Source organism: Lipophrys pholis, assembly GCF_963383615.2.
Source record: "Lipophrys pholis genome assembly, chromosome: 11".
NCBI classification, from domain to species: domain Eukaryota; kingdom Metazoa; phylum Chordata; class Actinopteri; order Blenniiformes; family Blenniidae; genus Lipophrys; species Lipophrys pholis.
The window spans coordinates 29976965-30042803 of NC_137631.1; the positions used below are offsets into that span (position 1 = coordinate 29976965).

Consider the following 65839-nt stretch of genomic DNA (forward strand, 5'->3'; position numbering starts at 1 on the left):
GACCAATGAGCAGACTGCAGTGTTGAAGCTCCTCCCCCTCATATCCGGCACATTGTGCCTGGTACCCCAAGTGGAGGGGTAGCGAGAAATGGTTACCAATGGTACGGGTTGGTAACGGTTCTGAGTCAGTGGAAACGCACAACAACCGGTTCCGACCTGACCCGTACCGGCACCAAGGGGCTCTGTGGAAACGAGGCTTAATAGTCCCTCCTATCTCCTTTCCTATCCACTTCTTCATAACCCAGAAGTGTTTAAGAGGCGGCAATGATAAGGAGCGTTGGAATTCTCACGAAGCTAAAGAAAGGAGGCTCAATGCAGCCTTTAGAACCTCCTTCAGCCTAGGAAACACTGATGCTTCCTTTAGAACCTCCTTTAGCCTAGGAAACACTGATGCTTCCTTTAGAACCTCCTTTAGCCTAGGAACCACTGATGCTTCCTTGAGACCTTCTTTAGCCTAGGAAACACTGATGCTTCCTTTAGAACCTCCTGCAGCTTAGGAACCACTGATGCTTCCTTTAGAACCTCCTTTAGTATAGGAACCACTGATGCTTTCTTTAGAACCTCCTTTAGCATAGGAACCACCGATGCTTCCTCTAGAACCTCCTTTAGCCTAGGAACCACTGATGCTTCCTTTAGAACCTCCTTTAGCCTAGGGACCACTGATGGTTCCTTTAGAACCTTCTTTAGCCTAGGAACCACTGATGCATCCTTTAGAACCTCCTTTAGCCTAGGAACCACTGATGCTTCCTTTACCAAAGGAGACCAGCTCATGTTCCCCCACAATTCCTTGCGGCGACAACATTTAAAGGAACCCGCTCATCGGAGCGTTCAGGGAAACTCAGGATGACTGAAAAAGGAGCAGATCATGTAAGTTACCAAAGCAATAATCTGCCTAGAACAACTTGAAATCATCTAGAACCCAGATCCCAACTAGGAATGTTCTGGATGTTGTAGAACCAACACAGTAAAGTCCAGTTTTAGTGCAGCCTGTTGTCACTCTGATTGGTTCTTTATTCACCTGCCAGCCGTTTCCCTTTAGTTCCTCTTTTCCTTTGATTTACATTCAAACCTGAGATATTTGACTTTATATCAGAGGTTAGAGCAGGGGTGGGCAAACTTTTTGTCTCGCGGGCCACAATGGGTTCTAAAATGTGACAGAGGGGCCGGGCCAGGAGCATTTGGATGGAGTGTTTGGGCCGGATATACTAAAGCATTACATGTAGTGTGTGCAAAGCTCATAGCACAGTAAGAACACTACAACCCAATTTATTAACTGTCTTTCAAATATGAAAAATAGCCCTTATCAGTTAATAAGTTTGTCTCAAGGAATATGAAAGATATGGTGTTTACATACTATATTATGATACTGGGAGGAGGAAATGTAAATAGATTAAAATAGCAAACTCACTGTGATTTATCAAGATTGCATCTGTTTTTAATAAGTTTCAATCGAAGGTGCAAAGTTAAAGAAATCAACATTTATTGAAAAATGGAATCACTTTCAACATTCAAAACATATTATTACACAACGATATACTCAAGCTCAATAATATCTACTTGTGTTAAACCCCCAAAATCATGGCTGGATTGTCCTGACCGCCGCTCTACACACTCGCCACGGACGCCCTCACCTTCACGCCCAAACAGAACACGTGTCTCTTTGCCAAGCACACAGACATAGGCTGTTTTAAATATCCTACCTGCAGCTGATCATTGAAATTGAAATTAAGAGCGATGTGCTAATTAAGCTACTGTACCGCTGCTGTGTGTAAATACTCATTACTCTTAATTAAAAGATGCACTTCCAAACTTTCCATATGCATTTTTTCATAACAGCAGAAAAACTCACCAATTTCAGTGGGAACAGTGTTGTTGGTCTCCCTTTTCTGCCGGTGCATCAGAGTCTGGAGTTAGTTCTGTTGTGGTAATTCTCAGGACCGATCTGAGGTGTTGGTCTGTTAACTTGGACCTGTGAGGGGCTTTGTTGATTTCCATGACGCTAAACGTCTGCTCACACATGTAGGTCGAGCCAAACAACAGCAGCATCCTCTGTGCCGTCCTCCGGAGGTTTGGAAACGTGGTCTCGTTAAGTGAAGCAGAAAAGTCATTCAGTTTAAGAGACTTGAACTTCTCCTTTGAGACGGAGTCAGACTGAAGATCCATCAGTTCCTATTGCAGCTCCTGCGGTTCTGATCCGGGGTCTTGTGACAGGGGACAGGACACCAGTTGAAGTGACTTGTCAATTTTTTCAAAATCACAGAACCGACGGCAAAATTCTCTGTGCAGGTCGTCCAGTGATTTGCAGTATTTCTTCTCCTCTTTCTGCACGGCTAGTGTGGGGAAATGTGCGAAAGATTTGTTTGACGTTTGCCTGGAGAATAAAAGCAGCTTGGATTTGAAGACTCTCACATTGGTGAACATGTCGTGCACAAACTGATCTTTCCCCTGTAGCTTCACCTTCAGATCCTTCATGTGTGAAAATATGTCCACAGCAAACGCAAAGTCACAAAGACAGTTTGTGTCGCTCAGCTCGGGGAATTCCTCCCATTTCCCCATTAACTCCAGAAATGAGCGACTCTCCTCTCTGAGCTCCCAGACTCGTTGAAACACTTTCCCCAAACTTAACCAGCGGACGCGAGAGTGGTAAAGTAGGTCCTGGTGATCCGCATCAGGTTCTTCCAGGAACCTAATGAACTGAGGATGATTGAGTCCCCTCGCTCGTATGAAGTTAACAAGTTTTACAACGACGTGATGAAGCTGTAATCCAGACTGACTCAGAGACTCCTGATGAACGATGCAGTGAAGAGAAACAACATCCTGCTCAGGGTTTCTTCTTTACCTTTATCCTGGATTCTTTTCAGCAGCCCGACGGTTTTTCCAGTTAAACTTGGCGATCCATCCGTGGTGACATTGGCGAGTTTACTCCAAGGTAGCTTCATTCTCTGGATGACAGCAGACGCCTGTTCATATCAGTCCTCTCCTCACGTTTTCCCTTTCAGTGATTCCACGCTCCATAGCTCCTCCGTCATCTCAAAACTGTTGTTAATCCCTCGGATGAAGATGAGGAGCTGAGCAGTGTGTTTTATGTCGTTACTTTCATCCAGTGCTCGTGAATAGAACCTAAAGGACTCCGCCTTTTTGTTTAACTCGCTGACTATATCTGCGTCAATCAGTTCCAGGCGGCGAGTCACTGTCCTGCGTGCTAAACTCATTTTTTTAAACGTGGCTTTGCTCTCCGGACACGAGAGACCTGCTGTCTCCACCGTCCACTCTTTCAAAAACTCGCCTTCGAGAAAGGCTTGCTAGCCTTTGCTAATTTGAATGCCAGCAAATAACTTACCTTGGTACTTGACTCTTGAATTGCAGTTTGTCGGTGAAAAAAGTTCTGTTGACTCTGTAAACTAGCTGCTAACCTCTGTAAACTAGCTGCTAACCTCTGAGCAGGAGCCGCCCGCTCTTGTGTCGACTGCTTGCTAGCATAGTTAGCATGCTTCGTGGCAAAGTGACGGCTGATATTGTACTCTATGAAAACCGCAACAGCTTCTTGGCATATCAGACATACAGCCGTCGATCGGACTTCAGTGAAAACGTATTTTGTTGTCCACTCCTTATTAAAGACTCGGCATTCGCTGTCCACTGTCCTTCTCTTTCGTCCACTCATTTTCACAGAAGGGCTCAAATGGTGACATGAAACGAAGTGAAAATTAAAGTGAAATAAAGAGAAATACGCGTCACTCCAACAACGGTCAATGTGTTTTGAGTGCGCCATCTATTGGGGAACGTAGGCATTGCAGGGAAAGGGGAAAATGAAGGAGGTTTTTACAATAATTTGGACAAGTTCGGCGGGCCGGATTAAAAAGCCTAACGGGCAGTATGTGGCCCGCAGGCCGTAGTTTGCCCATGTCTGGGTTAGAGCCTCAGAGGAAAGTGAGAGGAACCACCTTTATACTACATTAACAGTCTCCTAACACCTTTCCTTAACTCCTTTAGGAAGCCTCCTAGCACCTTTCCTTTACTCCTTTAGGAAGCCTCCTAACACCTTTCATAAACTCCTTTAGGAAGCCTCCTAGCACCTTTCCTTTACTCCTTTAGGAAGCCTCCTAACACCTTTCACTAACTCCTTTAGGAAGCCTCCTAACACCTTTCACTAACTCCTTTAGAAAGCCTCCTAGCACCTTTCCTTTACTCCTTTAGGAAGCCTCCTAGCACCTTTCCTTTACTCCTTTAGGAAGCCTCCTAACACCTTTCACTAATTCCTTTAGGAAGCCTCCTAACTCCTTTCACTAACTCCTTTAGGAAGCCTCCTAGCACCTTTTCTTTACTCCTTTAGGAAGCCTCCTAACACCTTTCACTAACTCCTTTAGGAAGCCTCCTAACACCTTTCACTAACTCCTTTAGGAAGCCTCCTAACTCCTTTAGGAAGCCTCCTAGCACCTTTCCTTTACTCCTTTAGGAAGCCTCCTAACACCTTTACTCCTCCTTTAGGAAGCCTCCTAACACCTTTCACTAACTCCTTTAGGAAGCCTCCTAACTCCTTTAGGAAGCCTCCTAACACCTTTACTACCTCCTTTAGGAAGCCTCCTAGCACCTTTCCTTTACTCCTTTAGGAAGCCTCCTAACTCCTTTAGGAAGCCTCCTAACACCTTTACTACCTCCTTTAGGAAGCCTCCTAGCACCTTTCCTTTACTCCTTTAGGAAGCCTCCTAACTCCTTTAGGAAGCCTCCTAACACCTTTACTACCTCCTTTAGGAAGCCTCCTAGCACCTTTCCTTTACTCCTTTAGGAAGCCTCCTAACTCCTTTAGGAAGCCTCCTAACACCTTTACTACCTCCTTTAGGAAGCCTCCTAGCACCTTTCCTTTACTCCTTTAGGAAGCCTCCTAACTCCTTTACTACCTCCTTTAGGAAGCCTCCTAGCACCTTTCCTTTACTCCTTTAGGAAGCCTCCTAACACCTTTACTCCTCCTTTAGGAAGCCTCCTAACACCTTTCACTAACTCCTTTAGGAAGCCTCCTAACTCCTTTAGGAAGCCTCCTAACACCTTTACTACCTCCTTTAGGAAGCCTCCTAGCACCTTTCCTTTACTCCTTTAGGAAGCCTCCTAACTCCTTTAGGAAGCCTCCTAACACCTTTACTACCTCCTTTAGGAAGCCTCCTAGCACCTTTCCTTTACTCCTTTAGGAAGCCTCCTAACTCCTTTAGGAAGCCTCCTAACACCTTTACTACCTCCTTTAGGAAGCCTCCTAGCACCTTTCCTTTACTCCTTTAGGAAGCCTCCTAACTCCTTTACTACCTCCTTTAGGAAGCCTCCTAGCACCTTTCCTTTACTCCTTTAGGAAGCCTCCTAACACCTTTACTCCTCCTTTAGGAAGCCTCCTAACACCTTTCACTAACTCCTTTAGGAAGCCTCCTAACTCCTTTAGGAAGCCTCCTAACACCTTTACTACCTCCTTTAGGAAGCCTCCTAGCACCTTTCCTTTACTCCTTTAGGAAGCCTCCTAACTCCTTTAGGAAGCCTCCTAACACCTTTACTACCTCCTTTAGGAAGCCTCCTAACACATTTCCTTAACCCAGTAACATCATCCGTGGGGTTAAGGAAAAGTAGATAGAAAAGGAGAGAGGAGCGACTATTAGGAAGCACCCCTGGTCACCATCATCATCATCATCATCATCGTCATCATCATCATCATCAATCATCATCATCATCATCATCATCATCATCATCATCATCATCATCATTGTGTTTTTTGCAGACATAGGAGTCCATAAAAACAAATTCACAAATACATAAAAGTGAGAATAAAACAGTATAAAGTATCAGCAGTAGGACAATCACAGACAAGTCAAATATCCCCTTATTTATAAAAGACACCCATACCAAAGCCTCCACAAGGATGGCTGGTATTTTACAGTACTATGACTGGGATTAGTCAACAGTATTATAATGGTGTTCTGAGAGTCCTCAAGTCTGCGTATAAATGTATACATCAGATTCCTCATGAGAGCTTGAAAAGTAGAAACTCCTGCTTGACAGAACTTCTCACTTGCTCTTTCCCAGCGAGGTTTTCTCAGCAGGATCCTCAGAACATCATTGGAAGCAACATTGATCTGTCATAGGCTTGATTTTCTATATTTAATCCACAAGGGGGCGGTATACAAGAGAGTACAATAAACCCTAAAAGAGAGTAATTTTCACATTTTCAGAGCAAAAAAAATTTCCTTGCAGATATGTTGGCTTGAGCATACAGCATACAGCATTGTCTATACAGATCACCACCATCATCATCATCATCATCATCATCATCATCATCATCATCATCATCATCATCACCATCATCATCATCATCATCATCACACATTTTATCAGTGATGAGATGTCCCAGATATTTTGTTTTACTACTGACAGCGACTTCCTGTTCTGACAGGTAAAAATGAGGGAAGTTGAGATCCTCCTCCTCTTTAGTTCTACATATCAGAACTGTGTTCTTTTTGGCATTATATTTAATAGCAATATTTAACCTATACTCAGAACAGATATTTAAAAGCTGATGAAGCGCTGGAGAGAGAATGACCAGATCAGCAGCAGACATGAGAGGATTAATTATCTCGTTCCCCAGCACACATCCAGTTTTACAACTATTCAGTTGTTGACATAACTCCTCCATGTCCAGGTTACAGAGAGCAGGGAGAGCACCCCCCCCCCCCCCCCCCCCCCCCGTTGTACACCATTGCTCACCCCAAAAGGTGAAGTTAATGTTTCACCCCACTTGACCTGCATATTCTGATTAGTATACCAGTAAGCCAAAGTTTTTACGATATAGTCTGGCTCCCCCTTTTTACTTAATTCCGTAAACAACTTTTCATGGTTTACATGGTCAAAGGCCTTAGAGGCATTAATACACCCTATAAGAACAGATGAATTATTTCTAGTGCTGTCAATCAATTAAAGAGAAGTTACTGATTATATGCACAATGTTCTGTAATTAATTGTGACTGAAGCTTGTAATGGATATTTTTTCAGTGAAAACCACAGAATTAATGTCAACTCAACACACAGAGTCCATATTTAAATTCAGAGACTATTTTTATAACGTCCTTTCAGCTTTGCATGAAACTGTTTCTCTCCCAGATCAGTGCGACCTGAACCACCGCCTTCTTATCAGGAAGCTGTACTATTGCCTGATGGACCTCCTTTGCTGTGAATCCCACCACATCACTGCAAGGATCCCCCCATTACAGAGGGTTCCCCTTGAACACTGTTGAATAGTTCCTGGGAGTGTTTTCTCCATAACGCTGCTGCATGATCTGAACCAGGAACCACCTCTACTGTTCATGCAGCTGCTGGTCCTTATTGAACGCTCTCACTTTGCTTCCACTAATCTGTGGCCTTGTTACTGAGGAGTTTTCCAGCCATTGAGTCTGATCTCATTACCTTCTCATGTCTGCACACAAAACCTACAGCATAGTTCAACCTAGCATTGGCAAGCTTCCTGTGCTCCAGGACAGACCACTGCCTGGGCCGGCCTGCCTCAATCCAAGCTTTGAAGGCTTCCTGAGCTGCTGGGGGATGTTTATTCCATCCTGGTTTGATGTTACCTCTATTCTTATGGACAGTGAAGTGTGCTCTGCTGGCCTCACAAAGAGAGCCTATAATACCGTTATGAAAGGAGCAAAGGGATTTACCATGAGAAACATCACTACAGTTTACATTAGAGTACATTAGAGCATCTATAGGTAGAAATAAGCCACCCAGGAGCTCCTCAGTTCTTATAGTATAACAGCAGCTCCTAATTGGTGAGCTGAGCCCTGCTGTCCACACTGGCCTCATGAAGCGGCTCAGGAAGATTATCAACATGAAGAGTCATAGCATATGGTACATGATCAGCTAGAGACGTGTCAGACAGCAGACTCACTGACTGTAACATAGCATGGACATCTGCAGTGCTGATGCAGTGGACAAGCCAAGCCTCACTTATGTAGGAGTAACTAGTTGGAGGTAACAGCAGCTGACTAGACAGCAACAACCTGTTGTCTTCAGAGAAATCCTCATGTGACGGGCAAACTGAGAACGCTCATCTGAGGTGTCAGCATTCATGTCACCAACAAGAAATACATTTGCACAATTATTTTCCTGAATGAATGATTCAATAAAAGCAAGGCGATCTGAATAAATATCTTCATTTTGCTGACATTTAAAGGGTGTATATACATTAAGAAGAATAAACTCTTCCTTTCCCATATTTAATTGCACTGCACACTGGAGCAAGTTGTCCACTACAATGCGTCAGGCTCTATCTCCAGCTCTGTCACCCACACACAGACCACGACAGTTGTGAATCAGAGCTGGTTTACCTCCTGTTAGTGTGAATCAGAGCTGGTTTACCTCCTGTTAGTGTGAATCAGAGCTGGTTTACTTCCTGTTAGTGTGAATCAGAGCTGGTTTACTTCCTGTTAGTGTGAATGAGAGCTGGTTTACCTCCTGTTAGTGTGAATCAGAGCTGGTTTACCTCCTGTTAGTGTGAATGAGAGCTGGTTTACTTCCTGTTAGTGTGAATCAGAGCTGGTTCTCCTCTTGTTAGAGTGGATCAGAGCTGGTTTACTTCCTGTTAGTGTGAATCAGAGCTGGTTTACTTCCTGTTAGTGTGAATCAGAGCTGGTTTACCTCCTGTTAGTGTGGATCAGAGCTGGTTTACTTCCTGTTAGTGTGAATCAGAGCTGGTTTACTTCCTGTTAGTGTGAACCAGAGCTGGTTTACCTCCTGTTAGTGTGGATCAGAGCTGGTTTACTTCCTGTTAGTGTGGATCAGAGCTGGTTTACCTCCTGTTAGTGTGAATCAGAGCTGGTTCTCCTCTTGTTAGTGTGGATCAGAGCTGGTTTACTTCCTGTTAGTGTGAATCAGAGCTGGTTTACTTCCTGTTAGTGTGAATCAGAGCTGGTTTACCTCCTGTTAGTGTGAATCAGAGCTGGTTTACCTCCTGTTAGTGTGGATCAGAGCTGGTTTACTTCTTGTTAGTGTGGATCAGAGCTGGTTTACCTCCTGTTAGTGTGAATCAGAGCTGGTTCTCCTCTTGTTAGTGTGGATCAGAGCTGGTTTACTTCCTGTTAGTGTGGATCAGAGCTGGTTTACTTCCTGTTAGTGTGGATCAGAGCTGGTTTACCTCCTGTTAGTGTGAATCAGAGCTGGTTTACTTCCTGTTAGTGTGGATTAGAGCTGGTTTACCTCCTGGTTGTAGCTCTGCAGAGCAGCCAGTGCAGCGTCCTGCTCTCCAGTCTCCAGCTGCTCGATGATGCTCTGTAAATCCATCTCTTCATGGAGCTGCCGCCTCTCTGAAGGTATCTGAAGATCTCCTCAATCTGTTAGAGCTGCTGTGTCACCCTCCAAAGATGACCGCATGACGTCTTAATGCAGATTAACAGGGATTAGGAGCTCTGCTGCCTTATGGTCCCGGAAGAAAGAAACTCTCCAGCCGCTCTCATTGGACAATCACTGAAGGATTGTGATGGATGTGAGGTGACGAATCGGAATCACAAGGAGTCTGACATCACAATAAGGTTTTTTAACTTTAAAAAGACAGGAATTAAAACCAATATCAATTTTTACACTAACAATAGGAAACAATGCTGAATATATTTAAAGCTACTAACTATCTTTTACAATTTTACAGATAGCATATCTTTTAATTTAACATTATTTCCAAACTGTTTGTTTGTTTGTTTATTTATTTATTGATTGATTGATTTAATTGTTAAGGTAACAACAACAAAGATAATAATAATAATAATAATAATAATAATAATAATAATAATAATAATAATAATAATAATAATAATAATAATGTTTTCTTGACACACATTCAGGCGACAATAAAAAAAAAGTATTAAGTTTACAGGGATACAATTTTATGTCTTTTTCAACGTAAAACATTTTGTGTGATTTAATGTATTAAAAGCGCTATATGAATAAAATATATTTTTGTCTATATATAGGCATATTGTATATATCATTGATATTATTAATAGTAGCTATTATTAAATTACTTTAATACTTAGTACTTACTTAGTTTTTTGTAATATTTTATTCTGTTATTCGACAGGATACAGCGCCCTGTCCAGGTAAAAATGAACATTGTGAATTAATATTATCATGGCTTGTTTGAAGAATATGACTTCCACATTCTGTGTTATGTACTCTTATTGTGTTAGTCCATCTATTCTCTGTACAATTTTTCCGTGATGAGATTTCTGTTAACTCTTTATTGGGGAGCTAAGTTAGGATTTTTGTAACGTTTTCGTCTCTTTTTCTTTTTTGAATTAAAAATGGTAAAATGAATACTACAGCAATATACTGTTTTCATTGGACGGCCTTCAGTGCACTTTAAAGAAGTGTTAATGCTGTCACAATCTGTTTCATCTCTAGCAGTTGCTCCATTTCACACCTGACTTATGTGATTTCACCTCAGCTTGGTCCAGCCAGAGTTTAAATATGTTCAATTAGATTAGATATTTTCGTCATTGCCCTGCAATAGACTGGCGACCTGTCCAGGGCGTACCCTGTCCTCGCCCACAGTAGGCTGTGATCGGTTCCAGCACCCTGAACTGGACAAGCAGGATAGACGATGGATCGATTTTCGTTAATGTCCCATAATGGGGAAATTTTGATTGATACAGCAGCCAGTAAAAGAAAAAGAAAAGAATATAACCAATAAATTGGCATTAAAAATTAACTATCAAGCAATTAATAAACAGAAACAATAACAATAAACATAATTAACAAACAGAAACAATTATGATAAACAGAATTAATAAACAGAAACAATGAAAGCATAATGTCGTACATTCTAATAAAAGTTAGAAGTGCATTGTGTCCATGTTTTAAGGGTTAATACGTCTCGCAGCTGCTCCCCTCACACACTTAGAGTGAAGGAGCTGGTTGCTGAAGGAGCTCTCCAGTTCCCTCCTTTGTGGGCTGAGAGTCACTGTTCATGAGGAAAGTCAGCTTTGCCATCATTCTCTCTCCAGTCTTCTCCAGGACTGTTCCCTGTGGGGCTCCCACACTGCAGAGCACTCAGTCCCGAGGCCTCACACACTGGATCCAGGATGTGAGGTGCTGATTCACTCCTTTGTGCTCCGGCTTGTCCCGCCGGACCACCGGTTGTATTATGTTGCAAGCACTGTAGAAATAAAGAACAGCATGCTCCTCACGGTGCTCCCAAGCTTCTCCAGGTGAGAGAGTGCTCTGTGCAGGAGGAAGATGATGCTGCGCTGGCAGGTACACTGTACTGCGTCCATTGATGGGCCTACTAGTGGGCGGAGACCAGTGACACTGCATATCAGGCATCAATGTAAGATACCAGTTGAGTAAATGTGGTATTTGAATTATTCAGTTTTTTTCTTATTATGTGTCTGTTTTCAACAAGAATTTATATCACAATGTTGTTGTTCACCTTCCAGGGGGAATAAAGGCCCTTGCTAATACCAGTGCCCAACTTTACAAATATAACTATAGTTTTATCATATTTAGTGTTTTTTAGTAAGTTATGCATTAGAGAGTAATCTGTCATGTATGAGCAGAACAGCATCCCTGATCGTTGCAATACATTATGGGAGTTGGGTTGGCTGTGTTTAAATGTCTTTATTTGGGGTTATATTAGGCTTTAGTGTTGGTAATGATTGTGTTGTGTTGTATTTTTGTTGCTTAGATCGTGTAGTTAGTTAGTTGATAGAGTTTAGTTTAATATTTGGAAGTTGGCAACCAGGAGTGAAGAGGGTTTGTGTGTCATGCCATGTGCCATGGTACCACATCTGATATGACAAACCAAAACATTAGTCTTTGCTGTTTCTTGTTTGCATGACAGAAAAAGCAGAGGTTCAATTAATAGTGCTACATGTTCACGGCACATTACTGCTCATGATTAATTTCATGCTTATAATTTAGGTCGAAGCACGTAAATTTGAAATCGTCCCAGCTCGTTACTTCATTATGCAACAGTCTGTAACTGTAACGCTGCCGCGTTTTATCAGCGATGGGCGGTCCTTCGCGGTACAAGTGGGTTCGTTTTATGACGTCGAGCAAACGCGCGGGCGGGGTTAATAATTCACATAATGAAATTCCCTCTGAATCTCATTATTCGTAACATAGGGGGTATCTACATATATTTACATCTGTGAGAGACACTGTGCGACTTCTACAGTCTGAGTTAGTCTTTATAACAGTTTAAACTCCGATCTTCCGGACGACAGAAGGGTTTGTCTGTGGTGTCATGACGTTAAAAAAGATGCATGGTCAAGCCAATGAGATGTCCAGGTTTAGTGTGAGCGACAGGATTTCAGCCAATAGCGTGGCAGCACTGGTTTGATTGACAGTTGTTGTCTGCTTGGTGGGGGAGGGGGTCGGTGGAGTTGACGGAAACGCCATCTTGAAAAGTGTCCTCGGATGGTCTTCCGTTTGGCGAGTGAAGAATCATTTTAACTGCTTTATTCTGCGTAGTGCAGGTACCTCCATTTGTTTTGTAGAGGCCCCGGGCTCAAAGAGGCTGGAGACTCGCCGTGTACCGCTGTCTGCCGGTACGTATCCTGGTGCTCGGTGGACCGGGCCTCTTAGCATGTTAGCATGGCGCTGCCTGTCAGACACTTAAACACGGCCTCAACGTTACCGGAGTCCCGCGGTGAGAGCCGGGACCGCGATCTCTTCAGACCGCGTTCATATTGCGCCAGCTCACCACAAAGTGTAATATTATCTTATGTAGTCTGGGTGGTTAACAGCAGCAAGCGGTGCTAGCTCCGAGCCGGTACGGTGCCTGTTGGCAGTATTTTGACCCGGTGTAGTCCCATTAGCTTTGATTTGGGCCCGGTGCCGTCCCGTATTCTCGCCTGTTACGGTCAGCGTTAGCAGTCTTTTGGGCCCGCTGCAGTCACGTTAGCATTGTTTTGGGCCCGGTGCGGTCCCGTTATCAGTGTTTTGGGCCCGGTGCGGTCCCGTTAGCAGTGTTTTGGCCCGGCATTGTTTGGGGCCCGGTGCGGTCCTGTTAGCAGTGTTTTGGGCCCTACATTGTTTGGGGCCCGGTGCGGTCCTGTTAGCAGTGTTTCGGCCCGGCATTGTTTGGGGCCCGGTGCGGTCCCGTTAGCTGTGTTTGGGGACCGGTGCGGTCCCGTTAGCAGTGTTTTGGGCCCTACATTGTTTGGGGCCCGGTGCTGTCCCGTTAGCTGTATTTGGGGCCCGGTGCGGTCCGTTAGCAGTGTTTTGGGCCCGGCATTGTTTGGTGCCCGGTGCGGTCCCGTTAGCTGTGTTTAGGGCCCGGTGCGGTCCCGTTAGCTGTGTTTTGGGCCGGGCTTGTTGCCGGGTTGTCAGTGTCACCTTATGTAAGAGGGCTATCTGAATGATCTGATTCTCTGTCGGTCAGAGCAGTGAGTTGATCCGTCTTGAAGTCCGTTGACTTGCATCTTCCAGAGAAACCTTGTTGATTTTAACATGTTGATTTTCTTGTGGATGCTGAGAAATGGTGAAATCCCTGGTTGCTAGTCTAACAACAAAGCTTATTTACTCTGCTTGTCCGCCTGGTAACAAGGAATAAAAGAGCCCCATACTTTGTGATTGACAGGTTAGTTGAAGGTCTGAGAAAACTGGTCTCGTTTCCATATTCCTCTGTGTACCGGGGTGGGAAAGTTTACAGTTTTATGTGTAGTCATTGATTTAAGTTAGCTGCTGTAACGGAAAGTTGTCATACTTCTAACTATGTTGATACTGTTTAATGGGAACATTGCTATGTCCATGTAAACTTAGATCATGAATTGCAGTCAAACTGATCAGGAGAAATATCTAAACTCTTAATCCATAGGCTGCACCAGATTGACCTTGAGTGAGACAGTATAGTAATCTACAAAAGTGTAGGAGTCAATTGTAATTAAATGTGTTTGTAAAACCTGGAAAGGAGGACATGTACAAAAACTTTTAATTTTAACAATCCTGTTTTTTTTAATGCCTCTTGGAGATAAATGCAGTAGCATGTAAAAAAATCGAATCCCTACTTGTCACAGTGTTTTCAACAAATGACTCAAGTTTATCTTTTGTCTGGCAATTTGCAAAGTAGATCAGAATTAATGTTACCCTTTAGGTCAATGTTGACAAACACTTCTCAAGACATATGCTTTCTACAATACATGGTCATAATAAGACGGATTTCCATCCATCCATCCTCTCCCTCTTATCCGTTCCCGGGTGGTGGAGGTGTCAGTCTGAGCACCGTCACCCAGATCACATTGCACCCATTAAGAACCTTCCTGCAGGTGAAGAGCCCACAGGAAGGTGGCACCCGGCGTGGGACATGAACCCTCTACCTTGAGATTGAGCATCTCATTCTCTACCAACTGAGCTAGCCGGGGTTTATAAGACGAATATATATCAGAAGTTATTTGAAATTGCTTCTGGGCATGACTGTCTTTTTGTTTTTGCCCTGTGGTTGAGTGGCTACCTGTCCAGGGTGTACCTGCCTTCAGACAACATCGGCTCTCATTGGCTTTCTCTGTGGCCCTCCAGATTATGATGTGAAGAAAGCTAATTAACCACTCTGAAACATTATTGCAAATATTCTCTAAATATTTGTAAAGTAAATTTCTTTTTAGGGCGGATGATCAAGTGTAGATATTTAGATTCAGTGAGCTTAGTTAGTACAGTTAAATTTTTACATTAAAATAATGTAATTCCCATGAAATGCCCTCATACTTTGAATTAATTCTGTCACTTTATGTAATAATCTGTTTATCAGATATTTCTTGGAAGATTAGAAGATGTCTCTCACCATGTTTACCTGTATAAATAAAGTGTGAGAAGTTTGCCCTTGGGCTGAGTGGATGATGCTTATGTTTGTGGCTCTAATGCTGGAAGTTGGCCACTGCTGACATATGACCTGGAATCACTGTATTATGAAAGTGTACTTGCAGCAACAATCCATTCATTTATTTTCTTATACCATGAAGTTATTGATGTCTGTATCGTCTTTGATCAAATCCGGAGCTCGTTTTAGTCGAGGATCAACTTAAAACCAACTTTATCCAACTCACTCTCAGGCCCCGTTTACATGGCAACGAATACGAGTGTGTCCACAAAACTTTCCTCACTTTTAGGGGGTCCGTTTACGCAACACCAGTGTGCGCATCCACTGCATCCATAAAGTTTTCATACCGGCTCGCAAGGTGGAAAATTCTTTCACAGTCGCTCTTCCCTCCTCCAGAGACTGATGGAGGCTATGGAGTGCTCTTACTGCGCATGCGCATCTCTCCCCCTCCCTTCTCATTGAAAATAGTTCCTTCTGCTCATTTCACCTGTAAACAAACATGGCCGACCCGCAGTGGTTTGACTGGCGTTCCGTATTATACTTTTATTGTCCATATCAGTAGTTTAATAGTTGAGACTCCCTGATAGCATCTTATTCCTCATCAGTCCATATGGATGTTGGATTCTCTATATTTTTTTTCATGTTTATAGCGATTGTTCCCTGCACACATCTGTGTGGTTTCATTACAAAATCAAGCAACAGCGCCCTCCCGTGGCCCGGCAGACTAACTACATCGTTGTTAGTGTGTCCGCTGCAGGAGTGTAAGCACACTCCTTTTTTAATGGATTAAGTGTCGTCACTTGAAACATTGTGTAACAGGGCCTCATTGCAATAGTTTAATGCCATCTCACTAACACTGTACCTCACAGTTACTTTGCTTGTCTGTTTTGTAGCTTGTACACTATGTAATGTCCTGTGGGCCTGATTGGACCCTGTGGCGACTCAGTTTTTGGTCTAAAGGGCGTACGTTTGGCCCCCTTGTATTGGACTGTAAGGTCGGTGCTGTAATCCAAGTATGTAGAGCTTGTTCTCATGCTTCTAAGCTGAGGAGGTTTTAGTTGATGTATTAAAGCACTACTGAACATAACTTTTGTTCAACTGTGATTAAAGTGTAGAATACCAGCTGACCTCCAGTATGCACAGATCCTTAACACTCCAAATGCTTTTCTGACCAAGTACGAAGTTTTGATCTGGCCTTCTGTTCTGGCCGTTCTCATCACAGTATTGATCCAAACTGCAGAACATCACACATGGAGTAGTTTTCCTGCTTTGTGCAGCTCACTCTTTGAAGTTGAAATAAGTTGGACAAACATAAATCCTGCTGGGATAGAAAACTACATGTCGTTTCTTGCTAGCACAAGAATTGTTCTGGATTTATGTATTTGAATATAATAACATTGTTTCCAGGACCGATCTTGGAGACTGTCCTGATGACTGAACAGTGATATTTAACTATTCTTGGTGGGGGAAAATATCTAAACGATCAGAAAACTAGCAAAATTCATGTTTTTTTAAACAGAGTTCCTGAAATTGTTGTGTCAGTAAACTTTATTGGCTTTACTCACACGTGTAGTCAATCGAAATATTCAAGCACCATTCAGCTGCCCTTCATTGTATAGATCCACTCAGGATGTGGTGCATGTGACACTTTGAGAAGTGAGCCTTGTCTGAGATCAATGACTAAAAGCTGTGTAGGATTATAACTGTAACGCCATTGTTTCTGCGTGCCTCACAGGTGTGTGCTGTTGAACTGCTTTATGTGTGCTTCGTGTCAGTCTGTTCGTCAACGCCGTCTGCCTGATTGCCCATCCGACTGGCTCGCCTGGAATGGGCCACAATTCCCAAAGACTAGAACAGATCTCTTTTTAACCTGAGCTCCGCTGCCTGGACACCACACACTCACAGGTAGGAGCAGCAGTCTGTTCTGTGTGCACATCAATCCACAGTACGCTCATCTGGCCTTTTCTGTGTAGAGCCAACATGTTTTGGAAATTCGACCTCCACACCACATCCCATATTGACACGCTGCTGGAGAAAGAGGATGTGACCCTCACAGAGGTCATGGATGAGGATGATGTCCTGCAGGAGTGCAAGGCCCAGAATCACAAGCTGGTGGATTTCCTGCTGAGGCCACAGTGCATGGAGGACCTGGTGACCTTCATCACACAGGAACCCAACACTGATGTTGAGGAGAAGGTCAAATACAAGTAAGAGAAATGTCACACAGGTATCCACCTCTTAGATCCACTGATTTGTGCTCAAACGTCCAGGATTTTTCTACATTGACATAAAAAACGGGTACAGTTTTTCTTGATATTGAAAATTCAGAACTATTGCCTGGATTCCTGCAGTGTGTCGTAATGTCAGCCAGATTACAGCTTCCTGTGGATGAGCTCGAGGGGTTTCAATTAAAAGTGTCCATTTTGTGGAAAAGTGCTGTGTAACGAGCCGGTCATATTTCTGACGGACCTCAACGTGACTTTTACTCACCCACATTTCAGATCTACTTTATCCAGGTTCAGACAACAGAGACTGGAGCCTTTCACATTTAACTGGGTGTATGAAGAGTCGGCTTCACACTAAAGTTCTGTGAATGAAGCTTCGTGTTTCAAAGGTTTGAAGTTTACAATCTGCAGATAAAGGCGTTGGCTCAGTAGTACTGTGATTATTACCGCAATTATTCCCAGGTGTGTCTTGAACTTCTATTTTCTTAAAGGAGTCCTGTTCTCCAGATGTTCTCCTCCTCCCGGTCTGGTTGGTCCAGAAACTTTGTATTCAAAGTTTCTAGCTCCTCGGTGATCTTCCTCCATTTGAATATTGGATCATGGGAGCTGCATTCAGAATCTGCTGTGTCTGTGTGAGGTGGACTGGCTCCGCCCACACATGCCCATCTTGGGAAGAGGAGGAAGTACTTCCTCTCGTGGTGCCATGTGCCAGAGCAGAGCTGCCTAATTGTGGGAGGGCCTACCTTGATTGAGATTGGCTAACCACGCTGCTGTAAAGTGGTATCGGTGGCAATTTTATGAGTACGAGTACTCGTGCCTGGTATTGAACCGGTACCGGTATCGGTGCATCCCTACCAGGGATAGATTTTCATTTTTTTCCCACAAGTTGAGCAGACTAGTGAGCCATGGGTTGCACTAGTCTTGCAGACTTTGCACTAGTCTTGCACCCTGTGAAATATATTTTGTTAAACAAAAACAGTTTCATGTTATATTAAAATCCTGAGCATAGAAATAACACTTGATTTTTTTTTAAGTGCTACATTTTGTGTTGCAGGTACACCATCTTAGAGTTTTCTTCCCTCATGGTACACGGCAACAAACTATAAAACCAGCTCAGAATGTGGTCACCCCCTGCCTGCCTGTCTGTCTGTTCACTACAATATCTTCATTATTCAATGTCTCCAGGACTTGACATTAAGGATTTTAACAACTTTTTACCTGCCCGAAGTTTAATGGAAATTTATAAGCTTGGTAAAGTATTAATTCCACCAATAAATCCATTGGAATATGTTTCTGTAATGTTTTTTGAATAAACTTTAGGTATATCTGACTCCAATTAAAAATGACCAGACAAACATAACAGGACTTCACAAGTTGTTTTTACAGTTTAACTTCTTTCCATGAGAGTATCCATGTAGGTTCTGACATAGTACTGAAACATTTAGACATTTAGCCTATCAGAGTTCTTTTACATATTTAATTTATTTACACATTAACAGTCATTTCAATTACCTTAGAATAGTTGAAAACACTGTGTACTATATACAAGTACTGCATTAATGATTTAAAGGGAAGAATTTAATTCTTGTGCATACTAGAGAACTAATGACTAGTTTTAGAACGAAAAGACATCGTAGTATCATACATTAAATTATATTATTCAGTGACGAGAGTACACCAATAAAAATACACAAACTGATGCATGACAGAGTGAAGTACTGTAGAACACAACCTGACAAACTGTGGATCCAGTTTGTCACTAAAATATTTTGAAAACAAGTATTGAAGTACAATTCATGAACATTCAGACGTTCCTTATTCCAGGAGTCTGATGGAGGGACAGCTTCAGGAACTTGCTCATCTACACTGCAGTAGGGAAGCAACGATCACGTTTTTTCACTTCTGATCCTGATACTTAAATTTGTATATCTGCTGATACTATTCTGATACCAGAGCTGTTTACTTTAACATTATTATCATTATTGTTGATGGTTTATGAGGCTGTAATAAACTCCTCTCTACAGTAAAGTATGAAATGTACTAATGTATACATGTATTCTCTCACGGACTGACTGTATAGTCCCACGGACTGACCATTGCAAATGTGTAGTAGTCCGTAGAAATATGTACTAGTTTCGGACTGGCCTTAAGATTGACCCCTTTCTACCTAAACACTTACTGTACCACTAACTTTCACACGATCGCAATGAGCTACTTGTGAGCAGAAAATCAGAAGTGAGTGGCATTTGCCTGAAGTGTGAACGTGCACAGTGTATGTGTGAAGCAGTGCAGCTGGAACAGGTGAAACGGGAGATACGACAGCTCTGCACTCCACAATTCACACAGTGCCGTGTTCTTTTTTTGGAAAATACTAATGCTTTAATATCATAATTACCAGTGCATTGCAGCTTTTCATTGTACTGATGTTGGATCTTTTCTAGTTTGTCATACTTTTAAAAGTCCAATGTTCCACGTACCACTGTTGAAGACCCAGAGCTTCAGCTCCTAATAAGTTGGTGGAGATTTCTGTTCATAGCACCAGGCCGGGTGTACACCAGGAGATTTAACTAATCTCTGCAGCTCATTTACTACACTAAGTCTTGATTTCATGTATTGAATATTTAGGTCTGGATTATCGCTTTCTCTAAGTTACAAATTTCAGGGCAAGTTTTCTCTCCCCCCTGCAGGTATCCCAACATATCGTGTGAGCTGCTTACTTCAGATGTGAGCCAGATCAACGACAGACTAGGAGAAGATGAGAAGCTGCTGATGAAACTCTATGGTTTCCTCCAGAATGAGCACCCTCTCAACCCGCTGCTCGCCAGCTTCTTCTCCAAGGTCCTTTCTATTCTGATAGGTCGCAAACCTGAACAGGTGAGCCCTCCACAAATGACCCCATGAATCAAAGGGTTTCGGTCAACACTTTCTGATCTGTGTTCATTGACTGTCTTTGCAGATAGTGGATTTTCTGAGGAAGCGGGAGGACTTTGTTGATCTGATGATCAAACACATTGGGACGTCTGCCATCATGGACCTGCTGCTCAGAATGCTGACCTGCATCGAGCCACAGCAGCTGCGGCAGGACGTTCTCTCTGTGAGGAACACGGCTTTTCTCTCCACTCGTTCAGATCGGATTGTCATAATCTCAGGAAAACAAAGCTAAACATTAGGGCTGGGCGATATGGCCTAAAAATAAAACCTCAGATTTTCTCACAAAAAATTAGATTTTTCCCCCATACGTTTAACAGAAAACAAAAAGTACATGTCTCAAAACAAGTTTGGATTTTATTTAATCCAACAAAATGAACCATTATTTACCTCCTGCAATTAAAGTGCCACCTGTTCTTTTGTTAAAAAAATTAAATAAAATTCGGCAGTTTGAAAGGAGACTTGACGTTCACATTCAGAGCTGCATCATTTTCAAAAACATTAACAAGGCGAAGCAAGAGAAGGAAAAAAACTTTGATTTCTTATTTTTTAAATCGTCTAACAACAAGAAAAAATTTATATATTGCCCAGGCCTGCTACTGCGGCTTTGCGTTTGTTCTACGAAAGCTCTTTTCTTTTATTTAATGCAGTCATGTTGTACAAGAACCAGTCCAGCAAAGTCTGCCATGTTTTCTTAATCCTCCAAAAGTTGTAATGTGCTGCAGCGACTGTTCAAAAAAAGACAAATGATTATTCACAGCAACTATCTTAATGCGTTTCACAGCCATTTCCTGGAATGAAAGAACTGTAAACTAAATGACTTGAAGTATATACACTGTCTAAAAAAGGCTTTATTTTTAATAGAGTGATTAACAGCTTTGATTGGGTTTCCATCTAGAACAGCTTCTTGTCCAAATCCAGTCAGTTCAGTATTTTCCTGTTGTCATTTTTATGTGTTTAATTGATGAACGTACCAATCAGCACGGGAGGGCGTTATGACCCAATGTTTGAATGCTCTGTTCTCCTCTCACTAGTGGCTGAATGAGGAGAAGGTGATCCAGAGACTGGTGGACATGGTGCAGTCTTCTCAGGATGAAGATGTGCGTTTCTTTCATTTACCACTAGAACAGTAAAGTCATAGTACATGTTGATGTGGGTTCTTCAACTGAGGAATGAATTTATGTTCCCTCTTCTGCATTTTGGGGATCATGTATTATTTCACATGCAAGTTTAATTACACTCTGAAGGTTTTAAAGTCACCCTTTGTCTCGGGCACAGAGACACTCGAATGCCTCCCAGTCACTGTGTGAGATCATCAGACTGAGCAGAGACCAGATATTCCAGGTCCAAGGCTGCTCCGAGCCGGACCCCCTGCTCGCTACACTTGAAAAGTATGTTTGTTTCCTCATTTACAACAGTGTCAATGTTTGTGTGATCGATACTATACCAGCTTCATCTTCATGTCCCGTCAGGCAGGAGACAGTGGAGCAGCTGCTCGCTAATATCTTTGACAAGGAGAAGAATGAATCTGCCATCGTCAGCGTCATCCAGATCCTCCTCACTTTGTTTGAGACGCGAAGACCAGCGTATGTCCTTTCTGTCCCCATGTTTCCATTTTAAGTCTCTGAAAGTAGTCAGGTGTTTGACTAAGAATAAAAAGGTTTGTGAGATGTTTTGAGATACAAATGACAGTGGCAATGACAGACTGTAGCACAGGTCCACAAGTTGAAGGTTTGATTCCCGTTTTTGCTCGAAGTGTCCTTGAGCAAGAAGCTGAGCATTTGAAGTTTCTAAAAATGACTGATGTGAATTTTAAGACTTTATAATGCAATTTTTAAGTGAAGTCTATCTACCATTTAATTAGAAACGTGAATAAGTGTATAAAATGTTAAAGGTCATCCCTGAAAGTACTGTGATCCTCTATGAAACCTGGACCTTGAAAAAGATGAATACAACCCGTTGTTGTATTATTAGAAGAGGGGAAGTGTGTGTGTGTGTGTGTGTGTGTGTGTGTGTGTGTGTGTGTGTGTGTGTGTGTGTGTGTGTGTGTGTGTGTGTGTGTGTGTGTGTGTGTGTGTGTGTGTGTGTGTGTGTGTGTGTGTGTGTGTGTGTGTGTGTGTGTGTGTGTGTGTGTGTGTGTGTGTGTGTGTGTGTGTGTGTGTAAGTTGTTAACGGAGTGTGTGAATGTGGTTTGGAGGACTTGTCTCATCACTTGTCTTTGGATGCTGCAGGTTTGAGGGTCACATGGACTGCCCTCCTGGGATGTCCCACCCTTCATTCTCAGTCAACCACAGCATCCTGGAGGCTGTGAGACCTCGACTCAAAGACTTTCACCAGCTGCTACTGGAACCCCCAAAAGTACAACAAAAAACACATCAAGTTATTGAAATATTCATTCATTCATTTTACTTGACTACGTTTTCTGTATTTCACATTTCACAATGTCCATGCATGTTCTGAATGGTGTCTACTCTGTCACTTCCAGAAAAATGTGATGAAGACAACATGGGGGGTGCTGGACCCCCCAGTGGGAAACACCAGACTGAATGTAGTGAGACTGGTGGCCAGTCTGCTGCAGAGCAACACGCACAGCATCAACACAGAGCTCATTAACCTCAACACACTGGGAGTCATTCTAGTGAGTACAGCTCTCTGCCTCTCTCACGTTGCAAGATCCATCCATCCTCTATACCACTTAGCCTGTTCACGGCCGCGAGGCGCTGGAGCTGATCCCCACTTACTGTGGGCGACGGCAGGATTCACCTGGACAGGTGGCCAGTCTGTCACAGGACAAACACTCACACATTCACACGTAGGAGCAATTTAGAGACACCAATTAACCTCACATGCATGTTTTTGTACTGTGGGAGGAATCTCGCGCGTGCACACACAGGGAGAACATGCAAACTCCACATAGAAATGCCCCAGGTGGGATTTGAACCCATGACCTGTAAGGCGAGCTCACTAACCACTGCCCCACCGTGTGGCCATTATTGTGATCATAACCTCGCGTCCTTGCTTTGTGGGTATTGTGCGTCCAATGTAAAGACTTTCTTAGCACAAGATGAAGGCATCTTGTTTTTTTGTGTAGCTCGTAGTGATTGTACATCAAAAATGTTTGAATAAAACACTAAATGAACTGAACCGGCGTTGGCCTGGTGGTTGCTCTCGGTCCACTGCTGATCAGACTGTATTGGAGAGGAGCTCCTATGTGATTCATTTGATATATTCATGGCTGTTTTTCTCCGTTTTGTCTCGACAGGATATGTATTTCAGATACATTTGGAACAACTTCCTCCACATTCAGGTGGAAATCTGCACAGCCATGATTCTGGCGATGCCTCCCGCCCCCACAGATATCCAGCCAGACATGGAGCAGGAACATCAGAGGGAGAGCGTCCTCATCAGACATGTACGACTTCAATACATAATGTAGCACAGTGACTCACTGACCCACTTCCTTCTCTCTGCACTCTGTTTCTAATTATTTTGTTCCTGCTAAATTTAACTAAGCCGTCTAGAGAAATCTACATAATGTCATGAATGTGTTCTTTGCAATCTTACTGCCGTAACTATAGTAGTGGAGATACTATCTTTTGGGTTAAATGTGTATTTTTCTTCCATCCAGCTGTTTCAAAAGTGCCAGTTTATTCAGAGAATCGTAGATGCCTGGAACTCCAATGAGAAAGAACAGTGAGTGTGCTTGTTGTGTCTTCAGTGGTAAAGATAAGCACTGATCCTGCAGCAGCCTGACTGTTCTGGGTTGTGTTTTAGAGCTGAAGGTGGTCGGCGACGGGGCTACATGGGTCACCTCACCAGAATAGCCAACTCTATAGTTCATAACTGTGACAAAGGCCCGAATGGACCGCAGATACAACAGCTCATCTCAGGCAAGGCGTCTTCTTGTCTTCATTTGTGCTGACTTTAACGTTCAAATGGTGTTATTTACTTTTGTTTCCCTAATGTGTGTGTCACAGAGCTCCCCACCGAAGACGGAGAGAAATGGGAGGTGTTTATTTCTGGGCAACTGGCTGACACCAACAAAAGAAATACTGTGGACCTGGTGAGTCTCCACCCTCATGGCGCTGTGATGAATGCTACAGAGCTCATTCTAAAGGCTAAAGTGAGTGTTTGTCCAGGTGAATACGCACCACATCCATTCCTCCAGCGACGACGAGGTGGACTTCAAAGACAGCAGCTTTCACCAGGACTCCTCTCTTCAACAAGTAAGACCCAAATATACACACACACACACACACAAGAACATGCAAACACACATAAACCCATAGCCACAAGAGCTGACCATGTGCCACGTCCACATCTTCAGCATTTTTGTTTCTCCCTGAAATGGAAAAGCAAAATATTTTACTTTCAAAATACTTTTTAAGACACTTTAGTTGGAGTTGTTATTCTGTGACTATGGGAACACACAGACACATTTTTACCATTTTTGTTTGGTCTGTTTGTGTTAGATGTATTGAAATGTACTTAATGAAATGGTTAAGGCATTTTGGCTTTTGTTTGCAAATGCATGTTTGTGGTTTTAACCAATCCAGCCAACACACTATACACTCCTTGTTTTGACAGTACAGTATCTGTATCCATTTGCTAATTTTTGTACTGCAAGTGCTACTGACCAATTCTGTGTAGAGCCAAGACTATATCATTATCGTTGGTCCTGGGTTTTGCCAGGCCTTTTCTGATTATCAGATGCAACAAATGACGTCCAATTTTATTGAGCAGTTCGGCTTCAATGACGAAGAGTTTGCTGATCAAGACGATGTTGTGGAGTGAGTACTCATCCTGCATAACGAGACTTGTCTAATTATTACTGTACAATCATGAAGGGACAGGGCACTGAACACATCCGAGAGCTGCTGTGCCAGGTTTCTACATTTATCAAAGTGTTTCATGTATTTATACATCAAACAATTACATTCTGACAGTCACCTTGTTCATTGGAAATATTTCTTCTGAGAATTGCTCTGAAGACCCCGTTTCCTGCCATTTGTGGCTGCTATAATTAACTACCAATTGTGGCTGTATAAAAGGAAACCAGGTCCACCTCTCCTGATGTGGTGTGCTGTTTCTTTCTACCTTCTGAAGGGCGAGCTGGTTTGGGGCTGATTTACGATGGTCATGGAGTTTTTGGAAAGTCAGTGGCTCAGTGATGAGAAAAGTCGGATCAAATTTAAACTGCTTCAGAAACATCAGGTGTGGTCAAATCTGCAGTTTGTGTTCAAGTTGGCTTCCTCTTATAAGAAACCTTTACTTTTTCTCACAGAACAAAGACTAATTTAAACAGATTTTTATTTGTTTTTTCTGTGAAGCACTTTGTGACTCCATGTCTGTGAAAAGCGCTATAGAAATAAAATGTACTTACTTACTAAAGTTTCTAATGTATGGAAGTAACCACAGAAAAAATTGCTGGATTATGTAGAAATACATGAACACTGGAGTTCAGTTTGGTTTCAGATAACATGGAAGCAACATGGATATAAAAACGAACATTTTGGGGGATTTAGATCAGATGAAATTCAGGTGTTGATGCTCTTACTGATACCTCTATTGGAAAACACAAACGACTGACTTAATCACTGACCTCCTGCACTTTGGACTTCTCAGTGCTGCTGGTTTCCTACCTGTGCCTTTACTCTTTCTGGACAGTGCATGTCGGGTTTAGATGATCAACAAGGGTTGATTCCACCAATTCCCGAGCAAATATGTAGTATTTGTGACTGAGAGGTTGACACTGACCAGCTATGATGAATGCACATGTAGGAAGGTGAAATCACAGCGCTCCTGTTCGTACTCTACTAATTACGGGGAAATTCTAGTTTATAGCTTATGAGGTTTATGTGGGCATGACTTGGACTTCCACTTGGCTAAAATCCTGGCTGTTTGAGAAGGTTCAAAGGTCTAAACCACACGTGTCGAACTCCAGGCCTCGAGGGCCGCAGCCCTGCACGTTTTGCATGTCTCCCAGCTTCAACACAGCTGATTGCAATGAGCAGCTCGTTATCTGGCTTTGTGCTGAATGTGGTGATGAACCATCAGGACATTCAGGGGAGGGAGACATTGAAAACGTGCAGGGCTGTGGCCCACGAGGATCTGAGTTTGACACCCCTGGTCTAAACGATTGAATTCATGCAGCTCAGCTTGCCCTTGAGGTAAACCTCGCCTTGTACGCACTGCAGATGTTGGAACTGTTTGAGTATCGGGTTTATCAGCTCATGTATGTCTGGAAATTCTAGAAATGTACACTTTGCATGCTTTATGTCCTGAACTATGAAAGTGAGGGTGTTGGGATATCACTTTAAACATTTACTGGATGTTTCCTGTTGGCATCATGCAAAACAAATTGATATCCTGCATTAAAAGCAGACTAATTCGCCTTCTTGTTAGTATGTCTGACAAGTTCAGCTGTGCTACATTCAGCATTTAAAGCAGAAAATTGGCCCAAATGTTTGATATTGATGCTGAGAACAGAGATCACTGCTGTTGTTTGTGTTTTAGTGTAGAACAGATGGATGAAACCAGTATTTTCACTGTCTTCATGTGGTAGTGAACGTGGCATGTGTCCTGATTAGGGATGTAACGATTCACTGAGCTCATGATTCAACGCGATACAAGAAATACATTTTTACAAAAAATTCCCAGGCATGTTGTGACTGAAATCTTTTTATTTCTGTTAAATTCAATAGTTTGTTCTCATTTCTTTTTCAGTATGTTATCATATTTGATTTTATTCCCAAGGTAGGCACTGTAACTGACCGTAAAGCTCAAACTAAGCCTTATTTACTTGTTTTTGTAAATTGATAACTTAAAATAGCTTGTCCAAGCAAAAATAAAATAAACAGAATTTTAAATCAAATCTCATAAACTAAGATTGTTCATTGAAGAGACTTTCATCAAAGGCTGAATAACTTTAGGCCCCAGTTTGGAATTAACATGTTTTCAAGGAATATGAGTGTGTCCTCACTCTCGGGCAGCAGCTCTGAACACTGACAATATCCCCTGCTGACGAAAACCATCCTTAAGCTGGGGATGGAGCTGGCTGGTATGGAGAGAGAGGCTTTATGCCCAAAATCAATAAGCAAAACTCGATTGCGCCCTCTGCTGTTCACATTGCGCTGCATTATTTTTGAATTCCCCTGATTAAGTTGTCATGTGTGTATGGAGTTGCAACCGTCTTGTGATGCATCGTTACATCCCTGGTCCTGGTTGGATGTAGTTGTACATGCAGTGTTCCCTGTGTGTTGCTGTACATGATGAATGCCTAACGACTATAACTAAGCCTAACTGTGTTCTCTTTAACATTGCAGTATTCCCTTTGATAGAATATCAGACATCAATTTTTCACTGAATACAAATGAAAGTGTAAGTACTTTGATTATTAATCTTGAATCCTCATTCATTGAAAGAGTAAATTTGGGCCAAAACAATCAAGTTTTGTATTTAGCCACGCCCCTCTTAACAATCTTCATGTTGTGCAGGATGAGCTCAAGTTCTTCTGATAAACTACATGTGGGACAGTGTGGGAATTCAATGCTAAAACTTTTCAACCAGTAGCTAATTTTATCTTGATGTTCTGTTGAGATGCTGTAGGTGTTGACGTTAATCTGTGCTTCCCAGCATGCATCTGCTCTGTTGGATCAGCCTTTGTATGTGCATGTCCTGCCTGTACAAGCAGGTTTTCAAGTGAGCGTATGTGTCTTAACAGGCGAATATAGCTCTGTTTGAAGCACGCTGTAAGGAGAAAATCCAGCAGTTTGAAGACGCTGGTTCAGATGAGGAAGATATCTGGGATGAAAAAGATGTCACCTTCGCACCAGAGGCACAGAGACGCCCGAGGTCAGCTCAGCACGCCTTTGTGTTTGTTTATTTGTTTTGATTTGCTGTACTTCTATCTTGTTGTTGTAAATGAGAGCCAGGTTAAATGAATTTTCCCCCCGGGATTAAAGAAGTGATTCTGATTCTCAATGAACTTATCTGCTAAAATAAAGGTCAAGTAGAATGAATAGACCAAAACCACAGCGTCCATACGGAGCGCCGGAGCAAAGTTCGACTTCTGGAATGTTACCAGTTTACCTTTTTAACTATTTTTAGCAGTTTAATGAAAAAAGAAAAAGAGTATCTTTGCAACATTTTCTCTCATTTAAGACAATGAAAAAGGATAAATGTTTATTGACACATGAATTTTGTAGGTAGCAGTGAAATGATAAGTAAAGGATGCTGGGTGAAAGGATTAATAACTTTCTATGTCTCGCACTCCTTTTTGAACGTTATTTAGTGTCTTTATAATCATGATTTTCTCTTGTTGCTCCGTGGAAACCATGAAATAAAATGATTCAGTGAAAGCTGCAGAGTTGCATACAGCTCGGGCTGTTTTGTGTTGAATGTTATGAAATTAAATTATTTTCCCTTTTCAGAATTTCTGTATGTGAGCCTGATCTTGCCATAAGCACTTGTAGTTTTAAACCATTCATGAATGATTGAGTCCACGTCCTGATTAGCTATGGAATGTGTTGTTATGTTCAGGAGTTCAGGCAGCACAGACAGTGAGGAGAGCACAGATTCAGAGGAAGAGGATGTCAAACGAGACCCGTTTGAAGTTTCCAACCTGGGCACTGACGACAGGATGGAAGTGGACACGGGTACGCACCTGATTTTGTCCAGTTAGAATCTGTTAGCTTCTTCTAGTTGCGTTAAATTTGTGGGGTTCCAGTCCCTGAAGTGTTGTGGTAAATACTTCATGGTTCAGGGCCGGTGTGGACAGCCAACTTTGATGACATCCCCATGGACACAGGTACATCCACCGCTGCCGGCTCCAGTCCCAACAATCCCGCCACGTCGCCCCCCTCGTCCTCCTCTCCCCCCTCCACCGAGGCCGTCCCCGAGGCCACCTGGAGCGCCTCTCCTGCTGCCTCCGCCAACTCTGAAGGCTGGGCTGATTTCTCCAACTTCACCCACGTCAGGTGCAGCATCACACACTCAGTGGGGAAAGATGGGCTTTTGTCTGCGGTTTTCTCCTTTAGAAAAAAAATCTCATTCTTGGATTCTGTTTTCTCTCTTTCAGCCCCAAAGACCCTTTGAGGTGCAACTCGCCTGTTGCTATGGAAACCAGCACTGAGACAATGGACCCACTTGGGGTCAATGCACCCATGCAGAATGAAGGTAGGAGTCTTCAGTTTGCTCTTAAGGTCGATTTCAGCTGTTCATGCTGATAATTATAGTTCTGTAACGAGGGTCTACATGTTAGACCTTTGATTTGTGTGGCGCAGGAACTTCTGCTGTTTAGATTTGGTTCCGTTTGTAAATCGTTTGAGTAGTGGAATCAAATTGAGCTACATTAGATTCTAGTATTGAGTGCGGTCAGCCATCGTTGGATGAAAACACAGTCTGAATGATTGTTCTTATCAGACCTCACACCAACTGCCTTTCTGTCTCCCTCAGACTTTGATGGCTGGCTTGGTACTAGTGTGGCTTCTCCTTCGTCCACCACACCAAAGGATTCTGGGAAATCCAAGCCTGAAGAGGATAGTGCATGTACTGAGCAGCGCAGCATCACAGAAACCGTTATCAACGGCTCCATGAAAGAAACTGTCAGCCTCACCGTGGACGCCAAGACCGAGACTGCCGTCTTCAAGAGGTACGTCAGTCACCCCCACACGAAGATCTCACCTGGGCTGAAGGACCGCTTCAGTTCTGACGCTGTGGTCAGACCCAACAGGGAACAATGCAATGAATTCTGCTGTCACTACCACGTCGGCTCGTGTCTCATTATCGTTGTCACATTTGTTGCTCTCACACTGTGAACATATTGACATGAAGTTTAGAGACGGCTCCAGCTAATCCTGTGTATTTCTTTTGATGCTTCTTATGGGTCTCCACACAACGGCTTGCAGTTCCTCCTGTTGCTGTCCACTCACTGATTCTCAAGGATGATTACGGTTCCATGTCCTCTGTCCTCTGTCACATGTCAGTGTAAAGTGCTGATCATGATGACATGGAGATAAACAAAACCCTGGAGCATCTGAAATGTTTCTTTTAACTTTCCAGTTTTCGGCCAACACAAGAACAATTCCCTCCTGACATTCCTAGCAGTTGAACTGAGACTCTCTGATTCCGATCTCTGTCATGAATTCTGCCAATTGGCCGACGATAACGTGCTGCTGTCCCTCGTCCTCCGTCCGCTTGTTGATGCTGCATTACTTTGTGTGTGTGTGTGTGTGTGTGTCTGAAATAACAGTTGAATGAAGTGAGCGACACTTACAATCTGAGCTTCCCCTCTCTCCTTTGCTCTGCGTTGTGGGTGTGGTCTTCTTCAGAGTGTTGAAATCTTATCGGTATGTACAGCCAATCAGAGATCAGCCTGCAGCCGTGATGTAGTCTTGTTGTCACGTCAACCACCAACTTTTCTTTTCCAATTTTGATCTTCTTCTTTGGTTTCAACTCCTTGTTTTTTGAGTTCATTCTTTCCATTCTGCATGTCTTTCTACCAAAGGTGTTGTCCAAGTGCCGATTGTTGCTTTATTCTGGTTGGGCTACAGTTTCTTCGCACTGCCAGCTCGTTGAAGTGAATTAATAAGTGGCCCGTTTCTACGGCCTCCAATAGCTTTACAGGCATTTGTTTATGTTGTATTTGATTTGATGGCTTTGGCACTGGCTCCTTTAATCACATCCTGGCGTCATAGATTGTGACGTTAGGAAGTGTCTCCAGAGACGGCTCCTCAGGTTCCCACTGGACACCACTTCACAGTGTGATAAAACATTGGAGCTGTTCCAGAAGTTCCAGTGGTCCGCCATCATTTATCAGTTCACATTTCACTACAACAGCAACAATGGAAAAGACATTTTACTACAAATCCTTTCATTGCATTTTTAGCTCCATGAACTTTAAAGTTCTGTTTTATTATAGTAGATGGCTCAAAAAATCGGAGCCAAGCATGACGAGAAGAGTGGATGACCAGTGCTGGATGTTAAGAAGCCCGGTGGATCTGAATGTCTGTGGGTGTTTTGCTTTGATTGAGGCCTCATCAAGATTATTGGTGGTTCTCTGAGACAAAGCAAGACTGACGGCTGGTACAATCAATTTGGGTCCAATCAGTGTATAGGTCCGCCTACGATTGGCTTGCTCGTAGTTAAAAGGTGAAGCGTGTCCTCGCTAAACAATCCAAACAGTGGACTTTCTCCATTTGCTGTACATCGTGACGCTCCTCCGACGTAGAGCTCACACACTTCTCCCATTTCAACACAAACCATCCTTTGTTTTACTGTGTTCTGTCAGTTCAGCATGCTTCACTGTTCACATCTCTGTTCTTTGTGTCTGTGGTACCAACCGCACACACGCCATCTGTTAATGTGTGTGTGTGTGTGTGTGTGTGTGTGTGTGTGTGTGTGTGTGTGTGTATATATATTTCTGTCTTCCAGTGATGAAGAGAAGATTGCTGCTTCAGAGAAATACTCGGTAGAGGACTGTGGGAACTCTGAGATAACAGGCATCAACAGCTCAGCTGCAGTCTGCTGCCCCAAGACAGGGTCAGACACACACACACACACACACACACACACACACACACACACACACACACACACACACACACACCCTGCAGACTTGGTATCGATTTAACCAGAATTACCTCTTAACATCGTTGTGACCTTAAAACATTTCTAAATATTTTAAAACGATATCAACATGGAACAAAGGCCTGTACTGCACTCAGTGACGCTGCAGCGCTCTAAACCACATGTTCAACCCATTTGACAATTCACTTTGTTGGCTCCGCATTCCCTCCGGCCTGGAGGCAATAGGGCAGAAAGCAAAGCACCAAAACCTCTGGAAATGAGCAAATCCAGAAACCAGCTGCTGCAGGTGGAAGCACAGAAGCACCTGCTGGAATAAACATGAGCAGCGGTGGATTTTGCTCTGGGTGAAGTGGGCAGCTGTCCAGGGCACAAACTCAGATACAGTCTTGTGACTCCGCCCCCTGCCTGTGCAAACAGCTGTCAGCTCCTGCAGTTAAAACCGGACCAACGTTGCAGCTCGGACACAAATATTTCTCTTTTATTACTGAAAACCAGCCAAGTCCGCCACAAGAGAAAGAGCACGGTTATACATTAACATCCTCGACACAAGTGTTTGAATTCATGTCGCCATCACTGTTCAATACTCCATCCCTTGTTCACCTTGTATAATGCAGCCCAAACATAGACAAGGTTTTACCCCAGTGTGATTCTACGCCACATATTAACAGTTGGTTTTCCTCTGCTAGTCTTTGTCCTGGTGCTGGTGAGAAATGTCGGCCCACTGTGGAACTTCCCAACGGTCCTCTGGAGGAGATGTCAGGGGATGAAGAGGCCAAGTAAGTTTCCAGGTTTTTACCGTCTGTTTGATCAATAAGACAGATGAAAGTTCTTGGAGGTGTGAGTCACAGCTCCAGTGCAGCGCCCACCCTCTGAATCCTGCTGTGTGTGTGTGTGTGTGTGTGTGTGTGTGTGTGTGTGTGTGTGTGTGTGTGTGTGTGTGTGTGTGTGTGTGTGTGTGTGTGTGTGTGTGTGTGTGTGTGTGTGTGTGTGTGTGTGTGTGTGTGTGTGTGTGTGTGTGTGTGTGTGTGTGTGTGTGTGTGTGTGTGTGTGTTTGTGTGGCGCGTTCAGGCCGGACCGCAGTGCGGCGCCCTCGGAGCCGGTGGTGAACGGGCCGGCGTGAGGCTCTTTCATCGTGCCGATGGACAGAATCTTCTGCCACGCAGGGCCCGCTCTCCTGGACAGCCAGCAGGGGGCGCTGCTCACGTGCACCACCAGGACCAGCAATACTCCCCAGTTCATCACAGACCGTTGTACAGACACAGGACAGACTCGAGCAACACCACAGACGAACTCGAAAGGATCCAGAATAATTTTTCTGCATTTGTTTATATACTGTTGTTCTTATGAGGTGGTGTGCGACTGATATGTTGACACTCGAAACTACATAGTAATGTTGCTATAGTTAAATGATTGTATGAATAAAATATTTTATAAAAAGAAATGTATACAGAACCACAAGATGAACCACCACTAAGCTGTTGTGACGAGCTGGACATGTTTGCTAACTTGGACAGGCCCACTGGATTCAGCGGTTGGCGCCCCTCCCCCCTCCGGTCCGTGTCTGAGCAGTGCTCCTCAATTCAAATGCATTTTAAAAACACACTTAAAAGTTTTATTTTGCTGCAGTTATTTGTATGTTTTTTCTTTCTCTTGTGATGCATTGAGAGATTTTTTTCTTTTTTAAATTCATTATGGAAATTCGATGTTTTGTTTCCATGGCAACACACTCTGCCCTCCCAGCAGGTTGCGCTCAGGCGCCACCTCGTGGCCGGGAGATGTAAATGCATTCTGAGCTTTTGTTTTTGGCCCCAACTAAACTTGTTCAGAACCACAGCTCTCCTCTGCACTCTTTCTGAAAAGGTTTTGTCAACGTCTCTTCCACTGGGAACAGAATTGATTGTAGTTTTCACTGAAGTGGAACTAAAGACCAGATGGGCGGGGTCTGCTTCAGGTCACATGACAGGCGAAGCTACAGCTAACAGGCGTCCAGGTGTTTGATGACACATTTGTCCATCTGGTCAAAACAGTGATCACTGAAGAAATCCAGCAGCAGAGGCTGTGTTGGTGTTTCTACTCTGATCTCTACAGACGGGTTCGCTGCTGCTCTTCCTCCACAAATTCCAGGAACCTTTCTGAAGTATTAGAATTTAATGTATTCATCATTTCTTTGAAACGTTTCTGCGTTGGCTCTGAATCAGTCTGAACAATTTGTCAAATCACTTTGCTCAATGGAGGCCAACGTTTTGGAGTTAAACTGGCGCTTGGAGTGAGTCTCAGTCCGACTCAACAGACGGTCACCACCAAGAACATCTCCACATTAGGATCCACTGCAGCAGACGATCACCAGCTGTTGCTGACCTCCAGACCTGGACCACAGAAGGTCTGAGCAGGTTGTAACTCCACAGTGGAACATCTTCTGATGGAGACGTCAGACTCACAAAGATCAAACTGGATTCTGGAGCATGACGAGTTCTATGGTCTCGATCCAGCAGAGAACCGTTGTGACGTGGAGCTGACTAATCTGCAGCCACTGCATAAAGTCTTGGTGTCACTTTGGACCAGATCTTTGCAGTGATGCGTTTCCAGCACCTGGAAGAAAATCTACCAAACACCTTGCAGGGTGTGGCCAATGGAGTGGCTGGTGCCAGACTCTTCCTATTGTTGAGGGACGATGTTTCAGAAGAAGTCTGACTCTTCTTTGGAAACATTGAAGCATGGAGCTCACCTGGGTGACGGAGCTCACCTGGGTGACGGCGGGCTAAAGGTGCAGCTGGTAAGTAGATGAAGTTTTACCACTAAGATGTTATCAGAAGTGAAATGTCACCAGCTCTTGTCATGAATTAATTAAAGCAGATTAAATGCAAATACCTTGCAACCATAACTTGTGTTTAATAGTGTTAGATTGGTTGTTAGAGGTGTGTGTGGCGCAGACTTGATATCGTTTCAAACACTCAGGAATGAAGCCACGCAGGAGTCAGGATCTGCACATTTATTTTCTCTGCAAGTCAGCATAGAGCAAGGGTGGGCAAATGAAAAATTAGTTTTGACGTAATTGACGTAATCCTTAAAAGCCTATAAAATAAAATCCAGATCCTGATCACCTCAACCATTTAAGAGATCTACCATGGCCTAATATCTGTCTGGTGAACACTTCGACAAAGTACGTGCATTAGTTTCGACATAATCTTGCTAAAAGTCATGCAAACACATAAATATATGTCCTTGGTGGACGAAATAAATCCAATAATAGCTTGTTAGTAATGCATGCATCTTATCATTTGGTTGAAAACTACCCATGACCCCCTGAGGGCTGGTGAACCAAAGCTAAAGGGCCCGGGCCTTACGATGCCCAGGTCTGAGGGGGACAAACCTTTGAAAGCAGCAGTAGACTGTCGGCCGACACACACTGGGTTGGCCCACAGAAAAAAATAACCTATTGACAGTTCGTTTTGATGAAGTTTTATTTCAACACGACTGACTAAAAAAAAAAGAAACGTACCCAAAGTTTAATACTAATGCCAACAGATTGGTTATGTTTGTGTGTTTGTGCGTGCGTGCGCCTGGAATAGTTACAAAAAATTTGATATGCTCAGCCCACAAAAACAAAAATATGAAGACGTGTTATTGGTGTTTTCACGTGTATGAGCAAGAGAAATGACTCCAAATGATCTGTTTAATTTATAAATGTCAGTCTTTGTTAAGAAGTATAATACAAATTATTTCAGCATGAAAGTACGTACTTTTCCTCTGTGAAAATTCGGTGAGTGATGATCATTATAGTTGGACTACACCTTCCTCTATAGAAATAAATGCACTCGAGACGCAGGGTGCCCTACCCAAGGTGGCGTCGCGCTGCGATGTCAGCTCCGGTACGCAGCATCAGTCAGGCGTCACCGTATATTATGTCTATGTAAAAGAGACCCATCCAAGATGGCGGTCACGCTCATCCAGCGCAGTGACGTCATCGTGTTTACAGCTAGGTCAGCTGGGTCGATGCTACGGCGCTTCATGTCGAAGAAAGCCGCAGATTAATGGTTTCATTTCTCTCGTCTGGTCTGGAAACACTTTCAGACATGCAGGATAAATATCAGGAGACTGGCTTTTTCCAGCAGATTCCAGTTTTGAACTTTGTGCCGAGGAGAAACGACACGAACCGAGGAAACAACACGTCTCTTAGCGACTTCTCAGGTGATAATGATGCCTTTAATATTCTTTTTTGAGGCTGAATAAACGTTTGTTTTTACTGCCGTTGTGAGTTAAAAGGCTTCGTGTGTGAACAGTTTGATCCAGTTACAATATGAAGCTTGTGTTTCCTTTGCAGCAGGTAATGTGCTAAGCTAGTTAGCATCTCGCTTCACCTGGACACTTTATCACTTCCGCTTTTCAGCCGAATAGAAATTAAAACTTATTTCATGATTTCACATTTCTTTTATGTGCCTTTCCGGTAATGTTATGAGAATACAGTTTCCATGTGTGCAGCTGGACCCAGACAGCTCCCCTACGGAGTTAAGTCTGAATTATGTGATTAAAATAACCTGATTTTAGATCAATAACCTGTTAAAACGCTCGAGCGATCAGTTGTGATGGTTACAGACTGTTTCTAATATAAGAAGAAGGTCATTTCTTTCTTTCTTCCTGTCATGAGAGAAACATTAACTAGTCATTTATGATCGAATGTTGAACCTGTTAGACTGATTCAGGTAATTGTCATCAAATCCACCACAGACTAAAAATAAAGAATTCAGATCTGAATGGATTTAATATTTGTGATAAAGACGTCGTCCGCAGGTTTTAGTGTTCAAACCAAAGTGAAGCAGCTGATGAGGAGAATCCCAGGAGACAGGAGGAGGTGGAGGTGGAGGTGGAGGTGTGGTCCAGGTGGGTGCTGGTGGTGTGACGCTGCCCACTGTGTGTCTGGACAGAGATGTGGTACGGAGTGTTCCTGTGGGCCACCGTATCGTCGCTGGTGTTCCACCTGCCGGCTGCCCTGCTCTGCCTCGCCACGCTGCGCCAACACAAAGTGGCTCGCTTCCTGCCCATCGCCGTCCTCCTCATGGGCTTCGTGGGACCGCTGCTCGGAGGTGTCCTCACCAGTAAGTATGAACGAGGTGAATGGAGGATGGACGTGTTGTTAGTGGAGCCGTTTGCTTCCTTTAGCCACATAAACCATGTGAGGTGAGTTCAGGCTGGAAGGTCTAAGGTTTTACTAACAAACATTCAGTGGATGAAGTGGTGGAGCGCTAAATTCAGATGAATGAATGAATGAGACCCCCAGTGACTGTCATGCTTTTCTTTGAAGCAGTTTAAAACGTTCGTCCAGGAAGAATGTCCCTCATGTCTTTGGTCTCTAAAGGGTCCCTGAGACGTCTTGTCATGAAAACAGCATGAAAGTTGGATTATTTTGAGAAACAAAGAACTTTTTAAACCGTCTGAAGCACATCGCTCACTCTTTTCTGTGATGGGCTGCGACTCCCACTGGAATGGAGCCACTGGACCGTACCACTGGACCGTACCACTGCACCGTACCACTGCACCGCCACACTGCACCGTACCACTGGACCGTACCACTGCACCGCCACACTGCACCGCCACACTGGACCATACCACTGCACTGTACCACTGCACCGTACCACTGCACCGTACCACTGGACCGTACCACTGCACCGCCACACTGCACCGTACCACTGCACCGCCACACTGGACCATACCACTGCACTGTACCACTGGACCGTACCACTGCACCGTACCACTGCACCGTACCACTGCACCGCCACACTGGACCATACCACTGCACCACTGCACCGCCACACTGGACCATACCACTGCACCGTACCACTGCACCGCCGTACCACTGTACCGCCACACTGCTCCGTACCACTGCACCGCCACACCACTGCCATACCACCACTGCCCCGCTGCCCCACCATCAGTGCAGGAAGAGAAAATCCATTTGACCAGTAAAGAGAGAATAATGATAAAAAGAAAAACCCTCTGAACTCAACGTGACTGGAAGAGGCTTAATTCTCCTTTCTTCTCTCTGTGTTAATGCTGGTTTGTCTGTTAATGCTGCTTTCTCTCTGTGTTAATGCTGCTTTGTCTGTGTTAATGCTGCTTTCTTCTGTCTGTGTTAATGCTGATTTCTTCTGTCTGTGTTAATGCTGCTTTCTTCTGTCTGTGTTAATGCTGCTTTCTTCTGTCTGTGTTAATGCTGATTTCTTCTCTCTGTGTTAATGCTGCTTTCTTCTGTCTGTGTTAATGCTGATTTCTTCTCTGTGTGTTAATGCTGGTTTGTCTGTTAATGCTGCTTTCTTCTCTGTGTGTTAATGCTGCTTTCTTCTCTCTGTGTTAATGCTGGTTTGTCTGTTAATGCTGGTTTCTCTCTGTGTTAATGCTGCTTTGTCTGTGTTAATGCTGCTTTCTTCTCTCTGTGTTAATGCTGGTTTGTCTGTTAATGCTGGTTTCTCTCTGTGTTAATGCTGCTTTCTTGTGTGCAGGTGCAGCCATAGCTGGTGTGTACAAAGCAGCAGGGAAGACCATGATCTCCTTGGAGGCTCTGGTTTACGGAGTGGGACAGTCGTTCTGCGTCCTCCTCATCTCCTTCCTCAGAATACTGGCCACCCTTTAGCACCCGGTCCTGGACCTGGACCTGGACCTAGACCCCTGGAGTGTCCTGGACACGGGGGCCATGTGGAGTCCAGCTCAGCGTGGCGCTGCTCCAGGAGACCACTGAGGCCTCTGAGGATGAAGCGGTGGAGCGGTGAGGTTTGGAGCAGGACTTCAGCTGGACCTTCTTCAGCTGGACCTTCTTCAGCTGGACCAGTGGACCTTCAGTCAGAAGAACCGGTTCAACAGGAAGATGATGCTCATATGCAAGACTCTCTTTCTCCTGATGCCTTACTTTGTATTTTCTACCTTTGCTCTGCCTCTTGCTGCTACTTTCCTCCCTCATCTGTTCATCCAGATTATTCAGGAGTATGTCTGTGCTCCCGTGTTGCCTTGTTCAGCCCAGGAGGGGGCAGTGTGGAGCCTTTCTGAGCTCAAACCAGTGTGCTGTATGTCGGCTGTTTGGATTTCATTAAAGTCCTCGAGTCTTCCTGTTGCTGTTTGATGCTTCTGTTTGCAGATGAGGAGCACACACCCAGTTACTTCTTCCAAAAAACAGGTTTACAGTGGAGTTACAGTACAGCTGCCAAAACCTTTAGGACTCCATGGACAGGATGATTAACCACCAGGGGGCTTTTCCACCACAAAGAACCAGGTACTAGTTGTGGTCCAGGGCCAGATTTAGCACCAGTTCTTAGTCTTTCCACCACCAAAGCCCCGGCCTGTCAGGTGCTGAGCTGGACCCAGATCGTTGCGGAGCCAGAGCGAGGGCCAGAGCGGAGCCAGCGTGGGGCCAGAGTTAGACCTTTTCCACCAAAAAGAACCAGGTTCTAGTTCAGGGCCGGTTCTTAAATGAGCACCACCAAAGAACCGGTTCTTTTTCCACCGTTAACGGAGCCAGTGAGAGCCTCGTCACTGCGTCACTCCAAAACGTGATACGTCACTAATTTCACCACTGTAGTGCTGACGGTGCTCAAACAGGAACCAGGAGACAGACTGGATTCATGGGTTTAGTCCGGGTCGCTCCATCTAGTCTGACCTGAACCTCTGATGCACCAAAGAGCCAGAAGACATTACGTCTCTTCGTCTCTCTATTGGTGTTTGTTCACGTCCGTCTTGTTCTAGTCCAGAGCTCCAGAGTGGACATAGAGGGGAAATAATAAGGTGTGAATGAGTTTGGGTTTTATTTTCCACCATTCCAACATTCCATAGTGACTTTCTGCTCCTTTCACTTTATTTCTGGACGTGTCTGAATCAAAAGCTTCAACATGGAGGAATGGAGGTGTAGAATGATAGAACGCTGCTCTACAGCCGTTTCCATGGTAACCTAGGTAAACACTCTGATTAAAGTTCTCTTTCACATGAAGCCATTAAAAGACTCATTTTAGCTCTAAAAACTCCAAGTTTCATTTACAGTAGTTTGTAGTTTGTTTAGTAGTTCCTGAGGAACCAGAAGTCTGGCTTCATTAGAAAGAAGTTCTGTGGTTATAAAATAATATTGGAGCGTCTCTGAGCAGAGCGGAGCGCCCCCTGCTGCCTCACACTGCCTTGCTCAGCGGCTGCAGCTCCTCAGCCGGCGGTCAGAAGGTGAAACAAGACCTGGACGTGACGTTAGTTAGAATCATGTCACCATGAAAAGTGTGATAAAGTAAATGACAATGGAAAACTGCTTCTGAATTATATCTGACGTAGCTGACTGACAGGTGGAGCTCTGCAGCATCTCGAGAGCCGCGGCTCCGCGAACGCGGATTAAATAATCCTGTTCCCTCGTATTATTAACTTCAGGGAACGACTTGTTATGTTGTTCCCACGCGTATTTTTTATGTTTTTCTCTACAACCACTCCGGGGCTCCGTGTTCGCTGGAGTTTTCAGAAAGCCGGTTCAACCTCGCTTCCTCCTTGTAGGTAGTGATACCTCCAGAGATACCTCCAGAGATACCTCCAGAGATAACTCCAGAGATACCTCCAGAGATACCTCCAGAGATAACTCCAGAGATACCTCCAGAGATACCTCCAGAGATAACTCCAGAGATACCTCCAGCGATACCTCCAGAGATACCTCCAGAGATACCTCCAGAGATAACTCCAGAGATAACTCCAGAGGTACCTCCAGAGATAACTCCAGAGGTACCTCCAGAGATACCTCCAGAGATAACTCCGCCCCCAGCTGATGACACGTCGGGTCCCAGTCTGGCTCCTCTCTGGTCCAGCAACGAAGTGGGGCCAGTGTAGCAGCAGTTTAGCCCCTGGTAGTCTGGGGCTTTGGTGGTGGAAAGACTAAGAACTGGTGCTGAGGCTGACCCTGGACCAGAACTAGAACCTGCTTCTTTCTGGTGGAAAAGCCAGTGTGGCCAGAGTGAGGGTCAGAGTGGAGCTAAATCTGCAGTAACCAGGAGGAAACACAGCGTTAGAATCAATAAACAGCTAAAGCAGCTAAAATAGTTAAGATGCATAAAATAGGTCAAGATAAAAGATTTATAGAGCAGCATTCAAACACAAGGCTCTTCACAGTGATTTACAAAGAAATGAAAGAAATACATTAAACAAATAATGAGGAAAAGTATAATAAAAGAGGTAAGACATTTATTTAGATTAGTTTACTAAGTCAGTAAAATCTATTGTTTATTCTACATCCTGTGCATCTAGGAATGTTTTAAGTCCTGATTTAAAAGAAGTGAGTGTGTCAGCAGTCTTCAGGTGTTCAGGAAGTTTGTTCCACAGGTGAGGAGGTAGGAACTAAAAGCTGCTTCACCTTGTTTTTTCTGACTGTAGGAACAGTGAGTCAACCTCTTCCTGATGACCTCAGAGGTCTGGAGCTTTGATCTTCTACAAGTCAATCTGAGATGATTTAGGCCGAGACCCTTCAAAGCTTTCTAGAGCAGAAGGACCATTCTGAAGTCCTTTGATACACAGGCAGCCAGTGGAGAGGGTGGAGCAGGGGGGATGAGCTCCACCCTCAGTGTGGTGGAGGAATGTGCTCCACCCTCTTTGTGTTGGTGTATTGTGCTCTACCCTCAGTGTGATGGTGTAATGTGCTCCACCCTCTTTGTGTTGGTGTATTGTGCTCTACCCTCAGTGTGATGGTGTAATGTGCTCCACCCTCAGTGTGATGGTGTAATGTGCTCCACCCTCTTTGTGTTGGTGTATTGTGCTCCACCCTCAGTGTGATGGTGTAATGTGCTCCACCCTCAGTGTGGTGGTGTAATGTGCTCCACCCTCAGTGTGGTGGTGTAATGTGCTCCACCCTCAGTGTGATGGTGTAATGTATAAACACTCCGTTCCAGTGAAGATGAAAGCAGAAGAAGTTTCTCAGAATCTTGTTGCTCAGAAATCCTTTGATTCTTCAACATTGTTCAGACGGTAGGAAGCTGATGTGGTTCTTGTCTTAATGTGGCTGTAGAATTTCAGGGTGGAGTCCAGAACTCCACCCTGATTTCTGCCTGATTTGATGTCCTGAGTGACCTGGAGTCAAGATGAGCACTGACCTTTAACCTTTTCCCTGGCCTTCAGAAAGGTGCCGTGTGCCTGGAACGTGACTCAGCGCTGCAGCCTGGGAGAACTTCTGTGGAACCACACGGACCTCGGAACCCGTTCCACAGCAACAACAGCGTGAAAGAACAACCAGAGATTCTCATTGTGTGACTTCCCCTCCCATCTGGTGCTCCAGGGGAAGACGTTCACTCTGCTCACCAGGAAGGCTCGACCCAGGATGCACTTGGACATCGTGTGTGTGTGTGTGAGATGCGCGACGCCCGGAGAAGTGGCGCCACCCAGTGGCAGGAAACTCCAGGATATGGCCGCATGCTGCTTTGTACACCAAAGACTGAGTAGGAGGAAAAGAAACTTCAAATACTTCATCCCTCCGTGGGTAAATCCTCATTTCTGTACAATTTGTATTTGCAACAAAGCAAGTATGCTCTTTATTTGTTTTTTATTTATTTTTGTTTACATCCTTTCCAAAGGGCTTCATGTTGGATATGTTCAGTATTCCTCTGTAAAGTCTTCACCTCGTGCCTTTATCAGCATGTTTCATTGTGCACATGAAGCCAGTTTGATCCAGTTCTCCTTGGGGACCGAAAATAACACTGAATATCAAGTACAACATCAGAACAAGAACAAAACTTCAGATTTAGTCTCCATCAGACGAGGTGAACTCACAAAACTCAATTCCTCAGAGGTAAACCATTCAAACCGTCTGGCCCAGGTACCCGGTGAGAGAGAGCACTACACACTGGTGGTTAAAGAGAGGTGTCGCACAATCACACACAGGAAGAACTAGTGAGAGCAGACCGAGGCCACAGACCACAAAATAAAACAGGAAGTAGAAAAACACACAGACGAAGAGGCACCAGGAGTCCTGACGGGCGTGTCTGAAAGAAACATCTTATAATAGTGGAACATTCCAGTAAATGTCCTCAGAACGCTCCAGCTGCTCCGGCTGCTCCGGCTGCTCCAGCTGCTCCAGCTGCTCTGGCTTTGATATGATTGTACACATTTGTAATATTTATATAATATATATATACATATAATATATAAATCCTGAAATGTTTGTTAATCTCTCCCTCCTGTGAATCATCCCACCAGAACCCTCATGACTGAGTAGAATTATCAATCTGTGTTGAACGATCCACACCTCGACTCGGTTCCATACAGGAGCAGCTAGTTTATGTCGATGATGATGATGATGATGATGATGATGAAGATGAAGCTGGTCTCTTATTTGGCCGTCTTGCTGCCTCTGGCTGGTCCGAGGTTCTGGGCCACTCTGCCCAGAGCAACCTGCCGGATGGTGGAACCGAACTGCAGCGAGCTCAGAGTTTCTACCATGTCGGTCACCTCCGGACTCACGTTGATGAATACGTAACACTGCAGAGAGGAGGAGGAGGAGGAGGAGGAGGAGGAGGAGGAGGAGGAGGTGTCAGAGAGGAGGAGGCGGAGGAGGAGGAGGAGGGGAGGAGGAGGCGTCAGAGAGGAGGGGGAGGAGGAGTAGAGGAGGAGGAGGAGAAGTCAGAGAGGAGGAGGAGGAGGAGGGGAGGAGGAGGAGGAGGGGAGGAGGAGGAGGAGGAGAGGAGGAGGCGTCAGAGAGGAGGGGGAGGAGGAGTAGAGGAGGAGGAGAAGTCAGAGAGGAGGAGGAGGAGACACCAGGGACCTGACACCTTCCGCCATCTTCCTACTACTGATGGAACTTTACTGACGTCCAGATTACAGAGCATCTTCCTCCTCTAACATCCAGATTATAGAGCACCTTCCTCCTCTACTAACATCCAGATTATAGAGCACCAGCCTCATCTAACATCCAGATCATAGAGCATCTCCCTCCTCTAACATCCAGATTATAGAGCATCTTCCTCCTCTACGAACACCCAGATTATAGAGCACCCTCCTCTATTAAAATCAGATTACAGAGCATCTTCCTCCTCTACGAACACCCAGATTATAGAGCACCCTCCTCTATTAAAATCAGATTACAGAGCATCTTCCTCCTCTACGAACATCTAGAATCTAGATGTTCGTAGAGGAGGGAGATGCACTATAATCTAGATTCTAGATTATAGTGCATCTCCCTCCTCTACTAACATCCAGATTATAGAGCATCTTCCTCCTCTAACATCCAGATTATAGAGTATCTCCCTTCTCTACTAACATCCAGGTTATAGAGCATCTTCCTCCTCCAACGTTCGGATTATAGAGCATCTTCCTCCTCTAACGTTCAGATTATAGAGCATCTCCCTTCTCTAACATCCAGATTATAGAGCATCTTCCTCATCTAACATCCAGATTATAGAGTATATTCCTCCTCTACTAACATCCAGATCATAGAGCATCTCCCCTCTAACGTTCAGATTATAGAGCATCTTCCTCCTCTAACGTTCAGATTATAGAGCATCTTCCTCAGCTAACATCCAGATTATAGAGCATCTTCCTCATTTAACATCCAGATTATAGAGTATATTCCTCCTCTACTAACATCCAGATCATAGAGCATCTTCCGCCTCGACTAACATCCAGGTTATAGAGCATCTTCCCCATCTAACGTTCAGATTATAGAGCATCTTCTTCATCTAACATCCAGATTATAGAGTATCTTCCTCCTCTAATAACATCCAGATTATAGAGCATCTTCCTCCTCTAGCATCAGATTATACCAATAAACCAGATTTGTTCAGACTAGAGGCTCTGAGTTAGTGAAGTGTCGTACTCTGGCGTCTCCGCTGAGGCAGGGCTGCAGGAGGTGAGTGAGTTTAGAGTTTCTGAAGGGGACGTGGAGCGCGTTGACCTTCAGAGCTCCAAACACCTGAAAAAGCACAATAACACCTTTTAACTTCCACAGCTCAGATTCCATCCTCACTATTTCTGTCAGTCTGACAAAGACCTGGAGGTCAGATTATCTGGTTTCACACTGCACATTGAACCAGTGATCAGATGTACAGGGTTAAATACACTGAGAATATAATCCCACTATATAACCACTTCAAACTCTGCAGCAGCAGCGGTCTAATGCCAGCCTCCAGAAAAGATCTTTTCAAAAATATATTTAAACCACGTATCTTCTGTATGGATAGAAAAATCTCCTTCCAGCAACAAAATAATCTCTAATCCTCAATAAGACACAGTCTTCTCAGCTTGCTGTCCCTCAGATTGTCTCTATTGACAATGAATGGGATCAAAAACTTGCAATCTGTGCAAATAAAGTCTGTGCAGAAAAGTAAATGTTGGGATTATTGCAGCCTGGTGTGAGCTCCACACGGAGGAATAAAACATAAGCGATAGTGTGACGGAGGTTCTGCCATGAGAGAGGTGGTGGTGTACCTGACCCAGGGCGGTCAGGGACTTGTTGATGGCGGCGGCCTCCACCAGCCTCTGTCCTTCTGCTTCCGTCTTTGAGATCCGCTCTGATCCAGCAAGGTCGCACAAGGTCAGCGTACCGCGGGACGTGAGCCCCGACACGTCGTCCCTGAGCTCCACCTCCAGCGCCACCAGCAGGTGAGAGCGAGAGCTGCCACAGTAAAGAAGACATTGGTGTTCTGACTTCTTCCCACAACACTCTGTACACTTTTCTTTTTATCCCAGTCTTCTTTACATCATCGGTTTGTGGACAACGCCAGACGTCTAAAAGACTGGGATTACTCGTGTAATCAGTAATGAGGGAAGGTACTGAGCATTTTGGTTTCATAGCAATGATTTCATTAAAGTTTTATTAAAAAGAAAAACCTGAGTGTCTGTGTTCCCTGGTAATGTTTGGAGAGGATTGTTCTCTGCTGCTCTCAGTAGAGCGCTGCCCTTCGCCAAGGCCACATCTGTCACCATGGAAACCAATGGATTCCAAGGTTATGGATCCACCACCCCACTCCTTCCATCACCTGCCCGGGTCGTTTGAATTACTTCATGTCATCACAGTTTGACACTGATGTACACACTTTTTACAATCTCCCTGTGACCCTCCCTGCCCTTTGACCCCCAACTACTAACCCGGGTAATGATGTCACTGTTTCCTGTCGGAGGATAGGGAATTGAAACTAAACATTTTGCCGTTGGTTTGACATCAATCTGATTAAAACTGATCGCATTATGATGAAAATACTTTTTTGACCTTTTCGTGACCTAAACCTTCCTTGACCTTTGACCCGATTGCTCTCAAAGTTTATGAAACCATTTTTGGATAAAGACAAATCATCCCTGAAAATCTTATGTTACTCAGGTTAATAGTTTTTGCAAAAAGTTGGTAAAATACATACAGACATTGTTGGGTCAGCAACGAAGTTGGCCCAGGAGGTATGGAGGGACGGACGGACGGACAGACGGACGGACGGACGGATGTATGGAGGGACGGATGTATGGAGGGACGGACGGACGGATGTATGGAGGGACGGAGGTATGGAGGGACGGACGGACGGACAGACGGACGGACGGACGGACGGATGTATGGAGGGACGGAGGTATGGAGGGACGGACGGACGGACAGACGGACGGACGGATGTATGGAGGGACGGAGGTATGGAGGGACGGACGGACGGACGGACAGACGGATGTATGGAGGGACGGATGTATGGAGGGACGGACGGATGGATGTATGGAGGGACGGATGTATGGAGGGACGGACGGACGGATGTATGGAGGGACGGAGGTATGGAGGGACGGACGGACAGACGGACGGACGGACGGACGGATGTATGGAGGGACGGAGGTATGGAGGGACGGACGGACGGACAGACGGACGGACGGATGTATGGAGGGACGGAGGTATGGAGGGACGGACGGACGGACGGACGGATGTATGGAGGGACGGATGTATGGAGGGACGGAGGTATGGAGGGACGGACGGACGGACGGACGGATGTATGGAGGGACGGATGTATGGAGGGACGGAGGTATGGAGGGACGGACGGACGGACGGACGGATGTATGGAGGGACGGATGTATGGAGGGACGGACGGAGGGAGGGACGGACGGATGGATGTATGGAGGGACGGATGTATGGAGGGACGGACGGACGGATGTATGGAGGGACGGACAGACGGATGGACGGACAGACGGACGGACGGATGTATGGAGGGACGGACGGATGTATGGAGGGACGGACGGACGGATGTATGGAGGGACGGACGGATGTATGGAGGGACGGACGGAGGGACGGACGGTTTTGACTAAATTTTCACAAAAACTATCGACTTGAATTGCATGAAATTTCCAGGGATGATTTGTCATCAAGGACCGACACATTAGATTTTGGGATGCTAACGGCTAAACGTTCCTGAATAAATGAAAAGAACGGTCCCGTACAAAGTGGATGAGAGACGCTCCTCATGGAGGAGATCAGCGCCTGTTGCCATGGAGACGCGCCCCTCTCAGTATTATTGAGTCTGGTGATTGTTATCAGGATTCAGGCTCCGTAGATGAAATGATAAACTTCTGGACGTAGTCCATCGTGGTCTTTCTAGGATCAGAAAATTCCTTTTCTTAATCCTGGTGTGAGACCCTGAGCCTCGTGGGGTTCAGAAGTCCATAGCGGACTCCTCCTCTTCCTCGTAGCGCCCTCCTGACGTCGGTGAGCGCAGCTCTGCCTTTGGCGACACGGGAGGTGTAATCAGAAACATGGCAATCTGTTTTCCGTTGTAAGTCAGGGGCGCTCCGTCAGGGCGCTCCGTCAGGGCGCTCCGTCAGGGCTCTCCGTCAGGGCTCTCCGTCAGGGCGCTCCGTCAGGGCTCTCCGTCAGGGCGCTCCGTCAGGGCTCTCCGTCAGGGCGCTCTCCGTCAGGGCTCTCCGTCAGGGCTCTCCTCAGGACCTCCGCAGCGTCACCATCGTAGTGTAACATGGCGATGACTTTTCATGGTCTCCTGGTTCCTGGTTGATCTTTATGTCTCGCTCCATCTGTAGCACGGCCTTAATCCCGTTAGAGAGCTGGAGTCCGGATTCTCATCAATGCCGGTTATACGGAGATTATCGCGTCTCATTCTGCCTTCCATATCCTCGCAGCGGTCGGTCAGAGTTGTTTGTAATGTCGCCACCTCATCTGAAAGTCCGCCCTTCATGTCCTGAATATCTCTTCTCATGTTATCCATCTCTGACCATGTAGCTTTAGCATTGTTAGCTATTTCCGATTGCATAGCTTGTAGCTCGGACTTCAGTGTATTGAAGTCGTCTGCCAATGCACTCTTCACTTCATCCCTTATTATTCAGGATATACCTCCCCTGAGGATGATAAGATGTCAGCTTCGATGTCTTCAGCGGTCACACTTGTGCTCTGGGATGGCGAAGATCGGTCTGAGCGCTTCTCGTCGGCGTCGCTGCATTTCCACTGAACTTGTACTTCTGAAGCTTTGCCACCATTAAGGCCAGAGGGACTCACATCATTGGACGTTTAATGTGAGGGTTGGGTTCCATGAGCTCTTCTCGGCTGGCGTCCTGTGTAGACTGGCTGTTTGTTTAACGAATCACATTAGCCCTGCAGGAGCTCTGAGAGACGTCTCACTCCATGCTGTGCTCTCTGGCGCCCCGTAAACCCATTTTTGAGGGTTCTAACATAAAAGTCCAGGCCCAAGCCATGGAACAGGAAGTGCCGTGTAAATAGCCTGAACGTGACTCGTTACATCAGAGTCGGGCTCTGATCACAACCATATGATGACTCTCACTCGTAGCGCCATTCGAGGGCGTGGTCATGGCCCCGCTCGCCATGGAACAGGGAATAGCCTGAACATGGTCAGGTAGACACTGCCATCTAGTGGATTCAGAAAATAAAGACAGTGGTTCATGAGGCCCAATTTGGACATCATTATTTGATACCCTTAACATAGTCCACTCGCCCTCAAACTTTACACAATGAATGAGAGACCAGATGTGATCGCGGCCATATGACGATTACGACCATGGCACATAGTGCCACCTGCTGGAAACAGGAAGTACTGTCTACATAACCTGTCCATGCTCTGACTGACCCCAAGTTTCACACGCTTCATTAGATGGCAGACATCAGCCGGCTGACCGTCTCAGTCAGGGTCCTGCAAGTAGCAAGGACCCGTTCAAGGCTGCTTCCAGCTTTAAGTTCGTTTGTGTTTGCATCGTTACATCATCGATCAAAACATTTGTATAGGTTCATAGATCTGCAGTGAATTCATAAAACCTCTGCGTGTTCATCTTAGTGGAGGCGATTTTTCTGTTCCTTTCACCCATCTCCATAACGCCCAGGATGTCGGCCTCGGTCTGGACCTGGACTTGGGTCAGTCCTGGGACTACCACTGACTTCCCTTTTACTCGGATATCCAGTGAAGCATTGGGACTTTTGGTTAGAAGATCCTTCAAGGTCTCATTGTAAATCTCCAGCATGGACATCTGAAAACAGACACGAGCACAAACATTTGTTTGGAGGTGCTCAGTTCAGTTTGATTTGTACAGTATCGCAACAACTGGAGTAAAGTGGTCTCATGGCACTTTGACTGAGAAAAGCCCAACAATTGAAAATCTTCCCCGGAGCAGATTTAAAGGTATTAGATGATGGTGAGAAACAAAGGATACCAGAGAAGCAGGGAGGAGCTACAAGCATAACAGACTTGGTGGTATGGTGCTATGAACTCTAACACATGTCCAGTTAATTATCAGATGAGACATGAAATCCATATATATTCAAAACACAGTACAACTTAAAACCTCTAATATCCTCTATTCCAGGGGAGTCAAACACATTTCAGCTCAGGGCCACAGACATCCATATCGCACCTCGAGTGGGCTGGACTCTTGAAATAGTGTCACAATAACCTTAAAAATTAAACTTGAAAGATTGTCTTTGTTGTGGCAGAGAGTATACGTGAGTATACGCCATGCTGGCTTTTGAGGCTCATGCTACAGTAGTGAGCTATCGTTCATGACAGCTTCATGGTGTCCCAGCTCGTGTCTTGTCTGCTACTCTCAAGACGTTTGTTTAAAAATGTATGTTTCTTTGACATTTTCACGATGTGCTTGGTGGTTCGGCCGGATTTGGCCCACGGGCCTGATGTTTGACAGCTTTAGAAGTGTAACGTGATTGTGAGCAGTACCTTCAGTGTGTACGACACCTTCTCCTTCTCTGCGCAGATGTGCAGGAGTTCCCGTACAGACCTGCAAACACAGACACGTGTTACCCCGTCTGACAGGCCTCCGGTAACGGGAGCTTCTGGTCCGGGTGTTGGGCTGCTATTGTTTGGCTCCTCTCCAACAAGAAACCTGAACTCTCCGTGAACTGGATCTTTCTCCGTCGGTGTTTAGCCTTTACTTCTTCTCATCACGTATTTATGAAGCAGTTTCAGGTGACATGTTCAGGAATCAGAGGCAGTCTTTGTCGTTTGGCCCCTCAGCTGTAACTGTTCACTAGAAAATACTAAATAATAAACAACAGCAGGGTCGGGGGTTAGTGTTCACAGCCTGATTGCCTTTCAATCTATTTCCCTGGCAGTTTCTTTCTCTGTCCTGCACGTCAGGAGTGTCAAACCCATTTTAGTTCAGGGGCCACATACACACCAGTTTAATCTGGACTGGTCTGGGTCGGTAGAATAGAGCCATGATAACCTTTGAATTTAAACTTTGAAGTTTCTCTTTGTTGTGATGCAGAGTATAGGTGATGAAAATGTTGATATTTCAAAAAACTAAACAAATACAATTACTAGTAAAAATGACTACAATCTCCACATAAAGCCAATTTAATGAAACCTTCTGCTGCAAAATACATTGAAATGTAAAAGAAATTAATAAAATAAAACCCTCAATCCAAAGTCCAAAAATCTATGTTTTCTTTGCGATGTTGACCTTTTTTATTTAGGAGACACTTTAGTCACTTCAAGCATCATTATAAATGAAATAACACAAATAAGTTTGGGAAAGCTCCAGGAAGTTGTTAAGTGGGCTGCAGACCCCTGATCCAGGCCACCGTGATAGTTGGTGTCATGGAGATGAATTAAAAGTGGTGCTAAACCATGAAAGAGTTTAACCAGAACAAGAACAGCAGTGGTTTTTATGCTAATTCCTATGAGAATCTTTTAATATATTGACATTGTGAGTGTCTCTGCTGTCGTGTTCATGGACTCCCAAAATGCGACAAAGGTTCTCACTTGAAAACGTTGTGGAATCGGCCTGAGAGTCTTTCCTGACAAACGTCTCTGATGTGGAACCAACCTGCTGCTCTAACCCGAGTTCAGGTGACTGACCTGATGTTGACTCCAGGGTTTTCCTTGCTGCCCATCATGGTGTACGTCTTCCCCGAGCCGGTTTGTCCATAAGCCAGTATACAGACGTTGTATCCGTCCACACAGGAGGTAATCACTGGGAGCATTCCTGAAAACACCTCCTCCTGTCAGCAGAGGGAGGAGCACCGTCCCATAACCAGAGCAAGGACACAAGGTCAGACTGCTCCATGTTTAGGGTTCATAGTTTAAGACAAAGTGCTGTGGGAAGTTGGTTTGATAGATCTTTACACATCAGTCTCCACCACAAACTACCCCACCTCACTAAAACTCAATAAAATTGTCGATGCTACAGGAATACTGCTGTCAGAGAACAAGAAAATGAAGCATTTGGAGCTCAATCTGCGAGGCTGGAGTACCAGGGCGTCCGTCCATACAGTAGTTTATACAGGTTCACCTCAAGCTGCCCGCGGACACTGTGGACACTGTGGACACTGTGGACACTGTGGACACTGTGGAGAAGTTATGTCAAGCTTCCTCCTGACAGCTCCAGAAAGGCCCGAGGGCCAACCGGGGGCAACCTTTTCACCAGTGGGATTTGTTTTTCCCTTCTTAGTGTCTGAACAAGGTGCTTTTACACATCAGCACGATGAGTTACCAAGATCCTTCCGTCATTCCTGGCACATTCCTGACATTCTCTATGTGACGTAATGCATCTGAATAAGATTCTTAACAGGGCGTACCGCTGCCTGACATTTCTTATATACAGTATGTGGAGCTTTTGGCTGCAAAAAAAATCTTGCAGGGATAATGAGACTCGCCTTGATACGTGAAGTTTGCACCTGAGTGTGTTGATCAGTTGTATGCGTGTTGATGCGTTATACAATGTGAGAGTTTTCACTGCGCTGCAGCATCGTCCTCTCTGATCAACTCCGTTTCTCTGGATGTGGAGCGATCTGGAGTGTGTGAACTGTTCAGCAGCTGATGGTAGAAAGAGCAGGTGTGTGTGGAGTCACATGTCCACCCAGTCACGGACCTGACTTGTTCTACTCTCTGGGTGAACACCGGCGCCTCAACAAGGCGCATCTGAGACGGTGAGTCTCTCTTCCTCTCATGTGTGGTGTGCTCCTTTACAGATTGAGCCCTGGGCGGCTGCCCACATCGCTCATAACAAAATCCACCACTGTATATACCAAATTCTCCCGATTCGCCACATTCCTGACAGATTAGTGAGAGAAAGCGATGATGTGCAAAGGCACACAGCAGCGTGCAACTCCGTGGTACAATATTGTGACTGTGTGTAATGACTCATGATGATCCGCCACCGTTTCCTGCTTTTACTTGTAACACATAACAGGTCGCAACTCTCCGAGATGGGGTGTGACCTGAATCATATAATTCAGGTCCAAATTGTAATCTGTGGTCAGGAATTAAGATTCGTGCCATTCCTGACTTGTCATTGTTTTGTGTAAACGCACCTTAACCATTATTTTGCTTAACACACATTTTATTGCTGCGATTTCTTTAAGCAAAATTAAGTTAAGATTAAGCTTTAGAGCACACCCCGTTGAAGGCTTCTAATAAAGAGCTGCCAATTTTTAGGAAGAAGACTCTAACCAGCCCTTGGCAGTTACATCTAGTAGTATGAAGGCAGAAAAGAAACATGTATAGACCAACACAATACAATAATAACTCATTAACTAAACTAATCATACTTGTTAAATCCCCTTAGGGAAGTTCTATGATATCACGAGTTGACTCATCCTATATCCTATATAGTCTGCGGAGGCTCAGCCACATTATAGCGCTCCAGGGAGCTGATGAGGATAAAGGATCTTGCTCAAGGACCCACAGTGGTGACACTTCAGCTGTGGGATTCAAACCTGTGAAATACCGATCCAAAGTCCGCTTTTCTAAACTCGAGGCCACCACTGCTCCTTTCACGTGGCTGCCATGCGCTGGGAGCAATTTGGGGGTCAGTGTCTTGCTGAATTACACTTTGATATTTGGACAGTGAATATTGGGAATTGAACCCGCAACCATCCGACTGACGTCCACTCTACCAACCGAACCACAGCCGCACCAACATATCATTGAACACAGCCAATCAATATTGGAAAAGTCATGTAAAAGGTTTTGTAAGTAGCGATGCACCAGTACTGACATCAGCATCGGATATCGGGTCCGATACTGCATGGAGTACTCCTAACAGATCCCCGATACAAGCCCATGAGTACTACGTGACGTCATCCGTCAACAATGTCAGCAGCAGGTTGAAGAGGACGAGTGACGTCCGCGGTTTGGAGATTCTTTAATATTATTGGGAGAGACAAAAGATAGACTGTAAATTATGTTCTGACAAAATATCAAGAGGAGGAGAAAGATAGTTGGTACAACACCAGCAACTTCATCACCAGCAACTTCCTCACCAACAACTTCCTCAACAGCAACTTCATCACCAGCAACTTCCTCACCAACAACTTCATCAACTTCCTCACCAACAACTTCATCACCAACTTCCTCACCAACAACTTCATCACCAACAACTTCCTCACCAACAACTTCCTCACCAACAACTTCCTCACCAGCAACTTCATCACCAACAACTTCATCACCAACAACTTCCTCACCAACAACTTCCTCACCAACAACTTCCTCACCAGCAACTTCATCACCAGCAACTTCCTCACCAACAACTTCATCAACTTCCTCACCAGCAACTTCATCACCAACAACTTCATCAACTTCCTCACCAGCAACTTCATCACCAGCAACTTCCTCACCAACAACTTCATCAACTTCCTCACCAACAACTTCATCACCAGCAACTTCATCACCAACAACTTCATCACCAACAGCTTCATCAACTTCATCACCAACAACTTCATCACCAACAGCTTCATCACCAACAACTTCCTCACCAGCAACTTCCTCACCAGAGACATTTGGAGCAGCGGAGTTAGCCTGACGTCGCTCATTAGTTTAATTGCTCAGTAGATCAGGAGGATTTTATGCCAAGCTGTGCTACATGCTACATGCTATGTGCTACATGCTACATGGTCCATGCTGAATAGTTTCAGGCTCACACACCAGTGATGCTACATGCTACACATGATTAAACTATGGCTGCTACATTCATGAACATTTCAATCCGTGGAAAGCAGCCGTTACCTGTGTGCTGCTGGGAGCGAAGACTTTGTCAAACTGGAACTTTCTTTTACTTCCTCTCTGAACCAGCACCACTTCCTGGTCCTGGGTTGTCTCGAGACAGCTGGAGGTTCTGTCGCTCTTCCTGCAGCGACAGAACACCCGGATGTTTCCCTGCAGCTCCAGCACCTTGTTGTACAGGCTCTTCCTCTCTGCTGCCTCCCTCTTGTAGAGCGATCGCAGCTCCTCCACCTCAGCTGCTCCCTCCAGCTCCACTTTGGCCAACTTCACCATGGAGCCCTTCAGCTGCTCCAGCTGGTTCCTCATGTCGGCCAGAGCTTGGTGAACAGTGGCCTTGAGCTTCTTGTTGGAGACGTTCAGTGCACGAGTCAGGCGGCCCACCTGGACGAGCTGGGCGGGGTCCAGGGTGGGCTTGGAGACAGCTTTGGCTGGAGGGACGGCGGGAGCTCGGCGGTTCAGGAGGGATCTGATCTTCTCTCTTGCCTGCTGACGGTCAGCTTCCAGCTCGGCCATTCTCTGGTTGAGGTGCTGGACAACGTCAGTGAGGTAGCGCACCTCTGCCACCAGGTCGCCGTTCCTCTGGAGGACACTGTCTGTCTCTTTCTCTTTGATCTGGAGCTTATTCATCAGATCCCCGATGGCACGCTCCCTCTCCAACAGCGCCCTGCTGGGTTGAAGCCAGATGTTCAGGTGCAACACACAGGCCGACACAAGCAACACCACCAAACTCTGAAGTAAGCCGAGATCTTCCTGTGTGGAACTTGCAGGTTCTCCCCCGGTTCTCTGGCTTCCTCCCACAGTTCAGCAACATGCACGTGAGGTGAATTGGTGACCCTAAAAATGAGTGTCTGTTTGTGTGTCTCTTCGTTTGCCCTGAGGTGCTCCGGGCCCTCGCTCACACGTAGCATTCATTTTAACACGTTAATAAAAAACCTGGCGAAGCACCAACACTATTACCACTGGTGCAATACTGCACAGCGTATTCATACTTGTAAAAGTTCTCAACCCTGTGAGTGTAATATGATGTCATGGATCAACGGCTTCATCAGCAGCTAGACGAGAGAGGATGTCAACGGTTTGGACAGTCATTAATATTAGTATACTTTAATATCAGTATACTTTAATCTTAGTATAGCAGAATAGTAGAATACTGGCACCTTCAAGGCTGTTGGAGGTGTGTGTAACATGGAGGTTCAAGGCAACGCATAGCTTTCACATATTGATTATTAACATTATGGAGTAAATAATATTAGGCTTAATGGCATTTAATTACTTGTATCGGTACTCATATAGGCAAGTAGCTACAGGTTAGTACTCGTACTTGTACTCGTCCTTTAAAAAAGTGGTATTGGTGCATCTCTTAAAAAAAGTTAGATTTTTCTTCTTCTTTGCTACCTGCTGCACAATCGAACGAGCGATGGTCAGAAAGACAAAACCACAAAACGTGATTGAATAATAATGAAGAATTTAGTGGTTATTGGTCAAATCACCTGAGAGGAACTTCCTGTTGTGACGTGTGACTTTACAGTGTTCACTGAAGTCAAATAACTCACAATGAACACAATTTATGTGCTTTAGATTTTGAGAGTTATTTACATTTGGATCTATTGTGTGATTGATCACAATAAATTGAAAGCAGATTTATAACTATTTTGTTCATGGTTTATTTGATTCACGGCCCAACGAACAGCCTATTTAATCTCTTTGTACCATTAAATTATTAAGCCCTAATGATGAATCTAATCCTGAAGAATTCTCAAATATAGTGTAGTGCCGACTGTGCAAACAAAAAGAATGATGCTGAATTTGTTATATTTGACACACTCGCACCGAGGGACGTGTGTCCCCTCAACTCACAGTGCAACACGACTACTTTCAAAATAAACCAACAAAGACATAAAAATGACACGTAACCATGACAACGACCAAACAAAGTCACGGTAAGCATTTCCCACAATCCCCTGCATCGCTGCTTCAGTCCATGGCTACAATAGTTTTATAGTTGGATCTCAAATTAACATGATTTTCCTTCATGGTTAGACACAAACTATAGGTCAATTCATATTGTGTTTGTTGGTATTCAAAAACAATATTATGGCCTAATGTTTAATGACTCGTGCTCTTGTAAAACACAAGTATATACAAGAGGGTGTGTGTTGACCTGAAGGAGCTGAGGTCAGTGTAGCTGTGATCTCCACTGGGGGGAGCCTGCAGGAGGATCTCTCCAAACATGGCCAGGTAGACAGAGACGACCTCTTCGGGGTCGTAGTTGCATTGCCTGAGTGCTGCCGTGATTTCCTTCTGGTCCACCAGACCTGGTAAAGCTCTCTGGAATACAAGGCAAAGTGCTGCATTCGTCCTGGTGGACATTCATGTAGTAAATTCACTCCTGAGAGTGTCTGTAACAGCACTTTGTGCACTATAGTCTGAAAACAGCACTTATCATTTTAGATTTACAGAATGTACAAATCAAATAACCACACACACACACACACACACACACACACACACACACACACACACACACACACACACACACACACACACACACACACACACACACACACACACACACACACAGAACAATGAGCTCTAAACATGAACACTGGTAGAACACCGACATTCTAGTGGACAGACCACCAAGTTGGATTGTTTGTAAGGTGACTGTCAAAATAAAACCACCAAGTTGGATTGTTTGTAAGGTGACTGTCAAAATAAAACCACCAAGTTGGATTGTCATGACCTCCACCTCTGGCTCTGCCTAGTGCCAGCGTTTTCCCTTCCCCGCCCTCCTTTCCTTTTTCTCAGCTGGGCGTGTGCTGCACGCTGGAGAGGTGTGGAGTGTAGTCTGATTACCTGAGTGCACTCACCTGAGGCAGGGTGTGGCTACACCAATCAATTCCCCTCTCTCCCCATAAAGCTGGCTTCAGATCAAGACTCGCCGCCCGATCGTAAACTATTGACAGTCTGTCCTGCTCTAATCCTGTCTTCCCCCCTGCTGAAGCTCTGGACCAACCCTGCCGCACCAGGCCCTGCTTGTGACTCCATTCACTGACACAGCTCAACGGGAGGCTCCCTGTTCCCCCTCCATCGGACTGCAGCACCTGTCCTCCGTCCTGCTTCCTCACCGGCGACCACGCCCTCCTACAACTCCCCTCTTCGTACCAGGCAGTGTGCTCCCCTCAGTCTCTAGCTGGGCCTGAATACTACTTTTGATCATTACCTTAGCAGTGGTATAGTTTCTGTGTTGTACTTTGGTTCAGATCTTTTCCCATCTTGGAGTATTGGCTTAGTTTGGCAGTTTCTTAGTTTGTTAGTGTTTGCTGAGTAGTTCAGTCGCCCCTTCCCCTCCTTTTGTTCTCCGTCTTCTTACTTATCCTCTTGTAACAGGCCTGGTTCCGTGTCTCTGTCCGCGCCTGAGTCTCCGAGTGTGAATCGTGACATGGATTGTTGTTATGGTCACTGTCAAAATAAAAGTACCAAGTCCAGGAGAACATGGACTGGGAGTCATGACACCACAGAGGAAACTTTGTTCTGATTGTCTCTACTGAGCATGTGCAGAACTACTCGTTACTATGGCTGTGGTGTGTATGTGCAGTAGTAATGTTTCTGCTGTTTACACTTTTTCAAAAAGTTGTGATTTCAGTGGCTCCGAGCACCGTTGTCATGTCAACGGGCAACCAAAACGCAACGAAAGTTGTGCGCTTTCACCTTATGTAACCCAATTCCACCGTAGCTATTTCTTTTTTTTTAAACTTAATTTTTATTGAAATCTTTTCAGTTTTCACAGTTAGTGTCAGGGTAAAACAAATATACAAAATCTATCCATCTTTCATCAACCAAAGTCTCTATTGTCCAGTGGCGGCGGTGTCCTCTTCTGTCCTCCTGAAGTCAGTCCATTTTTCCCACTTTTCTTCAAATTGAGACTCCTGTAATCTTAGTTTGTGAGTGAGTCTCTCCATTACTAATATTTCCTCAACAACACGTAACCACCGCTCCCGGGTCGGCGGCTCCACTTTGTACCACAATCTGGTAATCACTTTCTTGCTTGCTGTTAGTAATATCTTAAACAGATATACGTCTTCTCTTTGTATCACATGAGTTATGTTTCCCAAATACAGCATCTTACAAGTTTTGGGGAACTGATATCCGATTACTTTTTGTAAACTCTGCCATATTTGTTCCAATACACCTGCAATTTGTGACGGGACCAAAATATGTGTGTGTGATCTGCATCAACGTGTCCGCACAATCTCCAACATGGCTGTTGTGCCGACACCACTTTTGTCCTTATTTTTGGAGTTATGAAAAATCTAACTATTTTTCCAGCTAAATTCCCGCCAAACCCTGGAGCTCGTGGCCGTGCTCTGTGATTTACACATAACAAACCATTCTTCTTCTGTTATTTGTTCATTTAGCTCTCCTTCCCATTTTTCTTTAATATATAGAGAGGAATCGTCCCTATTCGACACCAGATTTTGGTATAAAGCTGAGATCACTCTACACTTTTTCCCTTCATAAGCTTTCTGGAATATCTCCACTATTCCATTATCTCTGTCAATCTTAATCTCCTTCTCCAAATAGTGTTTTAGTTGTAGATATCGATAGCGTTCATTTTCCTTTAGTCCAAATTTTTCCTTGAGTCTCTCAAAACCCTGCAGCTTCTCCCGTTCCATTATGGTGCATATTGCTGTGATTCCTTTGTTTGTCCATTGCTCAAATCCTCGATCAATCGTCCCTGGTTTCAACCTGAGGTCAAATGCAAACCAACTCAGCGTCTTTATCTCCTCCTCCAATTTATACTTTTCCACCACTACATTCCAAATTTCTACTGTAGTTTTAGTTATTATATCCAGTCTATTATCCAGTTTTCTCAACAGTCCTTTGTCTGCTATTAAGTTCTGTACCTCTGTGTCCATTGTGCCCAGTTCTAGATCTTTCCATCTTGTTGCACCAAAACACCAGAGGTCGGATTTGTGCTGCATAGAAATATTCTTTCAGGTTTGGCAAAGCAAGACCTCCTTTCTCTTTAGGCAGCTGCAGGGTTTTATAAGGAACCCCAGGTTTCTTCCCTCCCCATATGAACCTTGATATCCACTTATCCCATTCCATGAACTGTTTTTGTGGGATTTTCACCGGCAGAGATTGAAACAGGTACAGAAGTCTTGGTAAAATGTTAAACTTAATTATCTCTATTCTTGAGCTGAAATCCAAACAAATAGCCGACCATATGTCCAGGTCCCTCCTAATATCTTGGTTCACTTTTGTGTAATTTGCTTCATATAGCTTGTCTATTCTGTTCGTAATGTTGACTCCCAGGTTTTTTATTATTTTAGCATCCCATTTGAGCTGATGTACGTCCTTTAGTTCTTGCGATGCCGAGTAATTTATCGTCAAAATCTGTGTTTTTTTAACATTAATTTTGAATCCTGAATATCCACCATAACATTCCAATAGTCTCATTGCTTTCGGAAAACTTTTGTCAGGGTGCTTTAAGAAAAACAATATATCGTCAGCAAACAATCCTATTTTATGTTCTACCCCTCCTAATCTCACTCCTTCTACTCCGTCCTCCTGCCGGATCATCTGGGCCAGTGGCTCCATAAACAGTGCAAAAAGAGTGGGAGAGAGACTTCATCCCTGTCTAGTCTCCCTCTCTAATCTGAATTGTTTTGTCAGGCTTCCATTTATTTGGACCCTTGCTTTAGGCTGCTGATATAGTGATTTAATACAATTGACTGATTGTTCATTGAATCCAAATTTTGCCAGTACCGTATATAAAAATTCCCAATCTACACTATCAAAAGCCTTTTCGGCATCAATACTAACCAAAATTGCATTTTCCCCCTTTCTTTGGACATAATCCACAATATGCAGACCGTCTGATATTATCTTGTGTTTGCCTTTCTTTGATAAACCCACATTGGTCTTCATCGATCAGGTCCTGCATAAATGTCTCTAATCTTTTGGCTATAATGGAGGTGTTCATCTTATAATCCACATTTCCGAGTGATATGGGTCTGTAGTTACTGCAGCATTCTCTATCCTTGCCCTCCTTTGGGATTATGGAGATGATGGTCTCCTTCCATGAGGGAGGGGTCCTACCTGACCTGAGGGTACAATTGAATGAGTCACATAAATACTGAGTTAACTCCCCCTTGAAGGTTTTATAAAATGAGGCCCCAAATCCATCTGCTCCAGGTGATTTCCCCGGTTTTGCCCGGCTAATTGCTTCTTCTATCTCTTTTAGTGTGATTTCTGAGGTCAGCATCTTATTTTGTTTTGCGCCTATAGATGACAAATCCAATCCTTCTAAGAACTCTGTCAGATGTTCTCCTCCTACAGAAGCGCGCCGTGAATACAGTTCACTATAATATTCCTCAAAAGCCTTCTCTATTTCTTCCGGTTTATATAGAGTTACATTTGTGATGGGATCCCTTATTTTATGTATGTCTGTTGAGGCTTGCTGTTTCCTTATACGTCTGGCAATGTTTTTTGTGGCTCTTGCTCCTCCCTCATAGTATTTGTTTACAAAATCTTGCCTTCCTTTCCACCTCTTCTAACAATATAGCATCTATTTCTTTCCTTACTTCCTGAATCTGAGTATATACCTCCGAGTCCTTTGACTGTTCCAATTCTTTTAATTTACCAATTTGCTTTTGATACGTCTCTAATCTGTTTTTTTTAAGCTGTGTATGATATCAGCTTCCCTCTCGTCCCATAAAATCGTCAGATCTACTTCCCCATTATCAGTTTCTTCTCTGTATCTCATAATTTCTCCCTTCAATTCTGTAATCAGCCCCTTATTGTTTAGAATACCTTCGTTGAGTCTCCATATTGTATTTTTCCTCATTATTCAAATTAATTTTTAGATAAACTGCACTGTGATCTGATATCTCAGCTACCCCTATCCGACACTCCTTTATTCTGTGTATGTCACTCTTATTCAACAAGAAATAATCAATCCTGGAGTACATGGCATGAGGGACTGAATAGTGGGTATAATCTCGATCAAGTGGGTGGAGTTCCCTCCATACATCCAACATGTCCATCTCTGACACTAACATGTTTACATAACTACTAATTTTCTTTTTGCTTCCTTTTGCACTTGTCGTATCCAACCTATAATCCAGTACCACATTAAAATCCCCTCCACATATCAATGTCCCTTCTGTTTCTGAGTTCAAAAGATCAAATATTGTTTTATAGAATCTTTTCCCACATCCTGGGGGTGTGTACACATTAAACAGTGGAACCAGTTCCTTTTCCAGAGTACCCTTGACCATGACATATCTCCCTTCCTTGTCGTTTATTTCTTTGATCATCTCAAACCCCAGAGCGTTAGAAATCAATATTGCCACTCCTCTTCTCTGATTTTCTCCAAATGAGCTGACAAACGAGTTCTTATAGCCGAACTTTTTAAACTCATCCTGCTCCTCCCGTGACGGACGCGTCTCCTGAAGGAAGATGACCTGCATCTTTTCCTTTCTGAGCTTGGTTAGAGTTTTATCTCTTTTTTTGCATTCTTCAAGCCGTTAACATTTAATGACACCACCTTTATATCTCTATGTTGCATAATTTAAATCCCTTGAAATGATCCTCGGCCCCTCAACTGTAACTTTATCAACAATATCAAAAAACACAGCCCTGAGAACACAAAGAGGTCAAACACAGAACCTGAACTCCACAGCAAACAGGGGCCGCTCACAACACCGACCCCATCTCCCCGTTGGTAGGAGTGGGGGATAACCTTCTGGAAACAAAAAAGGGCCCCCCCTAGTGTTCGGGGGAAGACCTGATGTAGGTCTTCCCATGTCACCAGATAAGTCCAACAGTTATTAATTTAGTAACCCTCTCTGTCGATTATTGTCCAAAACACAAAAGGTTCAGTGAATAAAACACAAACGAGAGAAAAGAAACCAAACCTTTTCTCTGTTTACCAGGTAGATATCACTGCTTTATCTTTTAAACTCTTCTAGTCTTTCCTTTGCTCGGTTTCCTGCGTCCTGACTCAGATCCTCTAATGCTGCAGCGGATCCGCTCTGCCCCCGTTTCTCTCCGACGCGTCGCCATTGAAGCGCCTTCTGGAGGCGCTCCTCGAGCGGCGCTCCGGTGTCGCACGTGCCATCACGTCTTTCAGGCGTCTCCATCCCTCGCTTCCTCATGTCTTGTAGCACGTCCTCGGCGTTGTTATGTCTTTGGTCCTTCCGGCCAGTGGACCCTCATCTTGTCCAGCGGTGTTTGGAAGCGGATCTTCTTTCCGTGGAGGATCTTTTTAATCGCTGTGTACGATTTGCGTTTCTTCATAACCTCGGTCGGATAATTGTGATCAAAAAATATGCGTCTCCCGTCGATTTCAAAATTCTTTTTCCATGCTTTGGCCAGAATATCCTCTTTGGTCTGGTATTTCAGGAAATTGACCACAATAGATCTCGGAGACGTCCCAGCTGGTGGTTTTTTGCCAAAGCTTCTGTGCGCTCGTTGAATTTGTAACTCGGAACTTTCCGGTAACTCGAGTTCCCGGTGAAGGAGCGCGTCAACCAGCCCAGGCACGGATTCACCGTCCTTTTCAGCGACATTATAAATCCTCAAGTTGCAGCGTCTTCCGTGTCCCTCCACCTCGGTCAACTTTTCCTGTAGTTTCTTTTGTTGTTGTAATAACGTGAGGATTGCACATTTCGCCTCCACGCTCCACTCTTCCGACTCAATTACCCGCTCCTGCATCTCGTCAATATCCTTCCGCTGCTGTTTAATTTCTTTGGCGTTTCGTTCAATTTTTTAATTAATTTCCTCTTTGAACCCGGCGAATTCTCGTCTGACTTCTGCTTTGAAGTCGTCTCCGAATTTCGTAAGGTCCTCTTTCAGCTCTTTCTTCAAGTTTCGTATTTCTGTTGTAATAACACCGAGACTCTCCATTAATAAATGAGGCTGTTCGACACTCACGTTTTCCCCTTCCATTGGTTCGACCTCGTGGTCGGGTTCTTCTGGGTCATTGGACATGGTTTTCTTCCTTGAACCTTTCTTTCCTCGTCCCCCGCTCATTTCGCGTTGATCAAATATTCGTGTTTTTCAAGTTTTTTCTAAGTTTTGGGGGATAATTCACCTAATCGACTTGGGAGCTCCGCTCTATGCTGCCATCTTGGTATGCGCCCCTAGTGGCCTCCCACCGTAGCTATTTCATGGGCGACTTTTACCGGGAAAAACTAAACCGTGATTTAAAAAGGTAGAAACTGGCAGCACCAAATGGTGTGGAGACTATCAGCTGATGTTGTGGGGGTTGAGAGAGATATGAAGTGGGCGAAGGGAAAGACAGAGAGAGAGCTACTGTTGCTACTCTCATACAAGAACTATCAGTTTGAAGTCACAGAGCAGTATTAATCCTCACCATGACTCGTTGGACTTGAGCTTCGACGAACTCGACGTTCATCTCCCACTGCAGTGGCAGCAGCAGCCAGACTCCTGACTGAGGATCCCAGAACCTGCAAATATTCAGTCTTTCCTGGAAAACAGAACGGGACAAAAGAAACAAACTGAACAGACGTGTTTCTATAAAAAGTACTATCAATTAAACACAAATGCGACAACTTAAGTATCTCAGACTGAAAATCAACTCCGTAACAATCAAGGCTCTTTGAACTGAAATGTAACATCAACCAATGCGTGTAATAATTATATTCATGACATTAATTCATGCAACTTTGCTGATATCCTTTACTTTTATTGTGCCTGGAAAAGCTGAAAAAGATGAAATGTGGTGGTTTGCCAACTTGGTACAAAAGCTCCCTCAGGTAAGATTTTAGAAAGGGCGGTTTTTATATAATCTAAATGGTTTTATGGCAATAAACTTTAATGTTTTTCAGCCTGGATTCAGGTCAAACTACTGAAACTGCACTTAAAGTGCTGAATGACATTTATGTGTGTGACACATCTGAAGCCTCAGTTTTAATGTTGTTGGATCTTGGTGCTGCTTTCAACACAGCTGATCAACGTACTGCTGGAGAGACGGTTGGGAATTTCAGGCGCTGCATTAAATCACTTTAACTCTTACTTGTAATATGTGTCAATAGCTGATTATGAATGTGAGCAAATGAAAATCACTTGTTGGTGTAACGGGTGTGTTTGCGACCCAATAGCAGCACAGCGGACACACAGATACCATTGCTCAAGGCTTTAATGAAGTTTGAAGGTGATACAGGCGATTGCAAAATGGAATGTCCAGCAGACGAAGATCCAAACGGGGCAGCCACCAGTGTGGCAAAAAACAAGCATCTCTAATCAAAGGGAATTACCGGAAACTCGTGGTAAGGGACAGAAGAATCTGGCAGGGACCTATGACCTCTCCTCTGGACTGTACCCTTCCCAATCAGATACTGGAGGCCCCGTCCACAGTGCAGGGAGCGGAATATGCAGCGCACCTTGTAGACAGGGCCCCCATCGATGAGGCGCGGAGGGGAGGGGGTGGCAGGGACCAGTGGACTTTCCCGAACCGGCTTGACCCTGGAGATGTGGAAGGTGGGATGGACCTTCATGGACCACGGGAGCTTGAGCTGGACTGCTGCTGGGTTAATGACCTTCTGGATCACAAATGGACCAATAAACCTGGTCCCCTCCAGCCAATGGCGCCACTCCTCTAGCGCCATCTTGACTGCCAGTAACTCACAGTTCCCAAAGTCATAGTTCCTATCGGCAGGGGAGAGTCGCAGAGAGAAGAAGGCGCAGGGGTGGAGCTACTGGTTGTCGGCTGCACGCTGGGAGAGGATCGCCCTCACCCCAACATCTGAGGCGTCCACTTCTACAACAAACCGTCTCTCAGGGTCTGGCATGCCAAGGATTGGGGCCGAGGTGAAGCGGGCTTTGAGGGTATCGAAGGCAGCTGCGGCCGCTGGGGACCAGCAGAAGGGCATGCTGGAAGAAGTGAGGGCCGTGAGAGGGGCTGCTACCGTGCTGTACCCCCGGATGAGGCGGCGGAAGATATTGGCAACGTCAAGGAACCTCTGTAGCTGCTTACGAGACTCAGGGATGGGCCAAGCAGCGACAGGGGAGACCTTGGCTGGATACATCTGGAGGTTCCCCCGTCCAATCACATACCCCATGAAGAGACCGAGGAGGCATGAAACTCACAATTCTTGGCCTTCACGAAGAGGGAGTTCTCCAGAAGCTGTTGGATGACCGCCTGGACATGGTCCTCGGTCCTTGGTTCTGGAATAGATGAGGATGTCATCCAGGTAGACAAAGACATGTTTGCCGAGCATGTCATGGAGGACGTCATTGACGAGGGCTTTAAGACATAGTGAAGGCATAGTGAGGCCAAATTGCATGACCAGGTATTTGTAGTGTCCAGTAGGCGAGTTGAATGCCTCTCGGATGCAGACCAGGTGGTAGTAGGCATTGCGGAGATCTAGCTTAGTGAAGACGGTGGCCCCTTCCAGGAGCTCGAAGGCTGACGAGATGAGAGGGAGGGGGTATAGGCTCTTCACTGTAATATCATTAAGGCCCCGATAGTCAATGCAAGGCCTCAAGGTCTTGTCCTTCTTCTCCAAAAAGAAAAAAACAGCACCAGCCGGGGATGTAGATGGGCGGATGATGCCGGCTGCCAGGGAGTCATCAATGTACGTCTCCATGGCCTCTCTTTCAGGTGCAGACAGGGAGTACAGGCGACGTCAAGGTGGACTGGTGCTGGGCAGAAGGTCGATGGCGCAGTCATAGGGACGGTGAGGAGGAGGCTTCGCTAGCTCACCTATGGCTCAATGTGCTTCTGTATGCATTTCCCCCAGTGGAGATGATACTTCCTACATTGGAAAGGGTGCGGCAGCAGGGCCTCTCTGTGATTTTAGTGGCCCCTCAGTGGC

The 65839-nt window shown here is 44.7% G+C and overlaps 3 protein-coding genes across 20 annotated transcripts in view; 2 read left to right on the plus strand and 1 right to left on the minus strand.

Annotated features, from left to right (window-relative positions):
* The window catches only part of ric8a (RIC8 guanine nucleotide exchange factor A), a 33463-nt gene extending 24087 nt beyond the window's left edge, over window positions 1-9376 (minus strand). The window contains exon 1 of the mRNA XM_080474579.1: window positions 9220-9376. Coding sequence (XP_080330705.1) covers window positions 9220-9303 — 84 coding nt within the window. The 5' untranslated portion in view covers window positions 9304-9376. The remainder of the gene's footprint in view (window positions 1-9219) is intronic.
* Window positions 9377-12378: 3002 nt separating this feature from the next.
* On the plus strand, window positions 12379-34451 carry ppp6r3 (protein phosphatase 6, regulatory subunit 3). Of its 18 annotated transcripts, none has more exons than XM_080474673.1 (25): window positions 12379-12447; window positions 16566-16735; window positions 16804-17037; window positions 19743-19929; window positions 20012-20149; window positions 21018-21083; window positions 21262-21374; window positions 21456-21569; window positions 22215-22341; window positions 22469-22621; window positions 23246-23395; window positions 23612-23676; window positions 23758-23873; window positions 23961-24046; window positions 24123-24209; window positions 24676-24773; window positions 27309-27363; window positions 27707-27837; window positions 28525-28640; window positions 28748-28961; window positions 29063-29160; window positions 29440-29635; window positions 31417-31524; window positions 32259-32348; window positions 32641-34451. In XM_080474673.1, exons 3-25 carry the CDS (start codon window positions 16811-16813, stop codon window positions 32690-32692), a joined length of 2787 nt encoding a protein of 928 aa, XP_080330799.1. In that variant the 5' UTR covers window positions 12379-12447; window positions 16566-16735; window positions 16804-16810; the 3' UTR covers window positions 32693-34451. The 18 variants fall into 18 exon arrangements, with proteins under 18 accessions (XP_080330799.1, XP_080330798.1, XP_080330788.1 ...); XM_080474672.1 differs by having other exon boundaries at window positions 12380-12563; XM_080474662.1 differs by having other exon boundaries at window positions 12380-12563; window positions 28793-28961; window positions 32641-34445.
* A 1036-nt stretch (window positions 34452-35487) lies between these two features.
* On the plus strand, window positions 35488-38671 carry tmem170a (transmembrane protein 170A). The gene is made up of 3 exons (XM_080474679.1): window positions 35488-35760; window positions 36495-36665; window positions 38067-38671. The coding sequence occupies exons 1-3, from the start codon at window positions 35604-35606 to the stop codon at window positions 38195-38197; spliced, it is 459 nt and encodes a 152-aa protein (XP_080330805.1). The 5' UTR covers window positions 35488-35603; the 3' UTR covers window positions 38198-38671.
* Window positions 38672-65839: the final 27168 nt, after the last annotated feature.

Excerpts from the sequence above, each read along its gene's own strand:
- tmem170a (XM_080474679.1), top strand. The coding sequence starts at position 35,604 with ATGGTTTCATTTCTCTCGTCTGGTCTGGAAACACTTTCAGACATGCAG. Across the intron at positions 35,761-36,494 it reads GTCTCTTAGCGACTTCTCAG|AGATGTGGTACGGAGTGTTC; the intron begins GTGATAATGATG and ends GTGTCTGGACAG. Across the intron at positions 36,666-38,066 it reads GCTCGGAGGTGTCCTCACCA|GTGCAGCCATAGCTGGTGTG; the intron begins GTAAGTATGAAC and ends TCTTGTGTGCAG.
- ppp6r3 (XM_080474661.1), top strand. The coding sequence starts at position 16,811 with ATGTTTTGGAAATTCGACCTCCACACCACATCCCATATTGACACGCTG. Across the intron at positions 27,364-27,706 it reads CACTGAATACAAATGAAAGT|GCGAATATAGCTCTGTTTGA; the intron begins GTAAGTACTTTG and ends GTGTCTTAACAG. Across the intron at positions 31,525-32,258 it reads GTCTGCTGCCCCAAGACAGG|TCTTTGTCCTGGTGCTGGTG; the intron begins GTCAGACACACA and ends TTCCTCTGCTAG.